The following is a 64,652-nucleotide window of genomic DNA, read 5'->3' on the forward strand; positions in this document are numbered from 1 at the left end:
TAACCATGTCAAATCATGTTTTTTCTCTGCGTATATTTAAGTTAGTGGGAACCGCTTTATTAAAACACACCATAGTGTAAACATCACATATCAGTTCTGTGTATTATCGTATATTTCTTGCATATATTATAGAAAATGCAAATTTTTAGGTTTATTATTATTATAAAATATTCAAAAAGTACCATTGCAATAAAGAAATAGTACCATTGATTATCACTTTTAAATTCGCATTCACTAAACCATAACCCGTCAAGTTTGAATTTTAGATTTGTATATCATTTCCTATATTATCAACTAATCTTGTTTCTATAATACTTAATATTTAATAAATTATCACAAAACCGAAACCGATCGGTTTTTAATTTTTTAAAACCGAAACCGCGGTTTTGAAATTCTTCGATTTTTTGGAAACACTAGGTCCATTATTATAGGAAATTCAAAAAAGTACCCATGAGAATAAAGAAAAAGTACCACGAAGTATGTCCTTGAATTTTCACTCACTTGGGACCATATACGCCTAATTTCATATTTCTATGCCCATTATTACAAAAAATTAAAAAAGTACCATTCGAATAAAGAAAAAGTACCAAAAAGTCTACCCCTAGAATTCTCACTTAGGACCTTATATGCTTAATTTCATGTTTCTAAGTTAATTCTTATAGAAAATTCAAAAAAGTATCATTAGAAATAAAAAAATTACCAAAAAGTCTCCCCCTATAATTCTCCCTCACTTAGGATCATATACGCATAATTTCATATTTTTATGTCCATTATTACTGAAAATTCAAAAAGTACCATTAGAATATAGAAAAAGTACCAAAAAGCAGCCACTTGTGGATTCCCACTCACTCGGGTCCATATAAGCTTTATTGCATGTTTCTAGGTTCATTGGTGAAGAAATTACAAAAAGTACCATTCGTATAAAGAAAAAGTACCTAGAATTCTCACTCACTTTAGAACACATACGATTAATTTCATATTTCTATGACCATTATTATAGAATAATAATGGTAGGCGTTCATATTGTTCACGTTACGATGATTTTCGTCAAACAACCCGAATGTGAACAAAAGAGCGTAATAGAGCGTAAAAATACACACATTTCATTCAGTTGCTTGATGTTGTTGTGGATATTTCATTTTTTACCCAAAAAAGCACACAAATTAAATGCCTCTATTTGCCTACCAATGGTGTAGACACTGCGACTTCGGTCGTTAGTTTAGACCAGCGAAATGCAAACTCACACCACTACAGTTTTTAGATATTGTAGTTGTATGAGTTGAGAATTATTCTCTGGCAAAAACAAAAACAACTAGCTGAAATAATGAAATAAACAAGCATAAAAGCGTAACACAACCTGCTTCTATCAATGCTCATGCGAGACTGACTGTTTTTATACAATGTGTGTGCTTGCGTACATGTGAAAATAAAAACAAGAGAGCTCATTTGAGAGCTCATTGCATTTCGCTGGTTTAGACACTGCGACTTCGGTCAATAGTTTACCCACTGCGACCTCGGTCATTAGTTTCGACACTGCGACTTCGGTCATTAGTTTCGACACTGTGACTTCGGTCGTTAGTTTTGGCACTGCGACTTCGGTCGTTAGTTTAGACCATTGGTAGGCAAAAAGAGGCATTTAATTTGTGTGCTCTTTTGGGTAAAAAATAAAATATCCACAACGACATCAAGAAACTGAATGAATTGTGTGTATTTTTACGCTCTATTACGCTCTTTTGCTCGCATTTGGTTGTTTGACGAAAATCATCGTAACCTGAACAATATGAATGCCTACCATGGGTTTAGACACTGCGATTTTTTTTTATATTCTTTCTTTATTTATTATTACCATTGAAATTGGTTTACATTTTCTCTTAATTCTAACCCCGCGAAGCCTATTGGCTTGTCTGCAGGATAAAATAACTTATAATATAAAATACAATTTTCATGTTTTATTATCATTGCGAATTTATGAAATATAGTTTTCTTCTATAAATATTAGGTAAGCTTAATATAGGGCCTGTTCGGAAATGCATCACTGCGCTGCATCTGATGAGCAGTACGTTCTAAAATGCAAAAGTTGGCAACACTGCAAATGACTTGAGTTCTAAAAAGCCACAGTGAAACAAATGATGCGCAAAAAACCTTCAAACAAGCATCACAAAAATGGCTGATGCATTGCACATAGGTCTGGCGAGCCACTTTTTTTGCCAAAACTAAAATATTCACTTATATACATAAATTCATACAAAAGATACAATTAATATCAAAAAACATAAATTTTATTAAGTTTATAAGAGAAGAAAATCAAAAGTTGTTTTATTTTTATACCACTTTGCTCGAGCTAAATTACAGCTCAGAGTTGGTAATGCAAAGTGTGTCCATTTATTAAAATTTTATTGATTATATACTAAATTAATGCTTACATTGCATTTTAACCTAAAGTGGAGAATGTAGCAGTTGGACAGAACATTAAACGCAAGAATCATATAAAAATTAAGTAACGATTAGTACAACACACAAAGTGTTTACTGTTTTGTCGTTTCTGTAATATGATATTAATCTTTTGCATTTCAATATTCTGTCGGTATAGTTGACATATGGTTTATGCTACAAGTTTTTAATAATTTAATTTTTTTTCTTGTTTTTTACTTCAACTCTGCCAAACTCTGAGTAAATCACAATTTTTGGAGCATGGGTTTCCTGAAACAAAAATTGATTTGTTAAAAATAAGCAAAAACTAGCAGAAAGTTATTAATGATTCGTAAGCACAAAGTATCACTGTAATTTTTACTAATGTTAGTTCTTCAAGTTTCTCCAACCCACTCACACCAAATAAAATATCTAAATTTGTACTGAATACTTTAGGGAGCATTTTTATTACAATTGACTGGACTCACAAAAAAAAGAATTTCCGAGTTTTACCCGGAATTTTTGATTTTTTTTTCTTTACAAACCATCTCCTGAAAATTTCGAATCGAATAAAAAAAATCAGCCAAATCGCTCCAGCCGTTCTCACGTGATGGCATTACATACATGGACCATTTCATTTTTATAAATATAGATTTCATTATTAAAAATTTAAATACTTACCATCGTCATTAATATCCATAACTAATAGATTTAAAATTTTTTTTTATTTTCAGAAAAACAAAAAACTGCACTACGTGTTTCAGTTTTCCACTGCACTTAAAACATAGAACTTTCTCACTTCATAGAATAACGGTTAATTGAAGTTTGTAAAAACAAATTATTTTTCCAGCCGTTCTCACGTGATGGCATTACATACATGGACCATTTCATTTTTATAAATATAGATTTCATTACTAAAAATTTAAATACTTACCATTGTCATTAATATCCATAACTAATAGATTTAAAATTTTTTTTTTATTTTCAGAAAAACAAAAAACTGCACTACGTGTTTCAGTTTTCCACTGCACTTAAAACATAGAACTTTCTCACTTCATAGAATAACGGTTAATTGAAGTTTGTAAAAACAAATTATTTTTTTTGTTTATCTGAAGAGTTTGCTACTATATTCTAACAACAAATATAGGAAAAGAAGTTTTGAGTTTTGACCAAAAAATATGGTTCGCCAGACCTATGTGCATTGTCTGCGCATCAGCTTCAACTTATTTACCTAGCGTTTACACATGCAAGTAACAGTTGCAAAAACTCAACACATTCATACTTTTGCACTAACACAATTGTGTAAATTTACATATGGGGCATTTCACGTCAAGTGAACCAACTTTTGAAATCGATGTCTTCCGATCGCGATGAAATTTGCACCAATGTTAGTTCTATTGGATAGTAATTCGGACACCATTTTTCAACAAGATCGGTCAAGAACTCTCTGAGTTATAGGAGGTCAAAATTTGACATTTTGGCCAAACAGGTGTTTTTTTTTTATCCATATAACTTATTACCTATTGTTCTTAGCAAAATGTAAAATATTTTTGATTTTTTTTTTTAATCAAAAATATTTTTGACTTTTTTTTCAAAATGGGCCCTTTTTATTTTTTTTTAAGAAAGCTTAGGTATTTTCCTAATCGATATATATGGTCGCTTAGTGGGATGCGAGTGGGATATCTATCAAAAAAAATATTTTGTAACTCAAGATTTAAAATTTTTGAATTTTTTTGCAAAATCAAAAACTTTGTAGACTTTTTTTTAAAAAATGGACCCATTTTTTAATTTTTTTTTTGCTCAGAAGAAAGCTTATGTGTTTTCCTTTAACACACTTTTTGTCGCTTAGTGGGATGCGAGTGGAATATCTATAAAAAAAATGTTTTGTAACTCAAGACATACAATTTTTTACTTTTTTTTGAAAAATCAAAAACCTTTTTGACTTTTTTTTTCCAAAATGGACTCTTTTTTTATTAATTTTTTTTTCTCAAAAGAAAGCTTAGGTCTTTTCCTTTAAAACCTTTTTGGTCGCTTAGTGGGATGCGAGTGGGATATCTATCAAAATAAATGTTTTGTAACTCAAGACAAAGGTTTTTAAATTTGCACTATTTTAATTTTTTTCATATTTGTGTGTAAACCTTAAAAATTAAACTTACGCAGAGAAACTAGACACATTAACCTTTCCGATGGTATGTAACATACCCAACTAAAATTTCATAGCCTCGATACTGTAATACCCATAATATGTTAACCTCAGGAATAAAAATCACTTTTTTTCTATGGAAATGTTGAATAATTTAATTTTGTTATTTATTTGTAATAATAATTAATTTAATATATAATAATAATAATATTAATAAAAAGATGAATAATTTAGTAAAATTTAATCTTAATCACAATAGATCAATTTATATAATAACTATTTTTAAACTTAATTTATGAAGTTTTTAAATTTTCAAATATCCATACTTTTATCCTCCTTATTTGTCACCTTTATTAGCTGCTTTTTTTTGTCAATCCTTTCTTGGCGTTATTAGATTCAGCTACTGATTTCGCTGCTGGCTTCTTTTTTGGCTTTGGAAAGAAATCGCATTGAGTAGATGCAGAAAACTTTTTTAATTTGAGTCTTCCATCGACAAGCGGTATGAAAGCATGGTATTGAGCAGTGCCATCGATTGTTACCGCAGCATCGAATCTGCTCTGTTAGTGTTCCTCATGATCCTCTTTGCTACTAAAAACTATTTTAGTTTCTTTACAATAATTCTTTGCCCAATGGAATAAAGCAGTCGCATCTAAGATGCGATCTTGATGAGAGCACTGGAGGCTATACTTCGCTGCATTTCTTTTGAGGTTTGCTCCAATACCATCACATGCTCCTTTACCACGAGCAGTAGGATGAAAATGCCACTCAGCTGGCATTCCAAAATCTTTTTCATGAGCTGTAAGATTTGCGAAGCTACTTTTGTTTTTAAAATGTTGACGAGCTCCGTCCGAAACGTAGTATACCATTTCTACTGTAAATTTTGATTTTAGATAATTTAGTATTATCTTCTGGTACTCATAACCTAGCGTTTACACATGCAAGTAACAGTTCGAAAAACACAATACATACATACTTTTGCACTAACACAATCACACATGCAGCCACTTGCAGCTCACTGCCTACTGAATTTAGGTGGACAGTGATTTTCGACACTTTCATACAAGTGATGACAAATAGAGTTGCCAATAAATAGCTTTTAAAAAATTTATCAGAAGGTGGTAAAATAATAATTATATTTTTAACTTATTTTATGTATTTTTGTAAAAGAAAATAGTACAAATGACCACTAATGCTTATCGTTTTCGTAAAAATAGCAATTTCATTAGTTTTAATAAATAAAATTGTTACTAATATCTATAAAAATTGTTAACCTAACATTTTCCCCAGAAATTTTTATATTTGAATATCATGGTAACACTTTATTGTTATGAATAAAAATAATAAAATTTGGTTTCAAGCCGCAAATGGACTTAAAAATAACAAATGCTGATATATAAAAGGTTTATTTATCGAATTAGCTGTAATATTCTTATATTTGTGGCATTTTGAAGACATCATTCTCCTTCGCTAACATTTACAAAATGAACTTTTACTTGCATGTGTAAACGCTCAAGCAACTTGTAGACATTTCGATGTATTTTCGACATTTTCGATAATAATACGTATTATCAACTTTCATCAATCTACTTGCATGTGTAAACGCAGCGTAAACTGCAACGGTGTCATGTTTTAAATCGTCGGATATGATTGCCATACTTTTGTGTTCCAGGTTTTCTTCTTTCATGTAGTAAATAACTACTGTGAATATAGTTGCTTGGTCGTTATTGAAGTGGAATGCTTGTATGGAATCCTGAAGAACATATTTATAGTTCTCTGAAATGAAATAATGAATTCACCAGACTTCAAATGTGTTTTCAAGTCCTTGAAGAATGACCACTGCTCTTTGACTAAAAAGTCATGGGTTCTCAAATTTAGCAATCCTCTACACAGTTCTTCCACAAAATCATCCACATTTAAAATTATGGTTTTCAGTGTGCATCTTTCAGTCTGAAGCCAAGATTCAAATTTTAACTCCTCAATACATTCTCGATCATGATTAAATTTTCTTTGATGGATGTGGTTTCCGGGCAATTCGAACATTCACCTAAGTGGCAAGAAGTTGTAGCATTAGGGCACATAGTCAATTTAAGGCAATCGCGGTAATGGTGTAAATCTTCTGATGAATCATCTTTTAAGTAATTTAAGTTGATTTCCTTCAACATCAATTTAACATTTTCATGGTAAATACAAACACATACTGTGTGAGTTCCGCTGCTTCCTGCCAAAACGCAATGTTTTGACCTCAGTTGTGTAAATTTTGTGAATCCAATTTTGACATCCTCGTATTCAGATTGAAATGTTGCGAATAATTCATTCAGGTTACAGAGAACCATTCTCTTCTGCATTTGAACTTTCTTGCCATCGATTCGTACAGACATCCAGTCTTTCATCCCTGGCATCAGGCGACTCATATCATCTCGCTGATAAAACTGAGTTATTAGAGATTTAGTATCGCACTCCAAAGTTTTTCCCTTCTTTTTGTTTGGGAGTGTGAGAATCCCATGCTCAGCAACCAATTGTTTAGCAATTCTTGCTTTTCGTTGAGACGTTCCAAGCTCAGTCATTGTTTTTGCAGAACTCCATGTTCTTGGAGCAAGCGTGAGAAGTTGAATTCTTTCAGCTTCACTCTGTGACGTTTTGTATTTCTCTTTTATTTGTTCAAGAACTTCTACTGCATCCTTATGGTATTGGTTTCGACACTCATTCGTTGAATTTGAAAAGTTAGAATAACCATCATCATCAACAGTTCTGTCTTCATTCTCGGAATTACTTTTGTCTTCATCTGGAATAACTTCAACGCAAGGCTCATTACTATTCAAATTCGGTAATTCGTTCAACTTTCCGAGCTCTTTCCTGCATGATCCACAAATTTTCAATCGTTTTGACAGCGTAGGGAATTTTTTTAATAAGCCGTCGGAAATATTTCGCATATCCGATGATCTGTGCTTCATTTTGTTAAAGGGATTAAAACAAAAAGACGAATAAATTTCATTTTCAACCTTAGCCTTTTTAGAAGTCGTAGACATTTTGAATTTTGTAAGTATTTATGTAAATAACACACGTCTTAACTTTAACGCTGTTTCTAAAAAACTGATTTCCGTATGTCTTCAGAATGACAATAAATAGTTTTTTAAGATCATATAGGTAGTACGTTTTAATGAATGAGTCTAAAATCTTTTATTAGGGTCAAGAAGGGCTTACATACTAAAGTACCTAGTTTAACCAAATGTTACAAATAATAATAAAAATAAACCACCATATAAATAATCTACCTGTCAACTTCTACCTCTCCACCCACTTCTTAAAGTCAAATGTCATAAAATAATAAATAAACTGGTACTTCGGAGAAGGGCCATAAAATATTTCCACTTGATTCCAAAAATTTGTTTCTGGGGCACCTGATATTTTAACAATGAAAATCACGTGCGCTGAAAACTACCTCTAGGATTGACTAAAAAAGCCGCAAGATACAAAACTCAGACAAATTTTGGGGGTGGAAAATTAATAGCGGTCGGCCTCATATTGCACCCCTCCAGAAACACTTACACACAAATATGAAAAAAATCAATTTAAAAACATTTGTCTTGAGTTACAAAACATTTATTTTGATAGATATCCCACTCGCATCCCACTAAGCGATCAAAAAGGTTTTAAAGGAAAAGACCTAAGCTTTCTTTTGAGCAAAAAAAAAAAATTAAAAAAGAGTCCATTTTGGAAAAAAAAAGTCAAAAAGGTTTTTGATTTTTCAAAAAAAAGTAAAAAATTGTATGTCTTGAGTTACAAAACATTTTTTTTATAGATATCCCACTCGCATCCCACTAAGCGACAAAAAGGGTGTTAAAGGAAAACACATAAGCTTTCTTCTGAGCAAAAAAAAAATTAAAAAATGGGTCCATTTTTTTAAAAAAAGTCAACAAAGTTTTTGATTTTGCAAAAAAATTCAAAAATTTTAAATCTTGAGTTACAAAATATTTTTTTGATAGATATCCCACTCGCATCCCACTAAGCGACCATATAGGTCGCTTAGGAAAAGACCTAAGCTTTCTTAAAAAAAATAAAAAAAAAAAATAAAAAGGGCCCATTTTGAAAAAAAAAGTCAAAAATATTTTTGATTTAAAAAAAAAAATCAAAAATATTTTATTAAATTTTTTTAATTTTTTTTCGAAAGATTGCATAAATAGCTATCTAAACTATTTGGGACACATTTTGCTAAGAACAATAGGTAATAAGTTATATGGATAAAAAAAACACCTGTTTGGCCAAAATGTCAAATTTTGAGCTCCTATAACTCAGAGAGTTCTTGACCGATCTTGTTGAAAAATGGTGTCCGAATTACTATCCAATAGAACTAACATTGGTGCAAATTTCGATTTCATCGTTTTCAAAAGTTGGTTCACTTGACGTGAAATGCCCCATATACATAGTGATTGTGTAAGTGCAAACGTATAAATGTGTTCAATTACTTGCACTGTTACTTGCATGTGTAAACGCCAGCACCGCAAACTAATCACAGATGCGCATCAAATGCAGCGCAGTGATGCGTTTCCGAAAAGGCCCATATTCGTTGGTATAGTATTAAATATAATTGGTAGGATAACATTTAATGAGTTTCTACCGCAGTTATTTCTGTGGCGATCTACTTTGTATCTTCCTTCTGCTCGACGTCTTGCGTTGTACAGGTGATCGATTGGTTTCAGGAATCTGTGATCATTGTAGAACTCATTAATTAGGGTGGTACAGTATATACTTTTGATGTTCAACATTTGTATGTTGGTAGCTATGTTGTTTGCTGTGTTGAAACTGTCAACATTCGTATTGGTGTTGTTTGTGATGTTCAGATTTATGTTTGAGGTGTTGTGGAAACCCACCGACTTTGTATTTAGTTTTATTTTATTTCTTAATAATCTTATTCTCTTTAGTTTTTAAATATTGTTACGAAATTGTACTTAAATTCAAATATAACGATTTTAACGGCTGATTTAAAGTTGCATAATGCTATTTCAAAGCAGTGCCTCTCAAACTGTAACATATCTGTGGGAATTATTAACATTAAATAAGAGCTTTGTGTGATCATTGATCGTAAGTATGGCAACGTTTGCTAGCCTTGACAGTTAAAGAACATTGTAGAAAATTCACCAGAGTATGCTCTAGGCTTCGAAAATACGAGCTTTGACAGTTAAAGAACAATCTAGAGTGCAGATGGCAATGTTATAAATAGTGACAGAGGTTGCAGTCGTTAGTGAGTTTATCAGAGACGCTATTCGAATAAACATCAACTGAGTGCCTTAATGTGTGCTGTATTTTTCAAGTGAATTCGTGTACATTATAAAGTGTGTCTGTATTTCTGCGAATTTATAAACGTGTATAAAAAACACTGAGTGGCTATTTAATTCTGTTGTTATACATTTTAAATAAATAAAGAGTTGTTACAATTTTTAAACTACTTTACGGCTTTTATTTGCAATCAAAAGTATCCGGTTTATTTAAAGGAAATAAACCAACGTTTTGAAAAGGTTAAAACGTAACAATATTTTAAAACGGTAAAATCATTCGATTTCTTATTTTTCGTTGTACATTAAATATGCAATGTAACATGTTATTGTAAGTCATAAGACTTACGCACACATACAGTGCGTTTATAAATTTCTGCGAATTTATAAACGCACTGTATGTGTTGCATGCGGAGACTTGCATTCTTCATCACAATGTGATATTATCCAAAAGGGTCTCAAAAAAAAATGTGGAAACTGTGGTGGCGACCATACGGCGAATTATCGGGGATGCCCAGTTTACAAAGAATTATTGAAAAGATTGTGAGAGAGGCGTCAACCAAAGAGATATGACTTTTTTGTTCCATCTGCGGGTAACATAGATTTTCTTACACCAGTAAATTCAGTAGCCCGTAATAATGAAAATAAGAACTCTACGACTATGACAATGTTTTGAAGTCAGAAAATAAGCAGCCTAATATACACCAAAATACGGGAGGGTTAGAAAACCTGTTACAAGCGCTTACACAAAATATTACATCTCTTAATGAAAACATGACTAACATAATGTCAACCATGCAAAACACAATACAAGAGCTTTTGAGAGCGCAGAACCAAATGCTTCAAATCCTCCTATCAAAAAAAATGAGTTTCTTGAAAGTTTGTTTTTGGAATGCAAATTGTTTGAACCAACATAAATCTGAGGTTTATAATTTTATGATAAGTAAAGACGTCGATGTGATGTTAATTTCTGAGACACACCTTACAAATAGATACAACTTTAATATTCCAGGATTTTCATTCCATAGCACAAATCATCCCGACGGAAAAGCTCATGGTGGTACTGGTATCTTGATTAAAAGCCGTTTAAAACATGCCCTAGATGAATTTTCAAAAGAATATATGCAAGCAACTTCCATACGACTGGAATGTTCATTTGGAAATCTTACAGTGAGTTCCATATATTGCCCCCCACGATTTTCGATGACTAAGGACAAATTTGAAGAATTCTTTGAAACTCTAGGAGATCGTTTCCTGGCATGTGGTGATTACAATGCGAAACATACATACTGGGGTTCATGGCTAATTAACCCTAGAGGAAGACAGCTCTACAAAGCCCTAGTTGACAGTAAGAATTGTCTGGATGTCATATCCCCTGGCCAACCAACATACTGGCCTACTGATCCTAGGAAAATTCCTGACCTTATAGACTTTGCCGTATCCAGAAATTTAGATCGAAATTCAATATCTACGGAAATATCTTTTGATTTATCTTCCGACCATTCACCCGTAATAGTCACCTATTATGGGAAAAATATACCAAAATCTCCTGAAAATATTCCGTTTTACAAAACAAATTGGCTTAAATACAAAAAGTTTATCAGTAGCCATATCCACACAAATCCAAATATACAGTGTGAGGGAGAGATAAACGAATGCGTCTATGACTTCACGTCATTAATTATTTCGGCTCTGGATCATTCAAGGATCGAGATCTCTAGAAAGCCAAAAATGCATATTTCCAATTCAGATATTGAACGATTGCTTCTCGAAAAGAGAAAGCTTAGAAGAGAATGGCAACAAAATAGATCACCTGCTGCAAAGCAGAGGCTGTCCATCGCTACTAGAAGACTGAAGAGAGCCCTTTGTTTAGAAGAGGATCGCAGAAACGAAAGATACATTGAGAGTTTGACGAATACTAAACATACGAACTTTTCTCTTTGGAAAGCCACACGTAACATCAAACCACCGGTAGAGGGAAAAACACAAAGCATTAATTTTTGCCGAGCACCTACGTAATGTATTTAAGCCAAATCCACCCAACAATGATTTTGTACTGGAAAATCCTCCTGTTCACGAGACAGCGGATGATCATATCAGAGTAAGTCCCGAGGACGTTCGAAAAGTTATCAAAAATAATACAAATACAAAAAAATCTCCAGGATATGACAAAATTACGCCATCCATGATTAAAAACCTACCGAATATAGCTATAATCGTGCTATCTGTATTGTTTTCTGCTATCATTAGACTAGGCGTTTTCCCAACTAATTGCAAAATTGCTCAGATCATAATGATACCTAAACCAGGAAAAGATTTAACAATGCCGTCTTAATACAGACCTATAAGTCTACTGCCATGCATATCAAAGTTATTTGAGAAAGTATTGCAATGTAAAATTATGCCATACTTAAATAACCAAAATATTATCCCAGTTCATCAATTTGGTTTTCGCGAACAACATGGAACCATTGAACAAGTTAATCGATTGACTGGAGAGATCAGAAAATCTTTTGAAAATAAAAAATACTGCTGTGCTATCTTTTTGGACATCGCCCAGGCCTTCGACAAGGTGTGGCATAAGGGGTTAACTCACAAAATTAAGTGTCTACTGCCATCAAGTACGCATCGATTGCTGAAGTCATACATATCAGACCGAGTTTTTAGAGTGAAATATTGCGATTATGTAACAGGGAATTATGAAATTGAAGCTGGTGTTCCACAGGGAAGTGTTCTCGGACCAACACTTTATTTGATATATACTTCTGACTTGCCTGTGTGTGATAGACTTACCATATCAACATTCGCTGATGATACGGCAATACTTAGCTCACATGCAGATCCGCAGGTAGCTTCTACGAAATTGGCCAATTATCTGAGACTCGTGGAGATATGGTTGAATAACTGGAGAATACGAGTAAATGACATCACATTTACTCTCAGAAGGGGTGATTGTCCACCTATCACACTAAATAACATAAACATTCCACAGACAGATACTGTTACATACCTTGGTATTCACTTGGATAGACGACTTACTTTTCGTCGTCATATAGAAGCCAAGAGACTTCACATGAAGTTAAGAGCCTCTAGCCTTCACTGGTTACTCAATCACCAATCACAATTAAGCCTTGACTATAAAGTCATCCTGTATAAATGTGTTTTAAAACCAATCTGGACATATGGAATCCAATTGTGGGGAACGGCCAGTAATTCCAGTATTGAACTTATACAGAGGGCCCAATCGAGAATTCTTAGGATAATGACAGGTGCACCTTGGTACATAAGAAATGAGAACATCCATAGAGACCTACAAGTACCGTTAGTTAAAGATGAATTCAAGAATGTCTGTGAGAAATACATCATGAAATTGTGGAACCACCCGAACCCGCTTGCAAGACATCTCACACAGACCCAAACAAGATCAAGGCTTCGTAGAGCCGATCTACCTCCCCGCTAAGATGTGGCCCATATGAACATTAGCGCTCCCGTCAGAGAGCATTTAGATTTAATTTTAGTTATAAGATTTTTTATTACTTATTGTCAGGCCTAAGTAAGGCAGATTCGATAAATAAATAAACGTTTAAAAAAAGTGTATAAAAAACACTGAGTGACTATTTAATTCTGTTGTTATACATTTTAAATAAATAAAGAGTTTTTACAATTTTCAAACTACTTAACGGCTTTTATTTGCAATCAAAAGTATCCGGTTTATTTAAAGGAAATAAACCAACGTTTTGTAAAGGTTAAAACGTAACAATATTTTAAAACGGTCAAATCTTTCGATTTCTTGTTTTTCGTTGTACATTAAATATGCAATGTAACATGTTATTGTAAGTCATAAGAACTCTTCTTGTTTTTTAATAAATTAGTCTCCTACTGAATATCAAACAATTAAGTCGTGTTTGTTCATAAACATATTTTGGTGACCCCGACGTGATTCTCGCGAGTATCGTTTAAAAATTACTGCGCTTAATATTAAACACCATAACTACGTGTATGTGTGTTTAGAATAGTGTGCGATTGTTGCTTGTCTATTACAAGTACTTAACAACTTTGTAAAAGCAAAAAAATATATAACGGTTTTGCGAATTCTTTGCCCAGCTGCATATACTAAAACCTTAAAACTAAAAAAACTGTTGTGAAAGACATTTGAACATCAAATGAAGTAAAACTGTTCAGACTTATTGAAAAACATAATTAATTTGTAACAGATATGAGTAATATTGAAACTCTTCGCAATAAAAGAACCCATTTTAAGGGAACAGCCACAAGGCTGGACAAATTTTTGAATGGACATCGATTTTCTTAATCTACTCTAAAAACCAAGAATTTTGGTGTATAACACTTAAATATGGATGAACGGGAAGTGGTCTCTCAAATCGTTTTTTCGTTTTTTTTTAGGCAAAATGCATTTTTTCCAAAAAAAATAAAAAAATCTTGCTTTAGTAATTTGCTTCTAATTTAAGCAGTTCATAACAGATTTGAACCTAATTACATGCATTAGAAAGCTAATTAAATTTCCTAAATGTCTCTTAAAGTAACATTGCCATTTTGTTCGATGGTTTTTTATTCAAAGCATTACAAATTCAGATTTTCAAATACAAATTTATCATTTTTTTTTTTAATTTTTGCTTACCTTTTCTTTCATAAAAATTGAACGAGGAACAATTTTTATATTCTGTGAATGCACTATGGTAGGAAATAAAAATGAAGATTTAGATGTAAATAACAGTAGCATTCTGTTAAGAAAAACTGCAGTTTTAGTTGAAATGATGAAATAACTAAAGTTGTTTATTTGTAAATTTGCTTCAATTTCATAATAAAGTAAGGAGAGATTGATGTTGGTTTTTTATTTTTTTCAAATTTGATAAAATTGTACTTTTGTTGGAGGAAATGGCATTCGCTTTAAAAGTGTAATATTTTTGAAGGACGGTTAAAGGAAAGCCCACAATTCCTAAAAATTGGAGCGAAAATCCCAAAAATGGTATTTTTTACAATTTTGCCAATAGGGCCCACATTTCCATCGGGGCTGGGAAAATACTTTATGGTTAAATAGAGAACACATCGAGATTTCCAAGGCTGCTTTCCGTGTTCTGTTCCCAGCTTTGGGATTATAGAACATGTGGTCCAAATTTGAAATTTTGATAAAAAATAGGTCAAATTCCGAAGGGCGTAGGGACAGCATAGTCGAAAAATAGGACATGTTTTTTATATCAGAATGTTCTCAGTAAACATACTTTACATAATTGATATTGCTCTAACATCTTCTGTATAGTATTGGCGATTTTGTTGTCTAACTAACAAAAAAAAATCAAGTCCATTCGGTCCAAAAGTACGACCTATATTTTTAAAAAAGCGGACCAAGGTATGGCAAAATTTTAAAATTTAAATTTTGAAATGCCTATAACTCGGAAATTATAAGAGATAAATAGCACACGTAAACACGTTTTTCAAGACCTAGCCAATCGCTTTCCAAAAATCAGATGGGAAACAAGAAATGGAACGTGTTTAAAAATTTTACAAGTCGATGGTAACCTACTTTGAGCCCAATAGCGCCGTCCCTAGAGCATTTGTAGGGCGTGTTTTAAAACATTAAACTCGAATACTCCTTGGCTACCCTCATGTCAAATTTTATCCCGATCGGACCAGCCCTTTAAAAAAGCCAGATTTATTTCAAAAAAATTTTGATTCTGCCCCACTGTGTAGTGATGGAAAACAGAGAGTAAAATGATTTGATTCAAGTCTTTTTAGCATTTTCCCAAAATGCATCCAAACTGCAACCAAAGTACAATTTTAACAAATTTTAAAAAATAAGAAACCAACATTAATCTCTTCTTACTTTATATTAGGGCCTCATTTTATAAAACGAAACGACATACGTTAACACATTGACTGCCACGTCGGACACATATGTGTAACACTGCACTATGCGGTTTACGCCACGTCGGACACATATGTCCGACACGACTTTTATTCTCTCTAGCCATGTCAGACAATAGTGCTAGATTTTAAGAATTTTTTCGATGTTGTCTGGAAGTTTCTCATCAAAACTGTAATCTTCACATTCTTCATCACTTTCAGAACTTGTACTGAGTATTTTTTCTAACTCAGTATCCCATAAAAAATTCCAAAGAAAATCCTGTGGCCCCCAGCATCTTATTTGCTGAAAGTGCCTTGGCAGTCAATGTGTTAAACAAATTTTGTATGGAAAATATTCAAGTTTCAAACCCTTTTCCCAGTATTTTTCATACAAATTGATTACGTTTCTGAACGCTTCGTTTTACAAAATGAGGTCCTTAATGTATTTATGAAATTGATGCAAATTTACAAATAGTCAACTTTAGTAATTTCATCATTTTAACTAAAACTGCAGTTTTTCTTAGCCGAATGCTACTGTTATTTACATCAAAATCTTAATTTTAAAATTTCCTACCATACTGCATTTACAGAATATAAATACAAAATGGCAATGTTGCTTTAAGAAGCATTTAGGAAATTTAATTAGCTTTCTAATGCATTTAATTACGTTCAAATCCGTTAAGAATTGCTTGATTTAGAAGCAAATTACTAAATCAGGATTTTTAATTTTTTGGAAAAAATTAATTTTGCCTAAAAAAAAGGAAAAAAAAAACGATTTGAGAGACCACTTCCCGTTCATCCATATTTAAGTGTTATACACCAAAATTCTTGGTTTTTAGAGTAGATTAAGAAAATCGATGTTCATGAAGGAATTTCGAAAAAAGTATAAAAACTGAGACGGTCTAATGTTCATGTCTGAATGGATGGTATTGGTTTTCCCATCTCTGTCCTGTTGGGGGATGATGTTGCCATCAACAATATATGAAAAAACTGCAATCTATAGAGTGCTGCAACTATATATATCTAGGTTTAAGTTAGTTTTTCGTTAAATTTTATTTTAACATTATATTAGTTTTGACGAGCCAATCGTTGCCTGGCCACTATAAAGTGAAGTTTTTAAATCGTGTTTTTTTCCTTACATTTTTTTGATTTATAACGAGTAGTTGAAATTTGATTCGTGAATAAAACATCAATTTTGTACATAATTCTATTGGAAAATATAAAGGAAAGTATTTTTATTTACAATAAAAACAACTAACTACACAATATAAAACAACTTCTTTTTTTGTTCTTAACAAACCAAGTTGTTTTGATACTTGATTGAAGTAATTGCAGGTCCCAAATAAACGGGTAAAAGTTAACACATTTGGTGGCTTAACATTTGGTCCTTCGAACCGGATACTTTGGTGGGACACATTTTGGAGAAAAATAAAAGAAGGTGATGTTTTTTCTCTTTTAATTTTTGTTTAAAATTTGTTAGACTTAAAATTTCTAACAAAAACATTGTTTTGCTATTAATACATTACTATGGTATGTGTATTAGCTAAATTTTCCCCAGTATTTTAACCAACACTACAGAAAGGTTGGTGTATTGGATAAATATATTAATATTTGAGTCGTGCTGTTGTCATTAGCTTCTACAACTCTGTCTTAGTACATTTGCTGTCAAATCTTGACGTTTTGTTTTGGTTTTTTATACATAAATATTTTAACAAATGGGAAAAGTGAACAAGTATTTTTTAATACTTTAAAATAAACAAAAGGTTATATATTTTAAAAATTTCCTACAATTCAAATGCAAAACAATACAGTACATATAATAAAGAGTGAAAATAAATTAAATCATAAAAATCAAAATAAATAAGAAAGAAAGAATTTTCAACAACAGCCCATGTGCTACAACATCGTAGTCAATGATTTCAGGTTATTTAAGCCAACAAACTGGAACAGGTTATTTAAGCCAATAAACTGGAACAGGTTTCTACACAGGACATCCCCAGGTACACTTACAAGATCAGCCTCAACAACGGGTGCATATGTTTGATAGAAATATCAAACATCCAGCCGGCAATTCTGCTTTATCGGTGATCATATTGTGTTTTAATTTAAATTCGTAACCAAGCAGCCAGCTCAATCAAGCCAACCAAAAAGGCATTCAACCAGTCACTCAAGCAGCCATCTGATCAACCCTCGAACGAACCATCCAGTCAACCGGCCAGCTGCATACAAATTTAATTTTATTTGGAAGCTTAAATTTTTTTGTTTCATCAGTTTTTGTTGTAGCTGTTGTGAATTTCGTTTACACATGCAAACGTACACATAAACCAGCATTAAATCTCTCGAAATTATACATATAGATCCAGTCCAGTCAATTCATTTACAACAGTTTTTCTTTTATACATCCAACCGAGCCAGCCAGCCAGAAATTGCAGAAACTCACGGGAAACAACAGAACAGAATATACAAGGGAAAATAATTGCCGCACATTTGTTTTCTTTTATTGACCTGTGTGTGCCTCTATTGTGTGTATTCTTGCACCAAGTAAGTTTTTTTGCTTTTTATTTATATTGACTTGTTCGTTGGCAAAACAAACAAGAAAAATTAAACACACAAACGTGAGATATTGTTTTGAATTTTTGTGGTTTTTGCCGGCCGATCGTATACAGTAAATGGTTCAAAATCAGGGTAGTTTTTGTGTTTAAGCGGTAAGCTGAAAATTGATTGATTTAATTGCTTTGTTTTTTAAATTTATTCAAAAACACTTACAACAGGTTCATAAACAATTATTAGGCAAAACTTTATGAATTTTATTCATAAACGTTTAATAGCTTAAAATTTCTTTTATAAACCAATGTTAAATGTACAAAATTTAAAGTTTAACCGATTTTAAAACATTCTTTTTGCCTTTTTTTTCTTGCAAAAAGGTAATGTTAAGGACAAATGTTTATAAATACGGAATAATAAAATATATTATTGCAATTGCTAAACATAATTTTAAATCATCAGGGGAGTAGGTTCTACTATAATAATATATGATTTTGTTTTGTATTTCTCCGGTAGCTTCATAAGTTTCTTGAGTTTTATAAACAAGTTTGATTTTTATTTTTGTAATTTACTGTACTGTAGGTCCACTCAATCTGATAATTATCTCCGGCATTAAAACAGTGTTTTCTAATGGTAATTCATTCCCTTTTGTTAAAATTTAACAAAATGACAATGAAAATATATTTGAAGTGAATCATAATATAGTAATTTTTATTTTTGTATCATAACATTCTTCATTTTTTTTTTTTTTATTTCATATTTTATTTATTGTATCTTCACAAAATAATGTGAACTATCAATAATTTGTTCAAATCTTAAATCTAAATATTATTTTTTTATTTACGTCCCACCACAGTTGGACGAAAAATTTTGTTTAATTTATAGATCCTATCATTAGCGCAGGTCTGTTGGATTCCTTCTTCTTAGTCGGATGTAGCCATTACTTCCCATTAATGTTCGTGCAAGTGGGTTTGGGTGAACTTCTAACTTTTTAAAATATGACTCCGCTTGTTTTTTTATTTCATTTTTCACCAGGGAGACACCTAGGTCCTTATGAATGTTAATATTTCTCACATACCAAGGCGTTGCTGTTATCATTCGTAATATTTTATTTTGGAATCTTTGAATTTTTTCAATATTAGAAGCTGAGGCCGTGACCCCATAATTGAATTCCATAGCACCATATGGGTTTTATTATTGAGCTGTACAGCAAAAGTTTGCAATCTAAACTCAACTCAACCAATTAGCCAGTAAATTTGTAGTAATTTTAACTTCATTTGAGTCAATTTCGTATCTATATGCTTTTTCCAGGTTATTTATTTATTTAACTTCAGTTTGTTGAGGTATTATATGATTATTTATTAGGATTGGAGGGCACGATTCTCTACGCAATGTGAATGTAAGATGTATACATTTTTGCTCGTTTACTTTTATTCTCCATTGTTTTAACCACCTTTCTATGTCGAGTATATGGTCTTGTAACAGTACAGATGCTTCTTGGGGTTTTTCATGAATGGCTAGTATAGCTGTGTCATCAGCAAAAGTAGATATGTGGGTTCGACTGTTTGTAGGCATATCACAAGTATATAGCAAATATAGGAAGGGACCCAGTATACTTCCTTGGGGTACGCCTGCTTCAATAGGCTGTGGTGAACTTATGAAGTCTCCCTCTTTAAGAACGAACTTTCGATGACTTAAATAAATTTCTAGAAGCTTGTGGGTGTTCACTGGTAAATATTGTTTTATTTTTATCGATAATCCTTCATGCCATACTTTGTCGAAGGCTTGCGAAACGTCGATGAAGAGTGCAGAACAATATTTTTTTTCTTCAAATGTCTTGGATATGATTTCTACCAACCTGTGAGTTTGTTCTATGGTGTTATGTTTTTCTCGAAATCCGAATTGATGAGTTGGAATACAATCAAAATGATTCACTATCGGCTTTAACTTGTGCATTAACAGTTTTTCGAATAGCTTTGATATATTTGACAATAGGCTAATGGGTCTATATGATTCTACTTTACTGTGATCTTTTCCCGGCTTAGGTATCATTGTAACTAAAGAAACCTTCCATTCTGGTGGATAATATTCAAGGCGTAATATAGCATTAAAAATAAATAGGATTATTCTTAATGCAATTTGGGGTAACTCGAGGAGCATCTTGTTACTGATTTTATCAATACCAGGTGATTTTTTGGAGTTTAAATCAACAATAGACTTGTTAATGTCTGAAATCTCAAAACGAAGTGGTTCAGCTGCAGTAATATGGGGTAATGTAGGTGGTAACTCTATTATGTCGTTTGACTCGTTTTTCAGTATCGTTTCTCGCCCAGCCTCTACTAGAATTACGTAGAATTACTACTCTCTCGCCATAGAGAGTAGTTTGAGTACTGGGTGGCATCTAAGTTCTCCAGATATTTATTAATCGATTCAGTTTTGCGTTTGTGAAGAAGCATACTGAGGCGTTTGCGACATTTTCTAAGCTCCGTTTTAAGTTGAGGGGATCTATAGAGTTGCCACTCTCGACGAACTCTTCTTTTTTCAGCTAATAACTGTTCAATGTCTGCAGAATAGAGTCTATTGTATCTTATTTGTTGGGTTATTTGAGTGGCGTGTTCAACAGCAAGTTTTAAGTTTTGTTCAAAATGTTTGAGTGAGATATCGATATCTTCTGGTGTTCTTAGAGATACATTTTCTGTACTGTGTGTTCTAATCAGAGACGAGAAATTAAGAACGAAAAACAAAAAAATTTAAGTTTCTATCTAAAAAATAAAAAACACATGAGTTCAAAACGAAATATAATTGTATAAGTTCAAATACAAAATAACAAAAAAACAATAAACAATATTTATCGTAAAAGTTCAAAACTCTTTTGTTCTATAAAAAAAAAATTTAAAGAAAAAACTTTTCTTTTTGTACAAAAAAAAGTTTTTTTTATAATTTTTTAACAAAAAGTTAATACATGTATATGTATATACAGTGAATATTTTAAAAACTCAACATCAACAATTAATTCGTATATTCATTTTAGCAAACAAGAAGGCAAAATAAAAATGATTTTACCACATAATACATATGTTGGCAAAATTTTCTAATATTTAACATGAAATTTTTTCAATAAGTGTAGGATTAAGCTTCAAGAGTAAAATATTTTCTAAATGTTCTGCAGTCAAGTTTCGACGGTTTTTCGTCATTATAATGGGTAATGCACTGAATGCCCTTTCTACCGAAACTTGCGTTGCTGGTACAGCCAAAGCTACTTCTGCTATCTTGGATATTACATCGTTTTTAAAACTCTTTGATTTCCAAAATGTCAAAATATTAGTATTAAAAGGCAGTTTTTCTTCATATTGCAAATTTTCTAGGCTTTCTTGGATGGAACTGCAATTATTTCGCCTTGAGAAACTCAGAGCAGTTTTTATTTCTAATTTTCTATAACGATCCTCTATATTTTCATTTGGTGACGACACAAAACTGCCTTCTTCAAGAATTTTTTCTTTGATTTCCCCACTTAGTTTTAATTTATTATAAATTGTTAGTAGATGAGACTACGAAATAAAAATTGGTTGAATTTGTTGAGCTTTGCTCAATTATCTACTTTTTATTCCTTATTCAAAAAAATTAATTAAAATACTTACAATAGCGGTCTTCTTTTGATCCTCACTAATGTAGTTGGAACCCTTGAAACAAAATCGTTGGTCCATATATATAGCAGCCTTATTATCAACTAACACCTCTTTTCGTTTTTTTAAAGCATTCAACAATAATTTTGCAATATAGTTTGAGTTTGACATATCTTTTAATTCAGTTTCACACAAAAGCCATTCTCTGTAAAAATCACCCATTACGAGTTTTATATATTGTAACAAGGTAGTCGCATCGGCAATTGGCTTGAAACTTTCTTTAAATGTCATAGCAAAATTCCAGTCGACCTCTACTGTAAAGTTGTTGTCGGATTCAATCCAAATTTTAGTTGCTATTAATGATTTTACCATTTCAAAAGTAGAACTCCATCTTGTCGTATTATCTAATACGGGCAGTGGGCTAGCTTTTAATTCCCGCATTTTTTTTCTAATAAGTTTAACTTTTTCTCGACAACTGTTTATGTTGTCTTTTAATTGCTTTAAAACATCCCAAGCTGCCAATTGCAATGTATGTGCTGCACAATGTACAACCGACAATGTCTCCGAAATACTTGTTGTCACATTGTCGAATACCTCGTCACTAAAATTTTCTTCGTTTTCAATATCATATTCCGAATATTCTTGCAATAGCTTTGATGTTTTAATAACATTGGCTCCATTATCAGTGGTAACAGAGTAGACCTGGCTTATATTTATGCCGTATTTTTCCAGAATGTCTAAAACTTGCTGTTTTAAAAACTGTGCGTGATGTCGTTCTTTTAGTTCGACCATTCCTACTGTATAAACTATAACTTCAAAATTTTGGTTAATGAATTGAATATTAACGCCCATTATGCTCCTCTCCATTCTACTAGCTATGTCCAGTTTCAAACAAATGTATTTCTTACTTACAGCAGCGCGTATTTCTAGGCGTACCAAATTTGCCATTTCATTTATGCATACTCCAATTGATTTTGAGTTAAATTTTATACCAAAGGTATCTGTCCACGGTTGCAACAAATTTTGAAATGCCTCGTTATTAAAATTGCTAAAGGGCATATTCATTTCTGTAATACTTTTGACAATACATTTCATAAATTCTTCCTTGTCCATTCTTAACTTAACACTTTGGATTTTTCTTTTTTTTGCTGTAGGTGACAAATTATCTTCTTCAGGTGAAATGGCTTGTTTATGTATATTGTTATAATGCCGTTTTATATTACCCATATGAGCTTTCAATATTTTAGAGCATAACAAACATTTTCCCATACCACTATTATCTAACTCCACATATGATTCCATATTGTATAATTTGAAACGACCCATTTTGCTTTCAGTATAATTTTTATATACAATTAAATATCTTTTAAATAGGAAAAAATTATTTGAATTAAATTTCGAAGTACAAAAAGGAAACGTTTTTTTATTTTTATTTTTCTCTAGAAAAAATTTTTTAAGAACTTTATTGTTTCTGAACTTCATGGATATTTATTTTGAATTTATATTTTTTATTTTTTTTTTATTCTACATTCAAATTTTATTTTTAAAACCTTGTTGATAAAAAATTTAGTTACAAACCAAAAAAAAAAAACGTTTTCCGGTCCTTGGTTCTAATATATTTTCTATATTTCAACCAATTTATTTTCGTGCTTGATATTGCAGAGTGTCCATTCGGGGATACTATTTCTAGGGGGTTCAATAGAGTAACGATGGTGGGTGAGTGATCCGAGGATAATTCTAATAAAGATTTAACCTGCATTAGTTCCATTGTTAAATTTTTTGTAACTGCAAAATGAATGACATCGGGTATTTTGCTTGGGTCAGTAGGCCAGTATGTTGGTTCTCCGCTCGACAGCACATTCAAATTCAATTTAGAAATTGTATTAAACAAAGCGCGACATTTCGGGGTTACAAGTCTTGATCCCCAGTGAGTATGCTTAGCATTATAATCGCCAGCTGCCAGGAATCGGGGTCCTAGTGATTCGTAAAAATGTTCATATTTGTTTTCAGTAATCGAAAACCTTAGAGGTGAATATATCGACGAAATTAATAGGTTTCTGTAGCAATCATCCAAACAGATTGTCGTAGCTTGAAGATAATCTTCACAAATATCACACATTGAATGGTGTTTGATACGGGTTTTAATTAAAATTCCAGAGCCTCCACATGCTCTATCTCTTGGATCATTTGTGCCATAAAAAACATATCCATTTATCTTAAATAAACTTCTAGACGTCAAATGGGTTTCCGAAACTAACATTATATCAACTTCATGACTTTTTGGAAAATACTCGAGTTCGTTTTTATGTTGGCGAATGCCGTTTGCGTTCCAAAAACATATTCTTAGGCAGTTCATGGTCTGTTTAGCATAGCCTGCAATAACATTGATTGCACCTTAAGCATTTCTTGCATCATGTTACTCATTGAGTTTGTAAAGTTATTTACCGATTGCACAAGAGTTTCTATTGTAGATTCTAGTCTGGTAAAATTGAAAATTGGCGTTTGCTCTCTTACCTCTGGGTGCATATTTTGGTTTTGTGGTTGACGGACTTGCGTCTGAGTTTGGTTGTTTCTTAGTACATTTGCATATGTTTCTTTGTTGTCATATGTCTGCTGCAACTGGGGGTAGTTAAAATTGATGTTATTTAATGGCTGAGCGGGGAAAATCTTCGGTTTAAGGCTTTGTGATTTTTTTAACAATTGAGTAGACAGGACAGCCCCTGTAGTTCGCTGTGTGGTTACCTCCGCAATTGCTGCATTTTTTCATTTTAGGATCATCCTTGGATTTGTTACATTGGGATGTGTTATGCAACTCTCCACAAATAACACATACGGGTGGCAATTTGCAATATGCCTTGGTGTGTCCATATTCTTGGCAATTCATACATTGGACGGGGCCAAATCGTTTATGTGGTTCTTCTACCGTAATTTTACGATGCAATAAGTACTTCAGGTTATATATGGGATGTGTTTCATTTTTTTCAGGCTTATGTCACCGGGTTCAAGTTCAACACGGAAGAGTGGTTGGGGTTTTTTTTTCGCGATTTCTAATGTTTATCACATTTTTTGTCTTAATTTTATAAGCTTTGCTTTATTTCGAGTGGTTCAACATTACAGTCAATACCCTTTATTATAACTTGTAGACCCTTGCTTCCTTTCAGCTGATAAGTGTAAAAACTTTTCTTTTGAGTTTCAAAATCTGTTACAACCTTTCTATAATCGTTTTCGCTATTGACCTGTATTTTAGTTTCATGAATCGTGCCTTTCTTGATTGGGATAACGTAAAAAGAGTTCTCACCTATTAATGATATCAGGCTCTGAACCAGTGAGTTTGAATTATTTTCTCTCAAGTAAATTGGGGGTGGTTTTATAGAGGTAATTTTATTTACTGATTCATCTGTTTCACATTCCAGTATAGAAAAACGATTTTCATTATTAAGTCTATTAGGTTCACTATCCTTATATAATTTATAATTCTTCATTCGAATACTTTTATTAATGGTTTTTAAGGCTAAAGTGTTTGTTGACAGATTTTTGTTTTAATCTACAATAATAATTGATTTTAGGACAACTTATATTTTGAACATATTTTTATATAGTAACTTATTCAAAAGTTAAATATTGTTGAAATCGCGAATTTTAAGTTGTGTTTTTATGAGTAAAACCGAATAAAACTCAAATTACTTGTTTTTCGTTGGCGTAATCTGAATATTGTTTTTGGTTCGGCTTTCTTAAGTTGTTTTCGATTAGTTTTCGCAAGATATACACGTCATTTTGGAAAAGAATTATTCGGTAAATATTTTAATATTTTTGGGGAACAACAACATTTATTTTTTTGGTATTTTTGAGAAACAATCGAGTTTCTTTCGGAAGTTTTTGGACAAACTTTTTTTCGAATTTTGAGACCTTTTAGTGGTTTTGATAAGTGCTTAAAATTTATAAGTTTTTAGCTTTGGTTGTTTGAAAATTATCTGGCAGTTACATTTTCGAATTTTAATTTCTCATTTTGGCAGCTAAGATGAAATCGGACATTTTAGTAAAATTTGAAAAGCTGGCCGCTCTATTTCTTGAATTTGAAAATGATTATAATGAAATGCCACAAGAAAATCGAAGTTCCTTTAGCATTGACCTTCAAAAAGATGAATTTAAAGATTTGTGGGAAAAGGTTAAGGCAAATTACGAGGCTTTTGTTACTAGCAACAACGTTGAGGATTCAGATGGGGATTGTGACCATGCAAAACAGTTGTATAAGGAATGTAGATTAGCTTACATAACCATTGCGGCTTCAATGGGTGAACTGTCTCAATCTTTTATAAACAAGCCAGTTTTGAGTTCAACTCATTGTGCATCTGGGAACTGTGGAGACTCAGCTACTGTAGTGAATCGCACTTCTAGCCATCACATGAAGTTGCCACCTTGCACGATGGAAGTATTTAAGGGCGATTATGGATCTTGGCCCTCTTTTCGCGATATGTTCACAGCAGTTTATATTAACTGTGATGATTTGTCGGGAGTTGAGAAATTGTTTTATTTAAGACAATTTACATCTGACGATGCTTTGGAAATTGTTAAGGATTCGCCTTTGACAAATCAAGGATTTCAAAATGTCTGGAAAAATCTAAGCGAGGCTTATGAAAATTAAAGGATTTTGGTCAACAGCCAGCTTAAGATTTTATTCAACCTTTCACCCGTTAAGACTGAATCGGACTGAAGGGACATCAATAATTGCATTTCGGTCATGAATTTACATGAGATAGATATCTCTACATGGGACCCTATTTTTGTATATCTGTGTTCCATTAAATTACCAGTCCTCACTTTGTCGTTGTGGGAACAGAGTGTGAAAAATAAGAAAGAAATACCGAAATGGCGAGAATTGGACACTTTTTTAACATCCCGATTTCAATCATTGGAAACAGTGTTCGACATTCGTAATTCTGGTTTTATGAGTGGAACACAAAAGTCTGATTCGGAAGATGCTGCCAACCCTATGGGAAATAGGCAAAATGTAAACAGATATAAGTTCAAGAATAAGACTAGTTTTGGCATTGCATCATCTGGAGGAAAATTTAGAACTTTTCAAGCCAAGGTGATAGGAAAATCCTGTATTTTATGTTCAAGGGACCATTTGCTCGAAATTTTTGGAAATGAATCCCGGAGAAAAATTTTTAGTAGTAAAGAGAAACAATCTTTGCATTGTTTAGGTACCGTACACAAGTTAGATACTTGTACAAGCAAATATAGTTGCTCAGTATGTAAATTGAAACACCATTCTATGTTACATCGGGAGGTAACAGAAACATCTACAAATAATAATAATAGCTCAGATAGGCCAACTACCAGTCAAGCGGTTGTACAAACTCAGACCGTACAATATTGTTTTGTAACTGCAAGACAACAAGTTTTGTTGGGAACTGCCTTAGTATATATTATATCTCGAGGCGAGGTGTTTACTGCAAGGGCACTTATAGATTCAGGTTCACAGGCCACTTTCATTTCGGAAAGATTTGCAGAGAAGACTTAATTTGCCTATTAAGAATATTTGTGCTAAGGTTTCAGGTTTGAATGGTGCGTTAGCGGGGTCTGTTCAAAAACAATGCTCGTTTGTTTTGAGCTCTCCCCAAGATTCAGGTTTTAGGCTTGAAGTTCAAAGTCTTGTTTTACCGAGATTGACTGGGAAGTTGCCTGTTGATTCAGTTCATTTTTCTCAATGTTCCTTATTAAATCTTAAGTTAGCGGACCCAAATTTCTCGAGAAGCAGTCAAGTTGATATTTTGATTAGGGGCGATAACTATCCTAAGATCATGCTTGGTGGTGTTAGGAAAAATGTCATAGGAAATTTGATGGCGCAGGAAACACATTTCGGATGCATTTTGACTGGTCCACTTCCTAACCCGAATAAAGAAGGTTTCACAACAAGTGTTTCATATTTTACTGATGTTAGTTTGGACAAGCAACTCTAGAAATTTTGGACTTTGGAAGAACCGCCGTAACATTCCCGACTCACACCAGAAGATGAATATTGTGAAGAACATTTTAAGAATACAGTTAAGAGAAATTCTGAAGGTCGTTATGTTGTCTCACTACCTTTGAAACCGCAGTATTCGACTGCTAGGTGGTTAGGACATTCGCGTGAGAAAGCCAAGAAACAGTTTTTGCGAAACGAGATTTCCCTGGGAAGAAATCCTGAGTTGAAATTGATTTATGAGAATGTGAAGTTTCGTTGGCTATAAAAGCTCGTGATCAATTGATCCTAGCATTATCATCTGCTGGATTTTCTATGAGGAAATGGACCTCAAATGCTGAACAAATTCTTAACGGTTTACCAGCAGAACATCTTTTAAATGAGAAGTTTTTAGAAATTAATGATGAAAATGTGGCAAAAACTCTAGGTATACGCTGGAATGCAAAACTTGATGAATTTTATTTTACTACTTCCACAATATCATTGAAGGAAAATTTTACAAAACGGGAAGTTCTATCCACTATTGCCAAACTTTTTGATCCAGCTGGATGGTTAGGACCGATAGTAATTATAGCAAAAATATTGATGCAACAAATTTGGAGTGAGGGAACTGATTGGGATGAAGTTATTTCAAAAGATGCTGGGATAAAATGGAGACAATTTCTTGTTGATTATGAATCAATAAACGATATTCATATTTCTCGTTGGGTAGTATTCAAACCTACGACGACACTTGAGGTTCATGGGTTTTGTGACGCTTCTGAAAAGGCTTATGGAGCTTGTATTTACGTACGAGTCCATAATGGAGTTAATGCAATACATTCGCATTTATTACTAGCCAAATCAAGAGTTGCCCCTCTCAAGACTATTTCGTTACCACGTCTGGAACTTTGCGGAGCTCTTTTACTAGCAGACTTATTGGAAGTTGTTAGAAAAGATTTAAATTTGGATCAAAATGAGACACGATTTTTCACTTGGAGCGACTCAATGATTGTTTTAGCTTGGCTTCAGAAGCCACCAAATTCGTGGACTACTTTCGTTGCTAATCGAGTTTCGAAAATTGTAGCAAAAGAGTAAAGAGTGCTGGAGACATGTGAGCTCAAAAGATAACCCGGCGGATTTAATTAGTCGTGGTGTTCGCCCACAAGACTTGATCGAAAGTCATCTTTGGTGGAATGGTCCTTCGAATGGTCCGTTCGGTGATACGTACAGAGTTTTTCATTCCTCGGGCCAAGAACGTGTTAAAAACTATAATAGGCCGCTGCAAAACATGTACTATTCGGAAAAAGGCAACACATAGTCAAATTATTGCAGCACTTCCTACAGTTCGAACAATTATAACTCGACCTTTGACCACGACTGGTGTGGACTTAGCTGGTCCATTTGATATTAGAAATTTTACGGACCGAGCTTGCTTGATAACGAAGGGTTATGTTTGAGTTTTCATATGTTTCGCTACGAAAGCAATTCATCTAGAAGCAGTCAGTAGCTTGTCAATTCCCGCGTTTTTGGCGACTTTTTCTCGATTTGTATCTCGTCGTGGTTGTCCAAAGAATATGTATTCGGACAATGGAACCAATTTCGTCGGTGCGTCGAGAGTTTTAAAGACTGAATTTCGTAGTTTCCTTCATGACATAGGTTCCGAAGTAAACTCTGGATATGCACATCAAGGAATAAACTGGCATTTTAATCCTGCTAGTGCCCCTCATATGGGGGGTTTATGGGAATCGGGGGTTAAAAGTTTTAAACACCATTTTCGTAGAATTACCGGAGGTCAGATGGAAAGATGAATATTTGAAGGATTTGCAAAAACGTAATAAATGGAAATATGTGCGGAAAGACATGCAGATCGGTGATATGGTAGTCATTCGGGAAGATAACTTGCCTACAAACGAATGGCGTTTAGGTCGTGTAGAAAAGCTGAATATTGGTAAGGATGGCCACGTTAGAGTTGTTGAGTTAAGGATAGCACGTGGCTCAATAGTAAGACCAGTTGTGAAGTTAGTGGTACTTCCAACTGACTAGTTTTTTAAATTTTTATCCTACAGACATTTTCCAGAAACAATATGGTAAATCCTCGCAATAATGCTGAAGGTCTTCAAACCTCGAAGAAAATCATTTGCCGCATTTGTCTTAAGAATCACCCATTGAAATCCTGCCACAAATTTTTGCAAGTAGATTATGAGGAACGAATGCGACTGGTCTCCATTTATCGCTATTGCGCGGGCTGTTTGGCTCATGACCATACCTGGCGTACTTGTGAAAGTACGGGCCGATGTGGACGATGTGGTGACATGCACCACACATTGCTTCACAAGGAAGGAAGAAGTGCTATATCCTCACACAGAAGAAACCGGAGTCATCGTCGAGAAAATAATTCGTCCGATCGCCGAGAGTTAACCGAACCCAGTTCGTCAAGAAGCTCTACCAGGGAACTTCGGTTAACCAATGGTCATGAGAGCGAGAGACCTAGTACGTCTCAGACGAAACCGTAGAAACAAAAATGCGTTTAAAAGGAGCACCGTCGCAGGAACCGTGATGGGACCACCAATTAGAGTAAGCGGATCACCAATTAGAGTAAGCTGAAGCCGACAGCGATGGTCAATTTAGAAGCCAATGGCCGTTTCGTGAGTGAACGTGCCATAATAGATGCTAATTCGGAGGTTTCCATTATTTCGGATGAAGTGGCGCGGAAAATATCTGCTCGTAGAATTGTCGTGGGCGATAAGGAGAAGTGCCTTATTAGAATTGGTGGTAACCACGGTTCCAGCACCATAATTGAGATTTACGCCGAAATCAAACGGACTATTTTGGCTGAGTTTCCAGGGCTGCAATTGGCAGATCCGCATTTTTATTCATCGAGTGCAGTAAACCTCTTATTGGGTGGTGATGTCTATAGCCGAATAATAAGAAACGGCGTGTATGGAGGATCCTTCGGCAAGCCAATATCACAGTACACAATTTTTGGCTACATCGTTTCTGGATTGTGTTCATCTTAATTGTTGAGTTTGTATGGAATTACATACTTTGTTATTTTCTGAAGTCTTTAAATAATGAACAAGAATTTAATTTTTAGTATTTTATTCTTTTTTTTAGTTTTCTTATTTTTTTTCTTTTTGGTATTTTGGATGGTGGCTTCACAAGCTTGGATTACTATGGAATAGAGTCATCACATTTAAATATTTATTACTTTGCGTTTGGAGAATAAAATGGAATTTTTAACTTTTTGAATTTTTTTAATTTTTTTTTTGTTTTCTCTTTTTTTCTATTTTTATAAGCTTTAGGTCTTCTTGAAGTGGTTTTTTGAGTTGCTGTACAGGAAGGGCGCCGGAATGTTCATGTCTGAATGGATGGTATTGGTTTTCCCAACTCTGTCCTGTTGGGGGATGATGTTGCCATCAACAATATATGAAAAAACTGCCATCTATAGAGTGCTGCAACTATATATATCTAGGTTTAAGTTAGTTTTTCGTTAAATTTTATTTTAACATTATATTAGTTTTGGGGAGCCAATCGTTGCCTGGCCACTACAAAGTGAAGTTTTTAAATCGTGTTTTTTTTTCTTACATTTTTTTGATTTATAACGAGTAGTTGAAATTTGATTCGTGAATAAAACATCAATTTTGTACATAATTCTATTGGAAAATATAAAGGAAAGTGTTTTTATTTACAATAAAAACAAGTTCTAGTTCAGTTCTAGTTCAGTTCGGACGTGTTTATTTTTACTCCGAGATAACTCGTTATTTTAATGTATCTATCGGAAAATAAATATAAATATCACCTGTTTATTATTTACGCGAAAGGACGCTTTTTTTTAATAATATTATTAAATAAAAAATCAAAACAACAACTAAAAGACAAATAAGTAAAAAAAAAAATTCTTTATATTTTTTTTTCTTTTTTTGAACCTTTTTTGTGCATTGACTATTAAATAAAGATCAAGAGTGTTAACGAAAGTAATTACAAATACTCTTAAATGAGTCTCTTCAACGAAAACAGTGAGCGAAGGTTAAGTGTAAACGGCAGAAATGCATACGTTACAGTTAATGTAGACGAAAAAAATATAAACAAAACAAACAGAAGAATAGATGACAACTTGTTTTTAACAGCCAAACCTGTTAACCGCGCTCGTTCTTGTTCCCCCGCATTGACAACAACTAATGATTGTCAAACAAAAGAAAATTCAACTCAATCAGAAAATAAAAATATTTTATCTATGCCTGAAAGTATGCTAGCTATATCAGCTTCAGATACGAAATCCACCACACTAACTACAAATAAAATTAACCCATTAAGCGGCGCTGTACCCAAGATTAGTCAACCATTAAATAATGAAAATAAATCCCAAATACAGGTTGGAATGGACCGGTATATTACAGTTTTAAAACGGGCACGAAGTCCCAAGTCCTCGAAAGCGGCACCCTTGGCCAAATTATATAAGGATAGTGAACCTCATAGACTAAACAATGAAAATCGTTTTTCTATTCTGGAATGTGAAACTAATGAACCAGTAAATAAAATCCATTCTACAAAACCACCCCCCATTTACTTGAGAGAAAATAATTCGAATCCACTGGTTCAGAGCCTGATCTCATTAATAGGAGAGAACTCTTTTTACGTAATCCCAATCAAGAAAGGCACGATTCATGAAACTAAAATACAGGTCAATAGTGAAAACGATTATAGAAAGGTTGTAACATATTTTGAAACTCAAAAGAAAAGTTTTTACACTTATCAGCTGAAAGGAAGCAAGGGTCTACAAGTTGTAATAAAGGGTATTGACTGTAATGTTGAACCACTCGAAATAAAGCAAAGCTTAGAAGATAAAGGCTATAAGACAAAAAATGTGATAAATATTAGAAATCGCGAAAAAATACCCCAACCACTCTTCCGTGTTGAACTTGAACCCGGTGACATAAACCTGAAAAAAAATGAAACACATCCCATATATAACTTGAAGTACTTATTGCATCGTAAAATTACGGTAGAAGAACCACACAAACGATTTGGCCCCGTTCAATGTATGAATTGCCAAGAATATGGACACACCAAGGCATATTGCAAATTGCCACCAGTATGTGTCATTTGCGGGGAGTTGCATAACACATCCCAATGTAACAAATCTAAAGATGATCCTAAAATAAAAAAATGCAGCAATTGCGGAGGTAACCACACAGCAAACTACAGGGGTTGTCCTGTCTACTCAATTGTTAAAAAATCACAAAGCCAGAAACCAAAGATTTTCCCCGCTCAGCCATTAAATAACATCAATTTGAACTACCCCCCGTTGCAACAGACATATGACAACAAAGTAACATATGCAAATGTACTTAGAAACAACCAAACTCAGCCGCAAGTCCGTCAACCCCAAAACGAAAATATGAACCCAGAGGTAAGAGAGCAAACGCCAATTTTCAATTTTACCCGACTAGAATCTACAATAGAAACTCTTGTGCAATCGGTAAATAACTTTACAAACTCAATGAGTAACATGATGCAAGAAATGCTTAAGATGCAATCAATGTTATTGCAGGCTGTGCTTAACAGACCATGAACTGCCTAAGAATATGTTTTTGGAATGCAAACGGCATACGCCAACACAAAAACGAACTCGAATATTTTTTAAGAAACCAACAAATTGATGTAATGCTGGTTTCTGAAACTCATTTGACGTCCAGAAGTTCCTTTCGAATAAATGGATATGTAATATATGACACCAAAGATCCCAGAGGTAGAGCATGCGGAGGCTCGGCAATTTTAATAAAAGCTCGAATAAAACACTACTTAATGTGTGATTTTTGCGAAGATTATCTTCAAGCTACTACAATCTGTCTTGAAGATTTTCATCGAAACTTAGTGATTTCATCGATATACTCACCCCCAAGATTCTCAATTACAGAAAGTCAATATAATAGATTTTTTAAATCACTAGGCCCCCGTTTCCTGGCTGCTGGCGATTATAATGCTAAGCACACATTCTGGGGATCACGACTGATTACCCCTAAAGGTCGTGTTTTGTTCGACTCAATCTCTAAAATGGGTTTGCATGTGCTTTCGAGCGGCCAACCTACTTACTGGCCTACTGACCCACGAAAAATACCGGATGTTATTGATTTTAGCGTGATGAAAAATATCCCTAGAGAAATGATTCAAATTGAATCCTCGCTGGAACTATCTTCAGATCACTCACCCACTATTATTACTTTATTGAGCCCCCTAGAAATTGTATCCCCGACTGGTAATTTAGCGATGGCAGGCACAAGAATAAATTGGCTCAAATATAAAAAATACCTCAGTACACATTGCTCGGAAAACATACCGCTAAGAACACCAGAAAATATCGATCACTCTCTTATCAATTTCGATAAAAATCTCAGAATGGCTGCTCAACATGCTACCCAAACACCCCGAAAATTCAGATATAATAGAATTAATTCTGCAGATGTCGAACGGCTCTTAAATGAAAAAAGAAGATTTCGAAGAGAGTGGCAATTGCACAGATCCCCCCAACTAAAATCGAAGCTTAAAGATTGTATAAAAAGACTTAAAAAGCTCTTGGAATTTCGAAAAATGGAATCATTGAATAAATATTTAGAAAGCCTGGACGCAACCCCACAATCGGATTACTCATTATGGCGAGCAACAAAAAATCTTAAAAGACCCGTTATATGTAAGTCCCCCTTGCGAAATTCAAGTGGTGGTTGGGCAAGAAATGATACTGAAAAAGGGAATCTGTTTGTTAATCATTTAAAAAAAGTATTTACACCGAACACATCAAACGAAGCAATTGAGTTGCCACCTGTTGCACCCTATTTTGCAGCAGCCGTACCCCTACGTTTTGAGATTCGAGAGATCGAAAATGCTATTGCTGATTTAAATCCCAAGAAAGCGCCTGGTATGGATAAGATCAGCAACAAGATGCTTATGGAGCTACCCCGGATAGCAATAAAAATAATTCTTTTTATTTTTAATGCTATATTACGACTTGAATATTATCCTCCAGAATGGAAGGTTTCACTGGTTACCATGATACCCAAGCCGGGAAAAGATCACAAAAAAGTAGAATCATACAGACCCATCAGCCTATTGTCTAATATATCAAAGCTATTTGAGAAGATACTTATGAACAAGTTGTACCCGATGTTAACTGAAAACAATTGTATTCCGAATCATCAATTTGGATTTAGAAGAAAACACAGTACTATCGAACAAACCCATAGACTTGTAAATATGGTGAGAAAAGCGTTTGAAGAAAAGAAATACTGTTCTGCACTCTTCATCGACATCTCTCAAGCGTTTGATAAGGTATGGCATGCTGGATTAATATACAAATTGAGTCAAAATTTACCGGCAAACACACATAAGCTGTTGGAAAGCTATTTAACTGGTCGAACATTTAAGGTTAAAGAGGGAAACTTTTTAAGTACTGCACAACCCATTGAAGCTGGAGTCCCCCAAGGCAGTATCCTGGGACCTTTTTTATATTTGATGTATTCGTCTGATATGCCAACTAACAATCGCACTCATACATCAACATTTGCTGATGATACTGCTATTCTAAGCATTCATGAAAACCCTCAAGAAGCGTCTCGTCACTTACAAAACCACATATTTGAATTAGAAAAATGGTTAAAACAATGGAAAATTAAAGTCAACGAGCAAAAATGTACACACATTACATTTACATTGCGTAGAGAATCATGCCCCCCTATTCATATCAATAACCAAACAATAATTCAACAATCGGAAGTGAAATACCTCGGAATACATCTCGATCGTCGCCTTACATGGAAAAGTCATATAGATGCAAAGTTGACTCAAATGAAATTGAAATCAATTCAAATTAGTTGGCTTATTGGCAGAAACTCCACGCTTAGTTTAGATTGTAAACTTCTACTTTATAACATGATCATAAAACCGATATGGTGTTATGGCATACAGTTATGGGGCACGGCCTCAGCGTCAAATGTAGAAAAGATCCAAAGACGCCAAAACAAGTTTCTAAGAATGATCACAGTTGCCCCCTGGTATATCAAAAACGCGAATATACACAAAGATCTAAACGTGCCCATTGTAAAAACTGAAATCTCGAAAAACGTACAAAAATATTTAAAAAAACTTGAAGTTCACCCAAACCCGCTGGCCCGCAACATATTAGATAACCGTGGCCACACTCGATTAAGAAGGAGGGACACAGCAGACCTAATCTAGAAGGAAGAATGCCAATTTAACCAAAACAACCATGAACACAAAATTTTTTCGTCCGGCACTGGCTGGACTAATTAAATAATAATATTAGATATAAGATTTGAACCACTTATTGTTAGTTCATTAAATAATGAAGATACAATAAATAAATGATGAAAAAAAAAAAAAAAAACAACTAATTACACAATATAAAACAACTTCTTTTTGTTTGTTCTTAACAAACCAAGTTGTTTTGATACTTGGTTGAAGTAATTGCAGGTCCCACATAAACTGGTAAAAGTTAACACATTTGGTGGCTTAACACAACGAAACATCGCTTTTCGAGATCCGTGCTAGACTTGAAAAGCTAGAAAAAATATCTGATAGTTTCCAAGCATTAGATATTGAGATGGCAGCTCTTGGTGACAGTATATCAGAACGTGATGCAGAGTTAGAGGATTTTGAAGCGAGATATTTTTATTAAACATTGTAGTAAACTTACTTTCCCTACATTGGAAACCTTTTTAAATTTTATTAATGAACGGTGTGATGCATTGGAGCGTGTGCCGTCTGAAAGTGATAAACAATGCACCAGTGGACCTTCTGCAAAAACTAAGTCTGTAAGATCATATACTAGTGTAATGAAAAAGGCCTGTGCTGCGTGCTCACAGGATCACTACCTTGCTTATTGCCCAACATTTGTTAAGTTATCTGTGCCAAATCGTATAAATTTTATTAAGGAAAAAAGATTATGTGCAAAATTGTCCCTCTAAACATGTGTGTGAGTCATGTAAAGCCCATCATCATTCGTTCATTCATTTGGAGCGAAATACTAATTTTAAATCCGGTACAGCTGTCATCAGAGGTACGGATTTTGAAATGCCTAAAGTTGAGAAAAATCCAAGTGAGGAGTCTAAAAAAGCCGAAGCTGTAATTGATCCTGTAATCGTTCCTGATACGTCCATAAATCTTACAGCATTATCTGAGATAAGAAATTTAAATATGCTCTTACCTACAGCTCGAGTTCTTATCAAAGATAACATGGGATGTTTCCAAAGCTGTAACATTTTGCTGGATTCTGGCTGCCAAAACACTTTGATATCTGAACGATGTGCCAATCAACTTGGTTTACAACGAATCCCTTCTAAAATTGTTGTTAGTGGATTGGGTAATAACAAAGCTGGAGCAACAAGAGGTATGGTCGAATTACAGTTCTGAACAATTAGTTATGCTAGCTCATGTTTTTAAAAGTCTTACGTCTCAACTGCCATGTTCTACTCTTACCATTAACTCTTGGGATGAAGTGAAAAATCTATCTCTTGCTGACCCGCTATTTGATACTCCCAAAGATATTGACATTCTTGTGGGGTATGACTCTTTCTTTAACCTTTTAAGAAATGGTCGAGTTATTAAAGATGGTAATTTGCTAGCTCACAATACAATGCGGCGGTTGTATGACGGATAATATTGCAAGTGCCTGTCACGTGATGACTCAAACTACGTCCGACATTGATTTGAATAAAACCTTACAATTATTTTGGAAAATTGAAAACGTGCCACAGATAAGCCCTAATTATACTATTGAAGACCAGCAAACTGAAGACTTTTATAAAGCGACCACTACTCGAGCTGATAGGTATACAGTAAGACTTCCATTTGCTCAAAAACCTGCTATAGGTGATTCTTATAATGGTGCTTTGAAAAGATTACTAGCTATGGAGAGAAAATTTAAATCAAATTCCGGTTTAAAGCTAGCATACTCAGAATTTATGAGTGAATACATAAATCTAGGTCATATGGAGAAAGTGACTCCAGAGCACATATTCCTTTCATCTGAAAGTGTGTATTATTTGCCGCACCATGCTGTGCTTAAAGAAAGTAGTCTGACCACAAAACTAAGAGTGGATTTTGATGGCTCAGCCAAGTCTTCTAATGGAAAATCACTCAATGATAATCTATTTAAAGGTCCAATTTTATGATATCGGTGCAAAAAATACTGTTTTTCATCAGACATTAAACAAATGTTTAGAATGATTAATATTCATGAGTGTGACCAAGACTTCCAGCTCATATTATGGAGAGCATCTCGTACCGAAGAAGTGCAACCCTACCGTCTTACTACAGTGACATATGGACCTCGACCGGCTCCGTATCTCTCAATCCGTACTCTTCTTCAATTGTGTGATGACGAAGAGGAACGATATCCAATGGTGAGGCTGTTAAGAAATAATTTTATGTCGACGATGGCAGGCTCCAATACAATAGAAGAAGCTCAAGAGCTACCTGGACAGTTAAACATGTTGCTGCTCATGGCTGGCGGTTTTCATCTTAGAAAATGGGCAACAAATTATAGCCGAATTCTTCTTAACATACCCGATAGTGAAAAAATTTAAAGCATAGTCTGTATACCTTCAGATATAACAGTGTGCCTTCTTGGAATTATTTGGAACCCTATCACCGACTGTTTTTCATATAAGGTAAAAGAGAAAGACTATTGTCTTGAAACAAAAAGGAACTTGCTTTCTGAGATATCGAAAATTTTCGATCCCCTTGGCTGGATATCACCTGCAATAATTGCTATAAAAATAATTATTAAAAAATTATGGCTTTCAAACCCGGGTTGGGACGAGGTGCTACCAAATGATATTTTGAATGAAGTCAAATTACTATTTTCCGAATTTCATTTGCTTAATAACATTAATATTCCCCGACTTATTTTTTATACAGTGAAGCTTCTAACCTTCCATGGATTTTGCGACGCTTCTAGCTCTGCTTACGCTGCAGTAATATATTGTCGCAAAGTATCAGCAAGCGGACATGTGTCTACTAATATTGTCATCTCACTAATATTGTGATTCCCAGGCTGGAACTTTGTGCAGCATATTTACTAACTCAACTGTTTGAATATGTATCGTCAGTCATCGATGTTAATATGAGTGAAGTGGTATGCTGGTCCGACAGCAAAACAGTGTTGGCTCGGCTGTATTCACATTCATCAAAGTAGAAGACTTTTATTAGTCATCGCACATCTTATATTTTGGAAACCCTTCCAAGTGTTAAATGGCGATATATTCCTAGCAAACAGAGCCCAGAGATCCAGTTCATTGATCAGTGATGATATGTGGTTTAAGGGTCCTTCATGGTTGGTTAAAGATGATAGTTACTGGCCAGTTCAAGACTCCAAGAAAAGTACTACACAGGAGGAACTTCTTCCAGGTAATCAAGTAGCTCTTACTTCAACAACATACAACTCAGATTTGATTGGCATAGTCAACGAACGAGTTTCCTGTTGGACTAAAATTGTACGTGAATTAGCTTACTGCTACAGATTTGTAAATATTCTTAAATCTATGTATAAAGACAATACACCTCTCAGAGTTGAAGAACTTAAAACGGCTGAAACTACGATTTATAAATATTACCAAGAAGTTGAATTTTCTGAGATTATTGAATCACTTAAAAAGGATCGAGCTATCATGTAAGTAACACAGTGGAAGTATTTATTTGCCTGGTGACCAAAGTTGTCCACCTGGAACTTGTTTCCGACCTAAGCACCGATGGCTTATCAGCTGCTTTAGACCGTTTTGTTGCTAGACGTGGCTTGTGTGCTCATATACATAGCGACAATGGAACTAACTTCCTTGGAGCTGCCAGAAAGCTGAATGAAATTCATCAATTGGTAACCTCTTTTAAATCTAATAATGAAATTTCAACAGTAGCATTTTATACCACCAAGTGCACCACATTTTGGTGGAGCATGGGAGTCTACAGTCAAATCCATGAAGTTTTATTTACGAAGAACTCTGGGTCAAGCCACTGTAAACTTTGAGGAACTATCAACCCTCTTAACCAGAATTGAAGCAATATTAAATTCTACGCCTTTGGTTCAAGCTGACTCCGACGACATTCCCTATTTAACTCCTGGTCATTTCTTAGTTGGAAGACCCCTTAATGCCTTGCCAGAAACTGATGTTACTCATCTTAAAACATATTTACTATGTAAGTGGAGGTTGGTACAACAACTAACTCAATATTTTTGGTCTCGATGGTCAACAGAGTATTTGCTTTCAATGCAACCAAAATCCAAATGGCAGAAAGAAATGACAAACGTATGCATTGGTGACATCGTCTTGCTACGTGAGGACAATTTACCACCCACTTATTGGAAGCTGGCACGAATAATTGAAACCCATGCTGGTTCTGATGGCTTTGTCAGGGTTAAGACCGAGAATTCTACTTTCAAGAGGCCTATTGCTAAAATTCATCCATTGTCAAAGGATTGTTGAACGCCGTTCAAGGCTGGCGGAAATGTTCATGAAGAAATATTCATTATATTCAGGTATGTTCTGCAAATCACATTTTATAAAAGTGGTTTGAAATCACATAAAAGGTGTTCTGAGCACATAATTTTGTGATTTTAAAACGTTCAACAAAGTCACTAATGTTTTCAAATCACTTGGTTATTTCTGCGGCTATTGCATGGAAAATATTAAAATAAATTATTTAAATAAATTAAACAATATGTCCTTTATTAATTTTCTCATAGAATTACTTGTTTTATTAAAAAAACACTTAAAATTTAATAAAAATCTAGAGACACCTTTTCTGCTGTAAAAAGTTTATTTGCTTTTGTGATTTCTTTTGTGGTTTCAGGTTTGTTTTCAGTTGTCAGCTGTTTATGATTTTCGAAAATACATGGAAGCTTGCCAGACTAAAATATTTTAATGTTTGTCTAAAATATGTTCAATATCTTTAAATTAATTATAGAATTCGTCATAAAATTTATAATATTTGTTAGATTATATTATAAGTTATCAATATGCGTTAAGTTTTTTGCGCTAATTGGAAAAAAAATTCAACAAAGTTGAAGCAAGTGGTAACCAAAAGCAATTGTGTACTGTGGCAGCTTTGCTGTTTTGTTTTCTTTTTGACATAGTGGTTGAGCTTGCGCCATAGTTTTTGCAAAATTTTTATTAAATGTAATTCCATTCTTTTTAATTCAATTAAAGATATAACGGAAGCTCCAGGCATTTTTTTATTTTAATTTTAATATTTCTACAAAATTATTTGCAAAACAAAACATTTAAAATAAACGAATCAGCTGTTTTCTTGTGCTTTCGAAAATTTAAAATCATACCGAAAAATACAATAACAGTGTGATTTACAGAACAGGCACAAATCACACGTGTGATTTTAAAACGGTATGTGATTTGAAATCACGTGGATTACAGAACATACCTGATTAATTATCTTTTCACTAATTTTCAAATGACCCACCTTGTATTTAGTTTTATTTTATTTCTCAATAATCTTATTCTCCTTATTTGTTTTTCAATATTTTAAAACGATAAAATCATTCGATTTCTTGCTTTTCTTTGTACATTAAATATGCAATGTAACATGTTATTGTAACTCATAAGAACTCTTCTTGTTTTTAATAAATTAGTCTCCTACTGAATATAAAACCATTAAGTCGTGTTTGTTCTTAAACATATGGGTTGTTGTTATATGTGTTATTGAGATTTGTGGTGTTTATATGTGTGGTGGTGTTTGTGTTGTTGTTTATGTTGTTAATATTTCTGGTGTTGTTTGCACTTGCGTTGTCATAAATCATTTCATATTGGAGTAGTCGTTTGTTATGTTGTTTTGCACTGTTTTCTTTTCATACTGAAAAGTATTGATTGTACAATTGTGTAGTATTTTTTGTACATTATTGCCGAAATTTTCTGCAAACTTGTTTGCTGTATTAATAATATTTTTATTTTTAAAGTTATTAACTATTGTTGTATCTATGTTACTACATTTTTTATCCGTTACTTCATTAATTAATTGTCACGTAATTCGCGTATTATTTCTATGAATTGTTTTATAATACTAAATTTTTAATATTCATTTTCAAAAGATTTATTATTTTTGTTGTTTAGCCATCTATTATAAAGTTTATCCCGAAAACTTCACGATTTTAATAAATTATCGTTCAACCATGGGTTCACTTTTCTTTTTTTTAAATTTTTATTTTGATTTTTGTAAAATGTTCGTAAATTTTATTTATTCTTATTTATTATTATTTATTCCAATTAGCCTATTTAATATATTTCAATATTTTAAAATTGTTTATTTTCGTACCCTTACTTAGCATATTTTCCGCACCCTGGTTTTGTTTATTTTCTTCTTCATAAACAGTGCTGCCAACTTTTTTTTGGAGAAATCGTTAATTTAAAAAAAAAATCGTCAAAATCGTCAAGTTAAAAAGAAAAAATCGTCAAGACAAAAATACGTTAAAAATACCAAAATAATTTTTTTATTAACTTTTTAAATATTTTTATTTTATTTACATGTAAATAAAGTTATTATTTAATAAAAAAAAATAATTAATTTAATTTTGGTATTATGTGACTTTACTCTGGTACATTTCTGTGTGACATTTTTTTAATAAGTCATTTTTAATTGCTATATTAAAACACTGAGAATTATTTAACTTAAGATAATCTTTTGAAAACAATATTCATTGTAATGTTGAAGAATCCAAAGCATTTCTGTTTTTGTTTTATTTAAATTTACAATATTACAAATTCTTTCAACGTTGGCCGACGAATGTGGTAGTGCCATTAAACTCGAAACAAATTGTGTTAAAATTGGGAAGGCCTTTGCATTATTGACTCTCTTTAAAATATAAATATTTTTCCAATGTTTCGAGTTCGGTGAATTTTATATTACGTAATTCTCGAACTTTATTATCAAGTTCTTTTCCATTTAATAAATTTGGAATAAGTTTGGCCAATTGTAAAATTGTATAATTTTTTTTGTCCAATGGAGTTTATCCTTCTAAAAGTTTATCGCCAAAATCACAACGTTTTAAAATTTGTGAAACCAATTCAATATAAAATTGGACGCTGTCTGCCTTTCAATTGCAAAAGGGGACTTACAATATTTTAATTTTAGGAAAAAAGGTTACCATATGTTTTGCTTTTAAAAAATCGTCAATCGTCATTTTAATAAATTTGACTTAAAAAATCGTCAAAATGACGATAAATCGTCAAAGTTGGCAGTTCATAAACACAATAGAAGAGAGAATAATGATCAGAAATACTTGTTTTTATTATCGATGCATGTGTTTTTGTTGTTGTTATATTACTTCGTATATGTAAACATTACATTGTAAAGGTACATGGCACATGGTCACACATGGCAAATATTTACTCAAAAAAGCGTAACCACTAACACTCTTACGAGTGTTTTGTAAGATCAAACAGCATCAATTAAAATATAACTAAATATTTGTTTTGAATTGTCTTAAGTAAAAGCAGTTTTTGAAAATAAATAAAAGAATTCAAATATATTTTATTTAGTGGTTACGTCTTTTTCGTCAAATATGTGTGACCCTACCAAAGTAAATTAATAAAGTAGACTCAGTAGAACAGCTGACTATTTTTTTTACTTTGGTCTGAACTGTCAATTCACTTGTGGTTGTTGTGGCGAAAAATACAACAAGCCCGAAAGCAAAAACAACAACAGGCAACTTTGACAGCTCAGACCTTAAACCAAAAACAAAATTGCTTGTGGTTTTTGTAAATGTTGTATTTGTTGTAGTACTGTCGCTACTTTATTAATTTACTTTGGACCCTACCTTAAGTGATCAATGCAAGTGCTTGTTTTTTGTTGTTATCTACGCTTGTGCTCTCATTAATTATACATTGTAGTCCGTTAGAAGACAGCATATCCGTGAATTTTGTTGTTGTGATGTTTTGTGTGAGAATATCAATATTGATATCTCCAATAACAATAATATCTAGTTTGATTTTTATTTTGTTGACAAAGTTCTATAAAGAGTTCATCTTTTATATTTTTTTTTTTGGCTGTCGGTATATTGTAATAAGAGAGTAAGTTTTGTTTTTATTAATTACATTAATTTGTATTGCTTCGAGATAGTTTCAATATAAATGTTTGTGTGTATTATGTTGTCTCTGACGAATACTTCGGTCGTTAGTTTAGACACTGCGAATTCGGTCGTTAATTTACACACTGCGACTTCGGTCGTTAGTTTTGGCACTGCAAATTCGGTCGTTAGTTTAGACACTGCGACTTTGGTCGTTAGTTTTGGCACTGCGACTTCGGCCGTTAGTTTAGACACTGCGATATCGGTCGTTAGTTTAGACACTGCGACTTCGGTCGTTAGTTTTGGCACAGCGACTTCGGTCGTTAGTTTAGACACTGCGACTTCGATCGTTATTTTATTAAATTAAGTAAGATAAAGTTAAGAAACTTGTATTATTTAGATATTAGTTTTAACGCACCGATCCTGTTCCAGATTCCTGATCCAACCGAACACGTTTCGTGCTCTTGAACCAGTCAGAGATATTTCGTCTTCCAGAGAAACCAGAATAAGCTATTTCGCCTGAATCCCGAATTTATATCAACGTTGCCACAATTCCTGTATTTACATATTATTTGCTATTCCCGAATATAAATTATTAAATAATTAATAATAAAGAACATCATTATTAACCCCTTATTAGTAAGGGCAAAACAATTGTGTTTTCTTTAACTTAAGGTTTGTGGACCCATAAGTCGACCATGGACACCCTGAACTACCTCAGCCGACGACAAAACCACGTTACAAATCTCTTAAAAATGTTGGTAGCTGCACAAAATTCAACACAAATAACTTTCATATAGACCTAATATCATAGCGATCGGTCCATAATTAGTCATAGCTCCCACGAAAAAAAATTATAGAAATTTTAAAGAAAAAATATGCTTATTTTCTTATTGTAGGGTATTATATGATCGGGCTTGACCGACCATACTTTCTTACTTGTTATTATTATAACTCTTTAATACTATTATCATTATTTATTGGAAAATGAAATATTTCTAATAATAAACTTTTCTAAAAAAATTCAACATTTTATTAAATTTTTTTAATTATTTGGCAAAAAGATGGATTCAGAAAGGCTTGTATGTTATACAATATAATAAATACACAAGTTATAAATTTCATATGCAAATTGCAAAAAAAATTTTGTTACTTAAATTATGGCTAATAATTCTTAAGAAAATAACTATCAATTTTCTAGACATCATCACCCCTATCGTAAAAAACATGAAATTTATGTTCCCATGAAATATTCATTTCCCCCGAAGGGAAAATGGCTATCGTGATATTCCAATGAACTTTTCATTCACAATAGTTGATTTTTGGTCGGTTTATTTGGTCGACAATAATATCTCATATATATTGTCCAAAAAACAGTATATGAGATATACACCAAAAAGGTGTGTTTTTGAAAAAAACGGTTTTGATTTTTATCTTTTAAAAAAACCGATTATCCGGTTTCGGGTTTTGTCTTAAAAAAATCGGTTAACCGGTTTTATTAAATTTTTATTCAATATGAAAAATACGCTAATTTAAAATTTTTGAATTCTTAAGGCAATTATTTTATCCATATATTTTACGGAATATTGTCAAATGCTACACTTTTCTATAGAATTAATCAATATTTTTAAAAATGGTATCAAAGTTTTCCAAAAATATTGTTACGAAATTGTACTTGAATTCAAATATAACGATTTTAACGGCTGATTTAAAAGTAACATAATGCTTTCAAATAGCAGTGCTGTAATAGCAAACTGTAACATATCTGTGGACACATTGAATAAAAGCTTTCAGTTGACCATTGATCGTTTGCTGCGACCGTATATTCGAATATTCAGTTAAAGAACATTGTAGAAATTACACCACAGATGGCGTATGTATTAGAAAGATCTAGAATATTCGAGCTTTGACAGTTAAAGAGCAATCTAGAGTGCATATGACTGTGTTATAAATAGTGGCAGAGGTTGCAGTCGTTAGTCAGTTTATCAAAGACGTGTGCTGTATTTTCAAGTGAATTCGTGTACATTATAAAGCGTGTCTGTATTTCTGCGAATTTATAAACGTGTATAAAAAACATTGAGTGACTGTTTAATTCTGTTGTTGTACATTTTAAATAAATAAAGAGTTGTTACAATTTTCAAACTACTAAACGGCTTTTATTTGCAATCAAAAGTATCCGGTTTATTTAAAAGGAAATAAACAAACATTTTGAAAAGGTTAAAACGTAACAATATGTTTAAATGAGCTTTTGAAAATATATTTAATTAAAACCGGTTTACAAAAACCGGTTCTTCAAAAAACCGAAATGTTAAAGAAAACCGAAACCGGTAGAGTTTACAAAAAACCGGTTGGCCGGTTTTCGGTTTTGGAAACTATACTCATATAGCTCATATCGTCACCTAAAATGTAAAATAACGTAACATCGTTTCAAAATTGTTTAAAGTGATGGACAAAAAACCATTGAAAAATTAGAAGTATCTATGATATAAACTAAACTAAAAATAAAAAATTAGAAGTATCTATGATATAAACTTCTCTGCGATGGGTAGTCATCTTGACGCGATGCAGAGGCTTAAGTGCAAGGAACCATGCAGGTCGGGCTGGCAGGTACAACCATACCAGAGGGACTCATGGTGAGCACGAACTAAGAACTACCCTTCCCCCTGTCAAGTAGCGTCTGTATATCCCCTATGGGGCGGCTACTTGACGTTTCTGTCAGAAGGTTTTCCCTTTCACTGAGATTGGGCCTTCTTGATAGAAAATGCCCATTTTTCTGGATCCCCTGGGTCCTCTGTCCCTTTCCCTTACAGAGTCCGAAATCCACCAGCGTCTGTTCCCACATTGGGCGGCTTGGTGGTCTGTTTGACCCCAGTGGGGCGGCAGTTCTTTCACCTGACAGCTAGGTATAAAATGCAATTTTTATGTCGGTCCGTCCGATAATGAATGACAATGAACAGAGCCCATTTATCCGGACGGGGGCCTCATAATCTCCGGAGACTCTATTCCCGCGGCGGCGATTTCAGGTCGCAGTGAATCGAGTGCTACTGAGATCCAGGTTAGTTCGGTGGTGACACCGGGCCGAGCTAATCTTCTAGCTACTGGCACTCAACAACATGCAGGAGGAGATTTAGGGAAACCTAAAGGATCTGAATGCGCGAAAAATGCATCCTCTAAAAAAGGATGCAAGACAAAAAGCGGCGAGGTTCCTCTGAATTTCAACCCAAGCTCCTCGAAAGCTGCCTTGGCCCGTACCGACAGAGGATAGGTAAAAACCATTATTTCGGGAGCTGCTAGCTTGAAAACTCAGGCTACAGCTATCCCAGTGCCGATTGTGAGCAAGGGTACAGCGAACAAGGTTTCGTGTACCCAAGCTTCACCTCTCAACGCCAGTAAAGGAACTGCGAACAAGTTTTTGGGTTCCCAAGCTGTGCCTCCTGCCCAACAGGCCGATAAATACCACACAAGGCACGTAACACCAGCAAGAAGGGCCTTCTTGAGCAATTTTTCGACCGGTTAGGTTAGGTAGTAAAACTGCCGAGTCTCTTTCGACTGATGATTTATCATCACTCAACTGGGCAAGGAACATCCCAGCTGACCTGCAGAATCCTCCTCATGCGTCTAAGGACGCACCTAAGCTGCAACTTTCCGAGGAGGAGGCGAAATCGCAGAGCCAGCAGCCCGTGGCGAAACGTCCTAAGCCTCAACGATCGTTTGACAGATCCTTCAGCGAGGTGGCCAAAGGTCATCTTGTTCGTGCTGCCATCGATCGAAGCGACTCTGATTGCTCCATATCTCATGCAAATTGGGATATGGTGCTCAGAAAGCTGATGGGATCCCCCCTCAGTGTGATGATGCCGGCTGGTATAGTGGTCGGGTTATACTGATGGCATGTTCAAACGAGCGATCTGCCATGTTTTTTAAGTATGCTGTCGCTCTGTTGGACGGCCTTTGGGAAGGAGCTAGACTGGACGTCCACAGCCCGTGTTCCCGACGAACCGGCGAAAATCCTGGAACTCCTTCGGATCGTAAATCCTGACATCCCTGCACACGATTGGATGGTTGCCAAGGTTTCCGAATCGGAAGGGGGATACAGGAGGATCACGGTCATCATGAACCAGGAGTCCTTAGCGCCTCTTCGGAAAAATCTAGGAAAGGTCTACTACGGTTTCGAGTCGATCTTTCTTAGAGTTTGCCGAGGGGACGATAGGGACAAGACGGTTCATGATGACATTGAACCCATCCCCGAAGACATGTCATGTGATGAGACTACCAGTTCTATTGCTCAAGAAGACACCCACTCCAACTCTGAAATGTTGGATGAATTGTTTGGGCCATTGGACGAGGTAGTTGACCCCAAAAACGGAGATGGTGAAGGTAACACAAATTAACCTTCACCACCCCAAAGCTGCTTCGGCTGCCCTGCTCCTCCGGATGTCTGAGAGAGGGGAGGAGCTCGCACTCATCCAAGAACCCTGGATCCATCGAGAAGGGGTTCGCGGACTTGGTGCCAAAGGCCATAAGCTACTATACATGAAAGGCTCAGGTAACATAAGATCATGTATAGTAGCCAGCAATAATCTCAATGGTGCCTATTATGAAATAAATTAGATTTTCGACTGTAGTCGAAATAGCTGATCGAACGAATTGTCATTTGGTATTATGGCGCACATTCGCACATTTTAAAAATTAGCGATTGGACGCTTTAAAATTATATTTGCGTCTAGTGATAAATATAAAAATTAGCAAAAACAATTTTGTTTAAAAAAAAGAAAAACATCTGGTTTAAAAAAATAAAAAGTGTTAATTCCCTTTGTTTGTTTTAAAAGAGCACATGAATTCTCATGATGAGAGGAGTCTCAGTATGAACGGCAGAAACGTCTACATATTTCTTAACGGGGAGAGTGATCAAAACAAATGACCCCAGCTACAACAAAAATTATTTAACCGCCAAACCAGCTGAGAGAGCACGCTCTTGTTCCCCGTGATACAATTACACGAACAAAATAATACACAAACAATATCACCAAACAATTTATGTTTAGAACAAAGCATAAAAGAAAATATGAAAAATTTAAATACAACAACTATACCAGTTTTAAAAACACAGACAAATACTGTTAATAAACAAGCTTGTGATCCACTACCAAAGAATAGTGACAGTTTGAATGTTATTAACACTAAACCAGTGTAGCCAATTTAGCCCTTTTCAATCTTGTTTAGCCACAAAAAAAATTATTTAGCCTTTAGCCATTTTTTTTAGTCTTTTTTATTTTGATTTAGCCATTTTTATGGCTAAATCAAAACTTATATATTTACTCTAATGATCTGAAATGTTTGCTGTTGAAAATTAGTAAAATCAGTTCAAAAAAATTGTCAGGAATATTATGACAAAAATTAACTAAAAATGTTGAACCAATTTAATCACATACAAATTGTTGGAACCTTCCATACATTCTTCAAAATTGCTCTAGTTCTCAAATTATATCTTTAAATTGTTGCTCAAGCATTTTATTATTTACGTCAAGGATGCATTCAAATATTTTGATATGTTTACTGACTAATGGCAAAATTTATGTTTTTGTCAGTGAAAATCAATTCTGTCCGACGACGTGTATAATTTTTAGAATATTTTTTTCTGCATTACTTGACAGGCATATTTGCCATATATTCACTTATCAAAATATCCTCCATCGATTTCGAAGTTATCACAAAGGTTTTAAAAACATCGGCATATGATATACCTGTGACCACATATTACGTTATTTTAAAGTTAAGGATCAACATACATTATTCTTATTTTCTTCCATTTGAATGTGAGTTCATAGATTTTTGTTTGTCTATTCGGCATAGCCAAATTTAACATTCTAAAGGTAGGGTCAGACTACGCAAATTATTTGACACAAGATGTTTCATGTGTTTGATCAAAACTACATCAAATAATTCATGGGTTGATTTTGTGTTCACACTGTACACATTTATTTGCCATATTTGTTTAATCAAACTACACCGAAATACTATCAAACACACAAAGGGGAAAATATATTTGACTTGTGGTCACATTTATGGTAATATTTGTTCTAAATAATTATTAAATAAAGCTGCAAAACAACTTTAATTTCTTTCATCAATAAAAAAGACATTTCTAGAAAGTAAAATATTACCAGATTTGTCTTTACATTTGAAAGAATTATGAAATTTCAGTACTTTTATTTAAGCGTCAAATATTTTATGTTTCTAGTTTGAACACAAAATATTTTTGCACTGCAAACAAGAAAACAGCTGAATTTGGTCAAACAAATTTATTTGCCAATATGAAAACATTCTTGTAATGTGACCAATGTGTGACCACTAAACAGTAAATATTTTCCTGCATTTTGGGTATTTTTTTATTTGATCTTGCAATTCATTTGCAAGATCAAACAGCGTCAAATAACAGCTGTTGCATCATGTGTTATCGCAAAAGTAGTGTTGCTATATCTTAAATTAAAAATCGCTAAATAATGAAAACAAATCGCGAAAAGAACACAAGCTTGAACAATTTAATAATATAATTATTAAATGTTTATTTATTAAATTATATTACTATCACAATTTATAATTGAAATTGAATGGAAATGTAATCATGTTTTATACTTGAAAAATATTTGAAATATTAAATATTTTTCAAACAAAAAACATATGGCTTGAATTTATGTTTCCTTTTTACTGGAGAATGCTATTGAAATAAAGTGTAATACAACTGTAATTCAATTGCTGGACTATAACTCAAGGCTTGAATTACACTTGCTATCAACTTGAATTCCAGTAAAAATGCTTATTGGTTTTTTAATACATATTATTAATCGAATACGACTTTTTCCCAAACTTTTTTCATTCAGAATAAGAACATGTTCACAAATATTGTTAAATTTTATGGAAATGTTTACCTTTTTACATAAATTTTTAATTAATTCCAATTCAATCGCATTATCTAAAAATTTATAATAAAAATGTTTGTATGATACTAAAATCAGAAAAGTGAAAAATGCTATTAGACATATTCTTCTTCTGCAGTAAAAAAAATTAAACCGATCATACTGTTTAAGAATTATTTTTTAATTACAATCAATTCATACTATTTATGTATGTATAACAAATTTTCTTTGATTTTAAATTCAATCTGTATAAAATTTCAGTTAATATTCCATATGTACATATGAGAAATTTTAAATTTTGAAAATAGACAAACTCCATGTATAAATAAAAAATAATCAAACATCAGACTATGTTAAACGTATAAAAATATAAATCGCATAAAATTTCAAAAATCGCAACATAGACTTCATGGGTTCAATTAGTTTTTCTCCCAGTATGTCATCCTAGGCTGAATGACTTTTATGTGAAGAAGAAGACTTCATTTATTGATGCAATTATTTAGTGAAAATAATTTAAATAACAAATATTCAAGAAATATTGAATATGTATTTATGTTTAAAAAAAATATATATAAATAATCTCCTCTTATTTTTCCGCCATGCTGAGCAAATAATTTTCTGTTTTTTTCTATTTGATCAAACAATTATTTTATGAAAGTGTTTGATATAGTGTGACCACACGACAAATATATTTACTGATTCTTTTTCGCAGCAGTTTGGTCAAACAAAAAGTGAAAAATTAAATTCAATATATGATAACAAAATTCAATAAATCTCTAATAAAATGATTACTTTACAATTCGAAATAAGAGCTTTAACCTTAAAAATATTTGCAAGATCAAATTATATATTTTTTAGGTATTTATGTAGCTAGTGGTCACACTTTGTTCACATTAAGAAAATATTTTGTTTGCCGACAAATAATTTTGTTTGACTAAAATCATCTGTTTTGTTGTTTGCTCTAAATTTTATTTGTGGTCAGATTCAGGCAATGAAATATTTGACGATAAACGTCAAATATTAGCTGTGTGTGACCGTACCTTAAGGCTCTGTTTTTGACTTGTTATTTAAGTACGTATTTAGTTAACACTGCACTAACACTGCACTAAACAAACCACAATAAATAATGATGGTACACTGAAGGGCTCTATACCAAAAAAAAAGAAGATAAGTACATTGAAATCACCAGTACTACCAGTTATGCTTAGATATGTAAGTATTAATAAAAGAAATTTAAGTCCTCAAAATAATGGAACGCCTGTTAAGAAACAGAAGATAGTTGATAATCCCTTGATAGGCAATCGTTTCGCACTCTTGAGCGAGGATAATAACAATAATATGTAAGAGTATAAAAGATAGTGCTTTTTTACAGCTATCAACTGAAAAGTAGTAAAGGATTGACAGTTGCCATTAAAGGCATAGAGTCCAGTGTTGAGACTAATGATATCAAGCAGGCCCTGCAAGAATTGGTCTACGAAATAAGAACTGTCTTTAATACATTCAATAAAGATAAAATTCCTCAGCCAATGTTTAGAGTCGAGTTGGAGCCAGAAAAAAATAAATTGAGGGGAAATGAAACTCACATAATTTACTCTACACGATATCTGTTAAATCGTAGAATAACCACTAAGAAGCCTCTTAAAAGAAATCGTCCTGTTCAATGTGGCAATTGTCAAGAGTTTGAACATACTAAAAAATTATTGTACCTTGCGAACAGTGTATGTGGCATGCGGAGACCTTCATTCTTCATCACAATGTGATATCCTAAAGAATGGTCTCAGAAGAAAATGTGGTAGCTGTGGTGGCGATCATTCAGATTAAGAGAAGGGCAAAAGCTAATAAGAGGGAAAACATCTGAAGTACCAGCCTACAAATTTGAAAACACCTATCCACAAGTCAATTTTGAAGTTCCGCTATTGAACAAACAAGCAGCCTCAACTCAATTAACTTCACAATCCACTCAAATTGATCAGCCTAAGAATGTAGCAGGTTCTTATGCCAATATTTTGAGAACGGGTTACCAGCAACCTAGTGTTCCCCAAAATACGGGAGGGTTGGAAGCACTTATGCACGCGCTTACCCAGAATATTACCTCTCTTAATCAAAATATGACAAACTTTATGTCATCCATGCAAAACACAATACAAGAGCTTTTAAGAGCGCAGAACCAAATGATACAAATCCTCTTAACAAAAAAATGTGTTATTTGAGACTATGTTTCTGGAATGCAAACGGTTTAAACCAACACAAATCAGAGGTATCCCACTTCATGCAGAATAACTCATCTTACCAATAGGTATAACTTTTATATTTCGGGTTATACATTCTACGGTACAAATCATCCTGATAATAAGGCACATGGTGGCACTGGTATTTTAATTAGAAATCGTTTAAAACATTATCCCCTAGATGAATTGTCAAAAGACTATATGCAGGCAACATCCATTCATCTGAAAAGCTTTGCTGGAGATTTAAATATAAGCGCGATCTATTGCCCACCACGATTTTCAATGACCAAGGAGAAGTTTGAAGAATTCTTTAGCACGCTAGGAGGTCGCTTTCTGGCATGTGGCGACTATAATGCCAAACACACTTACTGGGGCTCTCGACTAATGAATCCCAGAGGTAGACAGCTTTGTAAAGCATTAGTTGAACGGAAAAATGGCCTGGATTTTGTGTCCCCTGGACAACCAACATACTGCCCTGCTGATCCAAAAAAATTTCTGATGTCATAGACTTTGCCATAACAAAAAATATTAATCGAAATTCAATATCTACAGAAATGTCATATGATTTATCTTCTGATCATTCCCCAATTATAGTATCTTATTACGGGAGGACTAACATTTCAAAATTTCATACTGAAACATATTACTTTAAAACAAATTGGCTTAAATATAAATAATATATAAGCAGTCATATCCACACAGATCTTTGTATTCAACGTGAGAAAGATGTAGATAAAAGTGTCAATGAATTTACGTAATTAATTGTATCGGCTCTAGATCATTCAAAGAGTCAAATATTTCCAACTCAGATATTTAACGACTTCTTTTAGAAAAGATAAAACTCAGAAGAGAATGGCAACATTCATGAGAAAATATTGATTATATTAATTATCTTTTAACAAATTTTTAAATGACCCATCTTGTATTTAGTTTTATTTTATTTCTTAATAATCTTATTTGTTTTTCAATATTTTAAAACGGTAAAATCATTCGATTTCTTGTTTTTCTTTGTACATTAAATATGCAATGTAACATGCTATTGTAAGTCATAAGAACTCTTATTGTTCGGTTTTGCGAATTCTTTGCCCAGCTACATATACTAAAACCTTGAAACTAAAAAAAACTGTTGTGAAAGACATTTGAACATCAAATGAAATAAAACTGTACCGATTTATTGAAAAACAGAATTAATTTGTAATAGATATGAGTAATATTGAAACTCTTCGTAATAAAAGAAACCATCTTAAGGGAACAACCACAAGGCTGGAACATTTTTTGAAAGGTGTTAACAACGAAACATCGTTTTTCGAGATCCGTGCTAGACTTGAAATGCTAGAAAAAATATCAGGTACTGTGAAATCATCGATGTTAGGCTGCCTTCATCGAACATTGTTGGTGATCCTCTTAATTCCACAACTATGCATCAAGATGCCATGCAGAAATTGTTAGAATCTCAAGCCTCATTTTTAGAGAAACTGTCTGCGCTACAATTATTAATGCTGCTAATTTGTCACAGGCGGCAAACACCTCTGTCCAGCCTGCTGATGTGCGACTTCCTAAGCCCAATATCCCCGTATTTGAGGGTAAATATTCAGATTTTAAATCGTTTTTTGACTTATATGTCAGTTCCGTGCATAACAACCACTCACTAACTGCCGCTCAGAAGTTTCAATACCTTAAAAGATTTTTAAAGGGCGAACCTGCCACACTTATACGACATCTTGCTGTGTCCGATCAAAACTATGACGAAGCTTTGAAAAAGATTCAAGAGCGCTATGATAAGCCTTCACTGGTAATTGATTCTTTAATTCAAGGGTGCCCACAAGTTCCTTATGGAAGAGTAAACACCAATAAATTTAAAGAAAAGCTACTTTTTATTCAATATTTGTTGTTGCTAAAACCAATTTATTGAAAAAAGTGGACAGAGAAACTCATCATCAAAGTCGATAAGTCGATGGAGCAACAAGAGGTATGGTCGAATTATAAGTAAAATCTTTATACAGTTCTGAACCATTAATTATGCTAGCTCATGTTTTTAAAAGTCTTACGTCTCAATTGCCATGTTCTACTCTTACCATTAACTATTGGGATGAAGTGAAAAATCTGTCTCTTACTGACCCGATATTTGATACTCCCAAAGATATTGACATTCTTGTGGGGTATGACTATTTCTTTAACCTTTTAAGAAATGGTCGAGTTATTAAAGATGGTAATTTGCTAGCTCACAATACAATGCGGCGATTGTATGACGGATAATATTGCAAGTACCTGTCACGTGATGACTCAAACTACGTCCGACATTGATTTGAATAAAACCTTACAATTATTTTGGAAAATTGAAAACGTGCCACAGATAAGCCAGCAAACTGAAGACTTTTATAAAGCGATCACTACTCGAGCTGATAGGTATACAGTAAGAATTCCATTTGCTCAAAAACCTGCTATAGATGATTTTTATAATGGTGCTTTGAAAAGATTACTAGCTATGGAGAAAAAATTTAAATCAAATTCCGGTTTAAAGCTAGCATACTCAGAATTTATGAGTGAATACATAAATCTAGGTCATATGGAGAAAGTGGCTCCAGAGCAAATATTCCTTTCATCTAAAAGTGTGTATTATTTGCCGCACCATGCTGTGCTTAAAGAAAGTAGTCTGACCACAAAACTAAGAATGGGTTTTGACGGCTCAGCCAAGTCTTCTAATGGAAAATCACTCAATGATAATCTACTTAAAGGTTAAATTTTAAGATATAGGTGCAAAAATACTGTTTTTCATCAGACATTAAACAAATGTTTAGAATGATTAATGTTCATGAGTGTGACCAAGACTTCCAGCGCATATTAATGAGAGCATCTCCTACCGAAGAAGTGCAACACTACCGGCTTACTACAGTTACATATGGAACTCGACCGGCTCCTTATCTCTCTTCAATTGTGTGATGACGAAAAGGATTTTATGTCGACGACTGTATGGCAGGAACTCGACCGGCTCCGTATCTCTCAATCAGTACTCTTCTTCAATTGTGTGATGACGAAAAGGAACTATATCCAATGGGCAGTGAGGCTGTTAAGAATTCATTTTATGTCGACGACTGTATGGCAGGCTCCAATACAATAGAAGAAGCTCAAGAGCTAGGTGGACAGTTAAACAAGTTGCTGCTCCTGGCTGGCGGTTTTTATCTTAGAAAATGGGCAACAAATGATAGCCGAATTCTTCTTAACATACCCGATAGTGAAAAAATTTAAAGCATAGCCAGTATACCTTCAGATATAACAGTGTGCCTTCTTGGAATTATTTGGAAACCTATCAACGACTGTTTTTCATATAAGGTAAAAGAGAAAGACTATTGTCTTGAAAGAAAAAGGAACTTGCTTTCTGAGATATCGAAGATTTTCCGCTTGGCTGGATATCACCTGCAATCAGTGTTGCCAGATGACGTTTCGGAAAATCCCTACACCAATTAAAAAAAATCCTGTTTTTCGCTAGGCAAGAAAAAATTGTCCCTAAATATTTTCCCTACACCAAAAAATAATAGAATTCTCAATAAATAATATTTTATTTCTAAAAAAGGATTTTTATTAATGAAAATTAATTTGTACATTAATTCCATCAGGTACATTTATAAAAGATATTAAATAACATAAAAAACGAAAAATTAACAGACTTTATACAACATCTAGTATATATATAAAAATGAAATGTTCCATGTATGTAATGGCATCACGTGAGAACGGCTGGAACGATTTAGCTGATTTTTTTTATTCCATTCGAAATTTTCTGGAGAATTTTCAATGCAGAAATTGAAAGGCAGACATTTTTCTCATTCTCTTTTGAACTAACCTAAACCTGTGTAAAACACACTCTACCTCTTCAACTCCTCGCCCACAAGCTTCGTCTGTCTGCCTTTCAACTTCTGCATTGTAAAAGGGCACTTTGTAAAGAATAAATTAAATCAGGGGCGTTGCCAGATCTCCACATCCCTCCAATGTTTTTCAGCTTCAGCGCCAATCTTGGGTTAGATGGTTCCGGCTCCATGTGTCTCGGTGAGCTCCGCTATAGAATCGAGTTTTTCAGTCTCACTATCATTGGACTCCATCGTATTTCGCAATTTCTTTAAATGGCTGATATTACGCCTGTAGAGATTATCCTTATTGCGGATAGTGACATCGTTTCTTTTTCGTCCAACAACTTCGAACTCCTTCGCTCCAAATGTTGGTGTAAGTTTGTTCGTTGTTCGTTTGTTTTTCCTTATGAATGGCATCCATATATCTAGCCTCTGTATCCAAAATATTATCGCTGACATCAAGAATAGAAGGTATTTTTGTCCCGAATAATACGGTTAAATAATAGTTGAGTTGGAGCTTTACCAGTTGTTCCATGGGGAGTGACATTGTACATTAATATAAATTTTGGAATTTCCTTTTTGTAGTCAGTTCCATTACGTTATTATCTAAATATTTTTGTCCGTGCAATAGCTTTTGAATTCATCACTAACAAATTGACGCCCATTATCCGTAGTAATCGATTTTGGATAACCTAATCGTGAGAACACCTCATCCAGAAAATCTATTATAGCGCACTATGTAATTTTCCTTAAGAATTTTACCTCTTGATATCTCGAAAAATAATCGATAACCACAAACACAAAATCATGATTAGGTAATGGTCCCAGCAAATCCATAGCCAGACATAACCATCGACCGTTTGGCAAAACGCGTCTGCTCATATGTGCAGGCTGTGACGGTCTTGATAGCAATAAACAATCTCGACATTTCTGGACATATCCTTCAACATCTCGATCAATCAACGGCCACCAAACTTTTGAACTCACGCGCCGCTTCATAACAGTTTCATCCGGATGGCCTTCATGTGCTAACGCCAAGACTCTTGTTCTTAAAGAAGAAGGTATAACGACTTTGGTCCCTCGCAGCAGAATATTTCCTAGAGTACATAGTTCTAGTCGAAATGGAAAGAATTTGTTTGTCGAATTTGAACTCCATGAGTCGTTTTTCACATTTTCTACTGCCTCCATAAGTGCTGGATCGGACTGATTACTTTTCACAATTTCAAGAATTGAGAGTGCTCTTGGGGTAGATTCTTCAATAATAGAGCATATGCTGCTTTCCGATTGCCTATCGAAAGACACACCATTTCCAATTCTACACAACCGAGACAGAGAATCAGCAATATTATACTTTGAATGATTGAAGGCGCAAAACCCATCGTTCAATACGAGCAGGCGGTCTTGACGTATGCTTGAAAATTGTCTCCAACGGCTTGTGGTCAGTAACTAGTTCGAATTCAATGCCTGCCAGATAATAATAAAACCGTTCTACTCCCCAAACTAAACCGAGACTCTCTTTCTCTGTTTGTGAATATATTCTTTCCGTCTCGGACAAACTTTTACTTGAAAACGATATCACTTGGGGATCATTATTAACATTGCAGTAGGACAGCTCCTAGAGCAACGGGTCTCGTGTCTGCTATTAGTCGGGTGCGTTTCTTCGGATCGAAATATGATAATGTTGGTATCTTAGTTTAGTGTTTCTTGAGCTTTTGAAAAGCATCGTCTTGGCTTGGACCCCAACTAAATTTTGTGTCCTTTTTAGTTAAATATCTGAGAGGATCTGTCAGATCACCTAGATCCGGAATGAATTTTGCAAGGTATGTTACTAAACCCAAAAAACTTCTCAACTCTTCCTTATTTAGTGGAGATCGAAACCTCATAATAGTGTCGATTTTTTCCGGATCAGGATTTATTCGTCCTTAGATAAGATATGCCCCAAAAATCGCAGCTTAGTCATCCAAATAATTCAAGACACAGCTACATGGGGCCAATATGCTATCCATAGTTTTCTGAAATATTTCAGGTGCTGAATTTACACCGAACAATAGTCTTTTGTACCTATATAAACCTTTAGATGTAATGAAATTGGTTATTTCATGACTACCCTCGTCCAGTTCTAGTTGGTGTTAGGCATTCTTGAGATCAAGTCTCGAAAAATATTTTGCCCCTTGAAGTTTGGTCATAAACGAGTCGAATGTTGGAAGGGGATAATTTTCCCTTAATATTGCCGCATTGGCACGCCTCATGTCGATGCATAGACGGATATCGCCGTTTCCTTTAAACACGACTACTACAGGGGATATCCCAGGACTAGGTCCTACCACCGGTTCTATGATATCCTCCACTGCTTCATTTAATTTTCTTCAAGACCTATTACAGCATCAAAAAAATATGCACGAAACTGATTCTCAGATTCGGATCGAATGTTCCGCACTGTGGCCTGTTTTCTGCAGAGATACTCCCAATCTTTCTCACTAAGCAAGTTCTGCTGTGATCCCGAATCAATCAACACTGAAATTTTCCGGCCTCCTATGTAGCACTCTATCATTTCATTCATGTGTTCGTTCAATGAATCTGTCACTCGAAAACAATTGTGTTCATTCCACTTACTCTGCATGGAATCAATTTCAAGCTTCTTGTCATCCGCAACAAATTGTATGTTTGAATAAGTACTTTTCTGTTTTTTCACATGTCTAATAAACCCACATTTGTTGCATTTCGACCTTTTAGCGGGACAACCAGCACTATTACCTGTATGTCCCCGTTGACCACATCTACAACATTCGATATTCTGGTTTCTATTTTCAACTCTGTTAATGTCAACAGATACATTAGGTAATTTCATAGTTTCAGATTGATTGTTTATTTGTTCATAAACGTGACACATCTCGATGGTATCTGAGAGCGAGAACTCTTTTTCCAAAAGTCGTTTCTTCAAATCATTTGGTGCCCATGTATCGATAAGTTTATCCTTCAAGTTAGTACCCAATATTTCATCCTTTGTCTCACCAAATTGACATTTGGCCGCTTGGCCCCGCAATCTTAAAAGACATTTGTTCAAACATTCATCTTCTTCAGGCTTCAATGAACGAAATAGTTGTCTTTCGAAGTTTGAATTCCTTTCCGGCGAAAACAACATGTTGAGCTTATCAACTAAACTTGTGTACTCGTCTACATTTTTTCCGTGTTCGACAAGAGCTCCGGGGATACTGTATACTACTTCTTGGTGTTGAGTGTCACCTAAATATATCAATTTAGTTTTTCTTCTGTTTGCATCAGTGATGTCCTCTGCCTCAAGATAAATAGAAAATGCCCGAAGCCATTTTCCCATTCTGAGCGAAGGAGCGCCATATCGATGGCATAACAAAGGAAAGGTGGTATGCTTGTCGCACTCATTGTACACTCTTTTCCTTTTTTTTCTGCTGTGCAATTTAATGCTTGTTTCTATTAAAAAAATAATGTATGCTATTAGCAAAACAAATATTCATTTAGTGGTCTTTAGCCTTCTTACCAATATTCAATTAAATGTAATACGACTTATTGACAGTTTACAATATTTACAATTTAATGTAATTTTATTGCAATTCTTTCCACAATTTAATGTTCTCGTTCTATCTGAAACTATATATGGGGCATTTCACGTCAAGTGAACCAACTTTTGAAATCGATGTCTTCCGATCGCGATGGAATTTGCACCAATGTTAGTTCTATTGGATAGTAATTCGAACACCATTTTTCAAGAAGATCGGTCAAGAACTCTCTGAGTTATAGGAGGTCAAAATTTGACATTTTGGCCAAACAGGTGTTTTTTTTTATCCATATAACTTATTACCTATTGTTCTTAGCAAAATGTGTCCCAAATAGTTTAGATAGCTATTTATGCAATCTTTCGAAAAAAAAAATTAAAAAAATTTAATAAAATATTTTTGATTTTTTTTTTAAAATCAAAAATATTTTTGACTTTTTTTTCAAAATGGGCCCTTTTTATTTTTTTTTAAGAAAGCTTAGGTATTTTCCTAATCGATATATATGGTCGCTTAGTGGGATGCGAGTGGGATATCTATCAAAAAAAATATTTTGTAACTCAAGCCTTTCCGATGGTATGTAACATACCCAACTAAAATTTCATAGCCTCGATACTGTAATACCCATAATATGTTAACCTCAGGAATAAAAATCACTTTTTTTCTATGGAAATGTTGAATAATTTAATTTTGTTATTTATTTGTAATAATAATTAATTTAATATATAATAATAATAATATTAATAAAAAGATGAATAATTTAGTAAAATTTAATCTTAATCACAATAGATCAATTTATATAATAACTATTTTTACACTTAATTTATGAAGTTTTTAAATTTTCAAATATCCATACTTTTATCCTCCTTATTTGTCACCTTTATTAGCTGCTTTTTTTTGTCAATCCTTTCTTGGCGTTATTAGATTCAGCTACTGATTTCGCTGCTGGCTTCTTTTTTGGCTTTGGAAAGAAATCGCATTGAGTAGATGCAGAAAACTTTTTTAATTTGAGTCTTCCATCGACAAGCGGTATGAAAGCATGGTATTGAGCAGTGCCATCGATTGTTACCGCAGCATCGAATCTGCTCTGTTAGTGTTCCTCATGATCCTCTTTGCTACTAAAAACTATTTTAGTTTCTTTACAATAATTCTTTGCCCAATGGAATAAAGCAGTCGCATCTAAGATGCGATCTTGATGAGAGCACTGGAGGCTATACTTCGCTGCATTTCTTTTGAGGTTTGCTCCAATACCATCACATGCTCCTTTACCATGAGCAGTAGGATGAAAATGCCACTCAGCTGGCATTCCAAAATCTTTTTCATGAGCTGTAAGATTTGCGAAGCTACTTTTGTTTTTAAAATGTTGACGAGCTCCGTCCGAAACGTAGTAACCTTTTCTACTGTAAATTTTGATTTTAGATAATTTAGTATTATCTTCTGGTACTCATAAACTGCAACGGTGTCATGTTTTAAATCGTCGGATATGATTGCCATACTTTTGTGTTCCAGGTTTTCTTCTTTCATGTAGTAAATAACTACTGTGAATATAGTTGCTTGGTCGTTATTGAAGTGGAATGCTTGTATGGAATCCTGAAGAACATATTTATAGTTCTCTGCGAAATCAAATGAAATAATGAATTCACCAGACTTCAAATGTGTTTTCAAGTCCTTGAAGAATGACCACTGCTCTTTGACTAAAAAGTCATGGGTTCTCAAATTTAGCAATCCTCTACACAGTTCTTCCACAAAATCATCCACATTTAAAATTATGGTTTTCAGTGTGCATCTTTCAGTCTGAAGCCAAGATTCAAATTTTAACTCAATACATTCTCGATCAAAAGAGTTGATTAAATTTTCTTTGATGGATGTGGTTTCCGGGCAATTCGAACATTCACCTAAGTGGCAAGAAGTTGTAGCATTAGGGCACATAGTCAATTTAAGGCAATCGCGATAATGGTGTAAATCTTCTGATGAATCATCTTTTAAGTAATTTAAGTTGATTTCCTTCAACATCAATTTAACATTTTCATGGTAAATACAAACACATACTGTGTGAGTTCCGCTGCTTCCTGCCAAAACGCAATGTTTTGGCCTCAGTTGTGTAAATTTTGTGAATCCAATTTTGACATCCTCGTATTCAGATTGAAATGTTGCGAATAATTCATTCAGGTTACAGAGAACCATTATCTTCTGCATTTGAACTTTCTTGCCATCGATTCGTACAGACATCCAGTCTTTAATCCCTGGCATCAGGCGACTCATATCATCTCGCTGATAAAACTGAGTTATTAGAGATTTAGTATCGCACTCCAAAGTTTTGCCCTTCTTTTTGTTTGGGAGTGTGAGAATCCCATGCTCAGCAACCAATTGTTTAGCAATTCTTGCTTTTCGTTGAGACGTTCCAAACTCAGTCATTGTTTTTGCAGAACTCCATGTTCTTGGAGCAAGCGTGAGAAGTTGAATTCTTTCAGCTTCACTCTGTGACGTTTTGTATTTCTCTTTTATTTGTTCAAGAACTTCTACTGCATCCTTATGGTATTGGTTTCGACACTCATTCGTTGAATTTGAAAAGTTAGAATAACCATCATCATCAACAGTTCTGTCTTCATTCTCGGAATTACTTTTGTCTTCATCTGGAATAACTTCAACGCAAGGCTCATTACTATTCAAATTCGGTAATTCGTTCAACTTTCCGAGCTCTTTCCTGCATGATCCACAAATTTTCAATCGTTTTGACAGCGTAGGGAATTTTTTTAATAAGCCGTCAGAAATATTTCGCATATCTGATGATCTGTGCTTCATTTTGTTAAAGGGATTAAAACAAAAAGACGAATAAATTTCATTTTCAACCTTAGCCTTTTTAGAAGTCGTAGACATTTTGAATTTTGTAAGTATTTATGTAAATAACACACGTCTTAACTTTAAAGCTGTTTCTAAAAAACTGATTTCCGTATGTCTTCAGAATGACAATAAATAGTTTTTTAAGATCATATAGGTAGTACGTTTTAATGAATGAGTCTAAAATCTTTTATTAGGGTCAAGAAGGGCTTACATACTAAAGTACCTAGTTTAACCAAATGTTACAAATAATAATAAAAATAAACCACCATATAAATAACCTACCTGTCAACTTCTACCTGTCAACTTCTACTTCTACCTCTCCACCCACTTCTTAAAGTCAAATGTCATAAAATAAATAAACTGGTACTTCGGAGAAGGGCCATAAAATATTTCCACTTGATTCCAAAAATTTGTTTCTGGGGCACCTGATATTTTAACAATGAAAATCACGTGCGCTGAAAACTACCTCTAGGATTGACTAAAAAAGCCGCAAGATACAAAACTCAGACAAATTTTGGGGGTGGAAAATTAATAGCGGTCGGCCTCATATTGACCCCTCCAGTGGCTATTATCGGTCAGTTGTTGTGGTTTTTATTTTTAAGGTCTCAGAAACACTTACACACAAATATGAAAAAAATCAATTTAAAAACATTTGTCTTGAGTTACAAAACATTTATTTTGATAGATATCCCACTCGCATCCCACTAAGCGACAAAAAGGGTGTTAAAGGAAAACACAAAAAAACACATAAAATTAAAAAATGGGTCCATTTTTTTAAAAAAAGTCAACAAAGTTTTTGATTTTGCAAAAAAATTCAAAAATTTTAAATCTTGAGTTACAAAATATTTTTTTTGATAGATATCCCACTCGCATCCCACTAAGCGACCATATAGGTCGCTTAGGAAAAGACCTAAGCTTTCTTAAAAAAAATAAAAAAAAAAATAAAAAGGGCCCATTTTGAAAAATAAAGTCTAAAATATTTTTGATTTAAAAAAAAAAAATCAAAAATATTTTATTAAATTTTTTAAATTTTTTTTTCGAAAGATTGCATAAATAGCTATCTAAACTATTTGGGACACATTTTGCTAAGAACAATAGGTAATAAGTTATATGGATAAAAAAAACACCTGTTTGGCCAAAATGTCAAATTTTAACCTCCTATAACTCAGAGAGTTCTTGACCGATCTTGTTGAAAAATTGTGTCCGAATTACTATCCAATAGAACTAACATTCGATCGGAAGACATCGATTTCAAAAGTTGGTTCACTTGACGTGAAATGCCCCATATATATATATATATATACTCGACTTTACTCGACTTACGGTAAAGAAGTTAATGAACAATCTAATCGAGGTGATCATTATAACTGGGAAGTATAAAGAGACAGATGTTTTGCTGCCACGTATTGCCATGATAA

General features: G+C 33.7%; 4 protein-coding genes across 4 annotated transcripts; 3 read left to right on the forward strand and 1 right to left on the reverse strand.

Annotated features, from left to right (window-relative positions):
- Positions 1-28,131: 28,131 nt before the first annotated feature.
- Positions 28,132-28,893, forward strand: LOC135961251 (uncharacterized). The gene has a single exon (XM_065512749.1). The coding sequence runs from the start codon at positions 28,132-28,134 to the stop codon at positions 28,891-28,893; it is 762 nt and encodes a 253-aa protein (XP_065368821.1).
- An 8,597-nt stretch (positions 28,894-37,490) lies between these two features.
- LOC135961252 (uncharacterized) lies at positions 37,491-37,982 on the forward strand. The gene has a single exon (XM_065512750.1). It carries the CDS (start codon positions 37,491-37,493, stop codon positions 37,980-37,982), a length of 492 nt encoding a protein of 163 aa, XP_065368822.1.
- Positions 37,983-55,299: 17,317 nt separating this feature from the next.
- On the forward strand, positions 55,300-55,761 carry LOC135961253 (uncharacterized). Its single transcript, XM_065512751.1, has one exon. The coding sequence runs from the start codon at positions 55,300-55,302 to the stop codon at positions 55,759-55,761; it is 462 nt and encodes a 153-aa protein (XP_065368823.1).
- Positions 55,762-59,222: 3,461 nt separating this feature from the next.
- LOC135961255 (uncharacterized) lies at positions 59,223-60,008 on the reverse strand. Its single transcript, XM_065512752.1, has one exon. The coding sequence runs from the start codon at positions 60,006-60,008 to the stop codon at positions 59,223-59,225; it is 786 nt and encodes a 261-aa protein (XP_065368824.1).
- Between the last annotated feature and the right edge of the window lie 4,644 nt (positions 60,009-64,652).

The sequence above is a fragment of the Calliphora vicina genome, chromosome 5 (assembly GCF_958450345.1).
Source record: "Calliphora vicina chromosome 5, idCalVici1.1, whole genome shotgun sequence".
Lineage (NCBI taxonomy): Eukaryota > Metazoa > Arthropoda > Insecta > Diptera > Calliphoridae > Calliphora > Calliphora vicina.

Bases quoted from the DNA above. Each gene is read 5' to 3' on its own strand.
- LOC135961253 (XM_065512751.1), top strand. From the start codon at position 55,300: ATGACTCAAACTACGTCCGACATTGATTTGAATAAAACCTTACAATTA.
- LOC135961255 (XM_065512752.1), bottom strand. From the start codon at position 60,008: ATGTTGTTTTCGCCGGAAAGGAATTCAAACTTCGAAAGACAACTATTT.
- LOC135961251 (XM_065512749.1), top strand. From the start codon at position 28,132: ATGAGGAAATGGACCTCAAATGCTGAACAAATTCTTAACGGTTTACCA.
- LOC135961252 (XM_065512750.1), top strand. From the start codon at position 37,491: ATGACTCAAACTACGTCCGACATTGATTTGAATAAAACCTTACAATTA.